The following is a 72,089-nucleotide window of genomic DNA, read 5'->3' as shown; positions in this document are numbered from 1 at the left end:
ATATGAACCTGGAAGCTCGGCTCTTCCCTACCAGAGTAACTATTATTCTTAATAGTTAAAGAATAAAGAAAATGAACCAAATCTGCTTCACCTTAGGAAGAGAAAATACAGAGTATCCACAGGACAGCACCCTCCAGTGAGAGCACAGCCATACCCTGAGCAGCAAAGCCTGTTTGCTCCTGGGTTGCCGGGGTGACAGTAGTAAGTGCTAAGTAAACGTCTGTGGACTCCAAGGGATGAGATGAGAAGCACTAATTCCAGGCAGGAGTCCTGAGAGCACACACCGATACGTCCCTGCTCGTTAACGTGGAGGTGTTGGGACCTATAACTTAATTAGAAGTTGCCTTTCACCGGTAAAATGAAGCTCGGCTACATTAAGAATGATTCCTCTCGTATAAACTAGGGAACCTTTATGTGGAAATATGCAGGTGATTCAAAGAAAAGTGTATTTCAAAGTGCGTCTTGCTTAAATGTATTCCTTATTCTCTTTTGCACTTGGCTATTTAGTGCTTGCTCTGAGACCGCGCAGCTCTGAAGAGGATGCATTAAGCTATTAGTGGAGAATTCCCTTGTATTAGATTCCACAGTATCTATGCCTGGGAGCCACCTTCTGCATTACACTCACGCTCACATGAAACATAACTAGGGGTTTCCTAAAATAGAAGAAACCCCAAATCCTGAATTGATTCAAAATACATACACCTCTGAAAATCCTCCCCTTAGTACAGAAAACATGCATTTCTAACCCTTCCTAGTTCTGAAGGGACACACAGATTATGACGTTTTGCAAAAGAAGATCAAGTGCCAAGTTTGTAAAGCAGTTTGTGTGCATCCTAAATACATTCATTAAAGAAACATGTATGTGTGTATATATATATATATATATATATATATATATATATATAAAACTTAAAATGCAAAATACATGCAACAGCTTTTTAAAAGTGTGCCCCTAACTTTTACTTGAGCAATACAATATATTTATGCTGCTTTGGGCTCCATTTATGCTGCTTTGGGCTCCACTCCTCCATTTAAAACAGAACAATACAAACACTTTAAGGATAGAGCTGGGTCACTGTGCTTTCTTTGTGCAGCTCAGAGGCAGAGCAACACTCTTTATGGAATATGATAAGACAGAATGATGGCTTCTTTGGGTATATGTGGAGGAGAGTCCTTCATTTGCATAATAAATAAATTATTCATTGTTCTTTCTTAAAGGGCTTTTCAAAATTAAGACGGTTGTAAAGTTAAATTAAAACAGAAAAACCGACCTGAATTTTGTAACTTTCTGTTATCTATGAGACCATCATCCGTGAGGTAAAAATACAGGCCGGCCAGCAGCATGAGAACAGGCTGTACCAGGGCAGCTGAATTTTGTCTATTGTCTGCGCCTTCCAAGCCGCCTTTCATTACTGCCTGGGGCACTGGGAGGTGGGAAGAGCAACTCTGTGAATCTTGACTGCCTTGGAAATATAAAATCCAACCCAGAGTCATGGGTGCCCGTTTTGTCTTCTTAGGCATCCTGTTCCCAGAGATGTGCAGAATGTCCGCCGCGCAGTACATGCGCAATTATAACGCCCTATTATGCTATTATGACTGCTCATTGTTACTGTGGTCCAGGTCAGATCGTACAGCCGGGAAGTAGCCTGCACTTTCTTTTTCTAAGGGCGGACTCTAGTCCATCGTCTGATGAGAATTTTGCAGAAAATGCCCTACTTAAATAACGATGCTTTGAAAAAAAATTAAAAAAAAAAAAAAAAACTGTCCCAACAGAGTGTTTTACCTTTCGACTGTGGTCTCTTTACAGCGCTTTCTTTCATATCCCTTTTGATTTTCTCCCTATAGCTGTAATAAAAAGGAATTCATAGCAATGAATGCTAAGTCCTAAATGAAACCTTGCATGGAGTGAACATTCTTGAGACATTAATAATAAATTTGAGGATGGCCAAGCAGATGGTAGTTTCTGCACCCTTTTGTCCCTCCGCCCCTGGTAGGGGAACTGCGGCGTTGACTCTGACACTTTTAGGGAACAAAGTACTTCCAGCACTATCTCTACCCCCCCCCCCCCTTCAATTCAGCCCTCATCTGAGAACTCCTGAAATGAAGCTGTCACTCAGGGTTGCTTGGGGACCTGTCAGCACAACATTGAGCCTTTTCATTTTGATGGGTCAGCCTGCAATCCCCTTGAAAGAGAAGTCCGTGCCACTGTGGTTTCTCTTTCCACAGGAATCCTGAATTCTAATGAAACTCCAAATCGCTCAATAAAGGCAGGGGCACGAGGAAGTAATCCAACGCAGATCTGAGTGAAATTTGTATTTTATCTTTTTTTTTCTCCCCCAGCCCATTATTCTAATCGCTTAGGTGGTTCACAAAGGGTTGCTCGCAGGCCAGGCGCTGGAGGAATGAGGTGTCCTCTGTCCTGAGATTCCACTACCGATTAGGTAGGAGCTCTCTGGAAATGAAAGGCTAGGGCTCAAATTTTCTTGGGTAAATATCTGTCCGTGTACTGTGTTTTCTACTGGAGTGTTACACACATGGATTTCTAATGTATACCCAGCTGATAGAGAAGACAGGATTTCTCATTAATTAGAGGATTTTTTTTCTTTATTTTATTTTTTGTGGGTTTGTGAAACTGTCTTTTATGACTCTACTATGAAGTATTGTCCACAAATGAAAAAAAGTGTTGCAGTTTTTATGACCAAAAAACCTAGCATGCCTCTGACAAGCTACCCAGACATGATAGGAGTGATTCCTTTTCTTAAGTTATCTGAACAGTGTTCACAGCTGTGAGACATCTAACACTAGATGTCATACGCCCTTCAGCCCCCATCTTTCTTTGGGATGGGGGAGATAATTAATAAAACTTTTGTATAGAAGAAATCGGTGAGATAGCCTGATGAAATCTACATCTTGATATAGTGAGATAGCACATTCTAGAATGATATGTGCTGAGTCACACAAAAGAAAAAAAAAGACAATTCACTTAGAAACTTGCCTGTGAATCTTTTCACTCTTTCTCGGAATATTTGTATAGAGGGTGCATTTCTAGAACATTTAGACCTATCAACATTCAAAAGGTATATGGACAGAAAGAAAGTTACAAAAACGTATGATCCAGTTCTAGATAGAGATGAAGGAAAGTAAGCTCTGTTTTACACACTATACCCCTATTACCCTTCGCTTTTATTTGTTTAACCCCCGCCCCCCGGGAAGGACTACCAAAAATATTTAAAGTACACTCCTATGTCCTTCTGACCTTTATGGCTCCCCCATCACAATGACATCGCTCAATACCTGAGAGTCACCGACTCATGCTCTTTTCCTCCACTGTGACACATCACCCTAAATATGTCAACTGTCTGTCCTTCAAACGCCAAGGAACATCTGCTACAGCTCCAGGTGCCTTGGTGGACAGACAGCAGTGGCTCTCACTCTCCGCAGCTGATGCGTGAGCCCAGCAGAGCAGGGCTGATGGAACAGCCTCCCTCGCGCTGCCTGCGTGGAGGTGTTTCCTGTCAAAGGAACAGCTGAAAGATGCCACACATGTTGAACTGTGACTTTTCAGGTAGTTTTAATCTGTGGTGCGTTTTGTCATCTGTACATGCAATACTGGAAAACAATGGCATGCTATTTCAAAAGTCATAAACAACTCCGCAAAGTACGAAAGGAGATAAGGGAAGAACTAGAAGGAAATGCATGAGTTGTGGCCTTTATTCCTTACTCGCTTTTAGCTCTGATGCATGGAAAGGTCCAAAGGAATTGCAAACCCAGGGCAGTCAGGATTATACATTCATTTTTGGACCAGGTTGATATACCACTAAGGTAGTATGACCACCATGTACTTGACAATCTCTTCCTTGTGGTTAATTATTTCTTCTCTGGGGTTTCTACCAGAAAAAAAAAAAAAAAAAAAAAAAAAAAAAAAAAAAAACATTAAATACATATACACATATTCACACATGAAGAAATGCTCCCTAATATGCAGAGAACTATCCTTTCATCTCGATTCAGTTTGCTTCCCATATCAGTATCACACACACACACATACACACACACAAGCACGCACACACACAGTGGGTGGGCATTGAGGTTTAGGGGTATCTTTGAGTCAAAATGATAAAGTTTTCAAAACTATCTGAAATAACATATATAGTTCTCTCTAAAACTGCAGACACCCCTAATGTGACATGATTAAAGTGTTCTTGTGGTATTTTTCTAAATATGTATAAAGGATCCACTGGGAACGTTGATATTAGATATTAACTATTTTACTTGTAATGGCTAAAAACAGATTCAAGCACTATTCTTCAGTGCCCTCTATAAGCCTACATGTCTTATGAGAAGAAGAAATTGTGAACTATTTCCCTTCATTTTTAGGGACAAATGCCCTAGTTTGAGAACTAAGTAGTCTGAAGTAACTACTAGTGACCGGTTTACCAATTTGTTAATTCGCCAGTTAACTAGACGTTCTTCTTTAGTATTAAGGTGAATTGCAGTATCTAACTTAAAGTTTATTTCTTGCATCAGAGGCAAGTAAACCGTGGGAAAGCCATACTCATATAGGACTTCCAGAAAGTTCACTTACAACTAGCCTCATGCCGTGTGTGTTTATTTAGAAGATAATATTAACTCAGCTTGCAGAACTTGTTGATTAAAGTCAGTGTCCACCCCCTGAGAGTTCCCTTCAGAAGTTCTTTAAATTTTCAAATGCAGAGGTGCATTGCAGTTACTGGCTTAGCCTGGCTTCAGTTCATAAAACACATATTCACTATTATATATATATATATATATATATATATATATATATATATTTGTGTATATTTGGGGCTGATTCTTCAAATCAATATTTTATTGCAGAGCTACTTCAACTACTCAGTCTCAAAACAAGCTTTAATAGAAAATACCAGCACTGGATATAGCCTCTTGCCTCCTGGATATTTATATTTGGTTATAGAACTGGTATTGCCTGCCTTTCACCCTGATTAGCCACATCTTAGTCCTAAAGAGATGGCCTTCCGGGTCAACTTCCCAGGGCAGCAAATTCCACCCATATTTAAATACCATACACGATGCTGGCATAAATAACCTTTTCCCATGACATAAATGTATTCAGGCAGTAACATTACTCCATATATCTAAGAAATGGAGAAGCGCGTATGTTTTTTTAAGCACCTGTCACTCTCTAGAAAGTATATGCCAAATTTCTCATGATGCTTTATAGTTATTGAGGATGCACTGCCTTGTAAGTTCTATCTCCCTGGTACACATTATTCCTCTTATTTGACTCCAGACTTTACCTCCCTTTGGTCAATCTGTCAAAATTGTTTGTGCATTTCGAACACTTCAACAAAAAATCCAGAACTCTAAAGTCAGTGAATCCTGATCTGGTACAGCACACTCTATACCCCAGGAATGTCTCTTAGGATGGCCTGCCCTACATGCCGTAAGCAACCAAGGAGATGAAAGTCTGTGCCTCCATTTCTTTATCTGTGAAAAAAAGTTAGCTCACCTGTCCGCTCCCTGAACATTCCCTTCGTACAAAGAAATGAGAAAATGCTGGTAAGTGTTTTGAAGCTGGAGGCAGAAGATGTCATGCAAGTAAACAGTAATTTCATTAATTGCTCTGAGACAGCAAATGTGGAGCTTAAATCAATGCTACTTTCTCCAGAGCAAAAGCTAAACACGGCAACAAAGCGACACAGTTTAAAATTAACTGTGCTTCTTGTTAAAGCTGGTGAGATACAATTAAAAATGGGGATTATTGCCAAATCTCATTTACTGTTTTCTTATACATAATATCTGTACATTCAAGTCTTCATTACACTTCTCAATGGCATGGAAATCCCATTGCATCTGTTTATTCTTGATTTTTATCAATGGGAAAAATTATTTAATTCCCACACAACATCAAGCACCGTAATGACATATACACAGGGCTGCTGTAGCAACCGGATCCCTAGCAGGCGCCCTCTTCCCTTCCTCTTTCCCTTTTCCCTCCCACCCTCCAATTCTGATTGTGTGTGTGTGTGTGTGTGTGTACATGTTCATGAGTGAGTGTAAGCATTTTTTTTTTTTACTTTCCAGCTACAATATGCAATATGGCTGTTTCTGACTGCTCACAGTATGCCAAATGGTGCTGAGTGGGTTAATTGGCATTTTAAGGAGGTAACTGTGAAGTGTAACCGGCAGGGTTAGCACCAGAATTGGGAGGTGGAATGTAGGTCTCCCACCTACTGCAGACTCTTACATCTTGAAGAGCAGGCAGAAGACAAAAGCCTTGTGGCTGCTGTTTCTTGACTTTCCCTTTCAGTAACAACCGCTAACCCCCCATGCTCTTTTTTGAATGTACTGTATCAAGTCAGTAGTTACAGAAGAGGAAAGCCTGCTCTGTCCTGACTGCAGAATTACCTTGGGATTTGACTGCAGCATAAATATGCAGTCAATCATTATATGTGTGGGTTGCTTTAATCATGCATAATGTATATACGTGGATTTGTTTGGAAAAGAAATACAAAATGCCTGGAGTCTCAAAGAGACTGCCATACATAAACACATCTCCATGACTTTTGGACTGGACTTGAAATTTTTTAGATGCGTTTTTAAACAGGTAATTGTTAGACATAAGCGGATACCACTTACCTCAGAACATGGGTGTCACAAAGGAGGTGGGCTGGTGCAATGAAGATGGCCTGCCATTCACCTCTAACGTAGTTTCCTGGTTTGACTTCAGAAAGTGTTTGCTTTGGTAGCTGTGTAACCCTTCATCACCCTGAAACAAAAGACAGAAGGGGAAAGTTATATTTTACTTGGAGTTGAAGAGATGGCTTAGTGGTTAAGAGTACTGGTTGCTCTTCAGAGGAGCTGTGTTTGATTCCCAGGACACCCATAACCTTCTGTGACTCCAGGCCCATGGATCTGATGTCCTCTTCTGGTATCCTCAGGTACCAGACACACAAGTGGTACACAGACATATATGCAGCCAAAACAGGCCCTCTCTATCTGTCTGTCTGTCTGTCTGTCTGTCTGTCTGTTTATCTGTCTACCTACCTACCTACCTACCTACCTACCTACCTATCTATCATGAGTGTATGTGTGTGTGTGAGTGTGTATGTGAGTGTGTGGCTATATTTCACCTTATAACCAATTCACATGTAAGTTTGTGCAGATTCAGACACAAATGCAGATAGACACACTCACCTACCAACTCCCTGCAGTGCAGGAACAGGGACTTTGTCACCTCGTTGTTTCGTCCTACTACCAAAACACTCTCTTAAACATCACAGAAGTTCAAGGTATGTTTTAAAAGTCGACAGATATGTAAAATGCATTGGAATCAGAAAATATTATCATAGATTTTGAGGATTAGGAACTTTGGCAGTCTTAAGATGGATCCCTGAATATTATTTTAAAAAATAACTCGCAGTAACAAAACTTAACAGTACTTCTGAATGAAATTAGGTATATGTAAGAACATATTTTCTTACAGTATTTTTTTGTAGGTGATATTGTTATTCTCCAAAGTGAAGATGGGCCATTATAAACATATATTTATTTATATATAAAGTTTACATATAAAGCTATGTAAAATTCCCAAGTGCTTGTCTGATGAGTCCTAATGAGAAGAAGAAATGAAAGAGATGTGTGTTCACTCCTCAGCATGCACCCCTGTTGGTCTACCCTAGCTACCTCCCATTCTGCAAGCCCAGACACCTGACTTGAAAAGCTCATTGCCCTCGCATTGAAAACTGAGCCCTGGCATACTGTGTGTCCCCGCGTCCTATCAATCACAACTCTGATATTCGGGGAACGACCATACAGTCACATATGCAACCACACGCACACCCTTAAACATGCACATGCGCAAATGCACCATCCTTATCCTGCTGGGAAACTCTGAATTGGCTTTCGCTGTCTGCAGCAGCCTGCAGCAGTGCAGGAATCTACCCCAGCTCATGCCTTCTCTGCTGCGGGCAGCTTCCTCCTTCAAGGAAACAAAGTAGGGGGGATTGCAAAGGATCAATACCTCTTCTGGTGCAACAGAAGGGTGAACAGAACTGTATTCATTTTGGACTCTGAAAATTGCTCCTTTTTGCCTCACCTCCTTGCTATTTATAAAAGAAATCTCAATTAATGCTCAATTAGTATAATTAGCACCAATTTGCTGTGACTTTAATAACTTGGGATAATTTCGTTTAATCTAGTTCATATCCATAGCCAATATTACAACAATAAACAGTTGCATTCTTTTTTTTTTTTTTTTTTTTTTTGGACCGGTGTAGGATGTATTTGCCCATTTTTCTTAATGGGAATTCACTGATGAGCACCGCCTTATGTCCCCCTCACAGGTACACATTTAAGTGCTTTCCAATGGGATACTGCTGTCAGCGTCCCTGGGCATCCCCTTTGCCTCCTGCATTTCTCACCTACTTGCGCCCAGGCCTAATGCAGTATAATTGAAACAATTTTATTGTCTACGGCTATTCATTCTAATGTTTCAATGACAGAAAATACTGGTCAATTTGACAAGTTAATATGACTTCAGTGGTCATCTGAACTCCTTTAAGCCATTGGGTGCTGAAATTGCTTGTCACCTCCCTTCACCTGAGGGTGGAATTCACCCAGGATGTGAGGTTGTGGGGAGGGGGCTGGAAGAGCAAAAAGTTTCTCCGTGGAAATCAGTTCTGTCAGGAGAAATTGCAAGTTTGGATAATTGATGGGACGGTGCCCCTTTTTGAAATGGAGGGGGTCTCTCTCAAAAGCAACATTTGACTCTGCCATTCACAACCACGGTTAACAGCTTCTAAACTTTGTGCCTGTTGCCTATGGCACAAGCTTGACCAGGCTTGTGACTTCCTTTCAAATGCATGTACTGCCCCTGCCCTAAAAATACTTAGCCACTAAGGGATGGAATCCTTTCAGGTATCAATGAAGATTGCCCTGTGGAGCGAAGCAGCCCTGAAAGGCTCCGGCTCTGATGCTTCCCCATCCAGCACCATCATATACTTTGAAGTTTTGGGTGTAACTGCTTTCTAGATACACTATAAAGCAACAGGGTCATTACTTCTGTGTATCTTTAAGCCATTCCTAGATGGCCTTTGAATGCATTGGTTTAAATAGAATGTTTAAAATATCTTGACAGAGCTGACTACTTCTGTAGCTAGGCTACTGCTTGCTCAGCATGTGAGACTGGGCTTATCCATATCCAGAACTACAAATAAAAATAATAATAATAATAAAGTTATAGGTTATATATAGTGAAAAATCCAACTTTGCCACTAAAGGACTTGTAGCTGTCTTTTTGCCTAGAGTCTGGATTGCATTGTGAGACCCTGAGACATTTTTTCTATTAGATTTCAAAGAAACCTTTTTTCTTTTCCCAGTAATAACGAAAGACCTGACCAATGCTTGCCACTCTCTTCTCATAGTGGCGAAATCTTTTTCTTCTATAATTTCCGGTGCGGTTTCCTCTTGAAAAATTACCCTTCAAAATCTTCTGTTTGTTCTTGGGAAGTGGGATGGGGAATTTTAGTTTGCTTCCTTAACAGGCTGGCATCCTTTGATCCTTCACATTGAGATTGGTTCTCTCTGAGACGCCATACTGAGAAGCGTATTGGACTTCTATCAGTCTCCAAATTTGCTCTATGGTGTCCTGTGCTGGCTATGTTTTCAATCCTGTCAGTGTATCTTCTAAGTGGTCACCTGTGTTGGCGCTGTGAATGTCTCTACCTCATCGGACCAACACGAATGTCTTTGCCCACTCATGACACGAGTGTGCAAGAGAAGTCAAAAGTGTTCTAGAATGTTTTAAATGCTTTCTTCCACACTACTGGTGTTATCTCAAAAGGATCAAATCCAGTCATATTTTATAGAAAGGGCTAAGTGGAATAGATTTATAACTTCCCCCAACTCATCCCCAAACATCTGCATTGCAGTTTATGGATGAGTATGCATAACAGAAATCACCAGTTAAACAGCAGTTCCCTGAGACCTGATTCACACCATGAAGCTGCCTTCACCTGGATAAGAGCTAATGTTTTTCTCTTACAGTGCCTCTTACAACTGAGCCCTTCAACATGAGAACTCATACAGAGAGAGAGAGAGAGAGAGAGAGAGAGAGAGAGTTGCTTGCAACAGAAGGCGGACTAATTATTAAAAACAATGTCCTTCTTGCCTGTTAAAAATTATCTATTTCTGTATAAGATTCTTCAACTGTGAAGGAACTGCAGAAAAGTGGGAGAAGAAATGGGGGGATGGATTCGAAGTACTCAGGGAAGATACATCAAAAGAGATGACGCAGGAGGTTAAGATAGGTTTCACGGGGCCCAGAAAGCTTGACCAGAGTAGTTAGTTCCAGGTCTACATCAAAAGAAAGCGCTATTCTATATCATCACCAGCCTTTCCTGTGATGTTTGAGCCTTAATTTTAGAGTTATCAAAAGTCATGTTATAATTGAAAAAAAAAAAAAAGAAAAAAAAAGTGAATGGGCTATCCCTTTAAAATTAGATCATGGTGTGGATTAATATGCAGAATGAGTTGTCAATTGACCAGGCAACAAATGCACTTCCTCATTGCCTCATTTTCACTTCTATCTATGAATATTTTAAAACCCTAATGTGCACTTGGCCATTTGGGTTTTAAGCGAAGACTTATCACAGTGTAAAACCCTTCATTTTTATCCCATAGCAGAGGGCTTCTTTCCCCTTTTTCCAGGGTGTCATTAAAAATCTGATGCCAAGAGCCAGGACTTGGCAAGGTCTGCAATATAATTTGCAATCTGCAGTGTTTGCTGGCTAGCCCCCACCCACCCCCCTCTTTTTTCCCCCTTACCAGCCTGCCTGCTAGAGTCAACAGGGGGCATCGCTCATCTGTCTAAAAGAAAAATAGCAGCATACTAATTAGAATTCTATTTGCCAGAAGCCTCGGAGTTGCTGTGCTTATAGATTTCAAGCTTCTTTTGTTTGAATTAAATTGCCAACTTTTTTTTCTTCCTCCTTTGCGCTTGCATGAGAGAGAGCGGGTGCCATATTTGATTGAAGCGAGGGTAGGGGGAAGGTTGTGCACGGGAAGGGTCTTCGCTATGGAAATGCTAGAGAAATGTCAGGGTTGTGTTTTAAAATGCCTGGTATGCTTTTCAGGGGTTGACTCCTGTCTTTTGCAGAGTTGTTTTGGGGGGAACTGGTGGTAAGTTCAAAGGGTATGGAGCTAGCTGTGGAGCTGAGGCCCCCAGCCTGACGTGGAAATTCTGGGGCAGAGCTGACACGCTCACCCCACGCAGAGACAGATGGTCCTTGCTGGGATGAAATCCCGGGGCTGGGATCACAGCGCTGATTCAGAACGGAACACACAGTCTCCTCGCTCTGCTGGATATTTCTTTCCTGGGTGGGAGGATATCACCAGCAAGATCAACACAGAGCCAGTCCGATAAAGATGAAGGAAGGGGTCGGAGACAGTCTATGTTCAATGATCCCCGTTTTTATGATTCCATAAAAAAAAAAAAAGTTTTCATGGTTCTTTATTAAAATGCCAGATTTCCCCATCAAGCATTTGAAAAGCCATACCTAATACTGGGTTTCCAAAATTACACAACAGCAGAAAATTAGGGTTCCAGAAAAATGGCAACATGCTTTGTTGGCGAAAGACACAATGAATCAGCATAATCCCATTGTCAGGAATTGGCATTTAAGTCCCAGTGTGTCCCTGAATCCCATAAAGGGTTCAGAACTAACCAAAAGGAAGGCTGGACCTGTGAAGCCGACCTCCTAGATACTTAGCAGTTTGCCTCTGAACTAAGCTAATACAAAGGCTCACAGTAGCTCATTATTAAGTTAATTGTCCTTTGAAACCCAAGAAACAAGAAACACAGACCCTACTGGATGCTTTAACACTTGGCAATGAAATTTACAGTCTAAATGCCATTGACTATAAAATAATGTAGTATTTTCTATGTATGAATCGCAGAGACAAAGTTGTGTTAGATTTAGCTCATTTGGCTTGACTGACGCAGCACAGACACTGGGGCTCCTATTTTTAAGGAAATTTTACTATAAGGAAAATACATTGCCACTCTAAATCAATCTTGTGCATTTGCACAAAGACATCCCTTCTAAAATTGTAGCTCTGGGAACACCCACTCACGCCTCCAACAAAGCATATACCTCTTTCTGCATGTGTGTGGGACACGAAAGCATTCCAGAGTGTTGAAAACCTAAGGACCATGTTCATGGATTTGAAAAATAAATAAATCAGAACATGGACATTAATCCTGACTTCTTAGTTACTTGATGTATTTCTGCTGGCCTGCATTACTGACCTTCTGATTCGGGAGAAGTAAGAGAGATCCTGCTTTGGTAGGCTTGGGAGAGACATAGGAGTCAGTCAGTTACCTAAAAAAAACTTGCTGATATAACATCTGCATGGAGAGACTGTGCTCACAAGTGATAACAAGGCGGTCCTTGGAATTGTCATATTTGAGCAGAAGAGTAGTGGGGTCTGGTTCGTACCTAAGCAAGAATCTACTTTTCTACTTATCTCGTGAAGAACCAGCGGTGCCAGCCACTTAGACATTTATTTCTTGTACTCAGAAAAGCAACTCTGACTTAAACGTTTATTTCTTTCTCCTGACATACATTGCTTTAAATTTCTTAACTGGGCTCCAACCTGAGGAGCAGAATATTGATGCTCCCAGTATCGTGGAGAGCCTGGAGCCAACCCCACTCACACCCCTTTGAATTACATTTCCAATTTTAAGCCTCTAAGCATCTAGTCCTCTTTTATCTGTTCTTGTTATAAAAAGTGGCAGGAGGCAGAGTGGCAGAATGACCCACAAGATGGCACCTGTCACCAGGGGATTTTTTCCCCTGTATTCTGCAGGCCAAATTTTGTTTGAACTCACCGCGGCCTCTGTCATATCCTCAATTTCCCTCCACTCTTGGCCCTACCTCTTAATCCCCTCTGTGCAGGCTGAGGCAGTTTACCCAACTCCTGAACCTTCTCCTCGGAAAAGCCAGAGTAAAACTTTAATTTGAAATCTGGATCAGAATTAAGCAGAGGCAGCAGCAGCAGGGGGTTGGAGGGTGGGCCTGGAGGCTGACTTCGTGGGCTCGGAACTAGTGGTGGAAATGATTGGTTTAAGCCTTTGATTTTCCCTGTGGCATTGCCCGAACTCTACAAACCCTAGGTTGCAGGGCGAGGAAACTGACAGGAACACTAAAGATGCCTTAAGGTTTGGGTTTCTTTGAAGGCAAATGCATGACAAATGGCTGAAATAAAAGTGTCTTGGGACTTTGACTGGGCCGTATTTAAACCTTGGCTAGGTTTAAACAGGCACTTCTGTATTTTGGGTACAAGTTCTAAGCTTGGTAAGGAGGAAAAAACAAAAAAAAAAACAAAACAAAAACTACAATCCAGTGAGAAGGGGATTCCAAGGGTCTGGGAGGAGTTGGGGGAGAGGAACCAATGTGATCAAAATAATTACATAAAAATCGTTTTTTAATAAAAAGTCAGTATTTCTTTTAGATAAAGAACCAACATGTTTAAAGGAAAAGAGACTTATCTTTCCAACCAAGTGCATAAATTGTTAGTTTGGCAAAAAAAAAATTAAAAATAAAATAAAAATATAAGGAGTTTTGGTTTCCCAGCCACTACAGTACCATTTGGAGGAAGCTGAATGTCCAAAATTTTGTCAACAAAACCATTACAATTCAATACATTAAGTCAGCACATGTGTGCAAAGAGACTGTCACTGTGCTGAACAAAGGTTATTTTATTATCGGAATCATGAAGCGCCTTCAAATGTTAAAGCCATTAACTTACTAATGTGAGGATGAGTATGAATATTACGTTATCAATATTATTTGAAGTGAACTCAATTCAAATAACAGAAGATATGGGTCTCCTATTAATTAACTAGAACATTTGCGATAATTAAAAGTCAGACTAAGAGAAAGACGCACAGGACAGACTAGAGGATTGTGGGTAGCAGGATGCTGCTCTTCCCTCTATGATCAGGGGCTGTATCCTACGCTGGTGATAGCCATAAAACTGACGGGTACTCTAAATTAGTGGCCTCGGTTTCCCCCTGTCTCTTTCTGCACCCCTGCCTCGTGAGTCAACAAAGGCCCTAGAGGAAGCCAACCTCGAACAAGCGCAGGGACACGTCGCGCGACAACCGCGATGCCTCTCCTTTCAGTCTGCTCCAGCAGGCTGGGATTCTGCAAATGCCCCTCATGGGCACACGATTCCCTCTGCATTTCAGCAATGCTACTAAAGAGGATCTTGACGCGTTGTAATTAAACTCATCCCCAGATGCTGTAATGAAACAAATCAGAGAAATGTGTTGCTTGTTGGGGGTGGCAAACGTTTGTGCTTTTGTATAATCCTTTTTAAAAACCATTGTTACTTCCCTGCATTTCCCGTGTGAACACCATTACTTCTGCTTCTTTGAGCTACCACCCTGCCCACTTGGGTGTTGCTGCAAAGGTCGGCCAGTAGACAGTAATACCGCTGGAGGAAAGACTACGAAGGCCAGCCAGTAGGCGGTAATACGGCTGGGGGAACAATTTCTTCTCCAATGTAGAGATGACAGGCCTATACAATAACACATGAAAAAAAGTCATTCATGATTTGATTTTTAAAAGCAAAAGGGATGCACTGTCTTTTTTTCATATTACATAAGTGCACAATGAACATTGTGTTGTCTGTGTGTGTGTGTGTGTGTGTGTGTGTGTACATATGTATCTGTGTGGTTACTGAAATATGACACCCTACCATGGTGGCTTAATTTTTCTGATTATCTTAGATTTCTGCAGTGGACGAATTTTTAAATATTTACATATATTTTAAATTTTTGTGTCACTTAAGCAGAATCTCTCTCTAATTTTCCTCCTGCCTCCTTTTACTGTTGGTGCACTTCCCAAGGCATAAATCTTTTCTTCCCAGGAGGTTGAACCATACAAGGAAGGGGAGGGGCCGGAAGGAGAAACTGAGATCTTTACTGTGTGCCTTTATCTGCCTGTAAGTCAGACTTGAATGCAATTCAGTGAGAAGCTCCTCTCCCCTTTAAGCTGGGCGTACAAACAAGCTCATGAAATCCAGCAAGAGGGTAAGAACTTACCTGTCCCCACCATCAAATTTATCAAGAGGGAGTTTGTGCTGGGCTTATAAAACTGTCATGGAAGGACAAGGTAGAGATTAAATGTACTGTTGAGGAAGGAAACGAAGCACAAACTTTGCCCAGAGCTTGGGGACAATGATGCTCAAAGATTAACCCACCCTCTCAATTAACACCTCACATGAAAATCCCCCACAAGGTCATGGGATCTGAGCTTCGGTGCGGTCAATCAGCACAGCCCGCCTCCATACACACTGAGATCGAATGCAGAATTAACACTGGTCCCCAAGCCCTGGCTCACAGACTCACGTCAGATTAAGCCTTTGCGCAGAGAAGATATGAAAAGCATTTCTAATTAGGGTCTGAGGTTACTGGCTAGAATGCAGGCGAGCAGTCTGCCAACCATTCTTCTCCTTTTTTATAATTTTAATTAAACTCAGATACTATTTAATTCCTACCTGCATAGATTTAGTGCTACTTGAATGCAAACCTGATAAAGAATACTCCTGATCCCCACTTAGCTGCCACAAGGACTTATTAAAGAGGGGTGACCGTCTCCAAGATCTTCCACGACTCTCTCTGCAATAATTACTTTTCTATCAAATGAAAAGCATAATATTTTTCTGTAAATAGGTTTTTTTCCCCTGTGAAACTTTGACTTCACTACTCTCTTGACAAAATTGTAATTATAACTTCACTGTAGGGGTTACTATACCATCAGCATGGGCTGGCTGTTAGAATGTTTTTTTTTTCCATGCAGACTAAAGCTCCCCTTCCCTATGGCATGTGTACGGAAACTCAGATGGACGCTGGAGAATCTTTGCTACACATGCATCATTAATTAGAAGTGGGTGTGTCGCTTCAGCACTTACACCATGCTATTGACTGGACACTATTTGAATTATTAAGAAGTCCTGGATCCTTCTGCGGCTGTCTGATTAGCAGTCCAAAGTCTTCTAACAATTTTTAATATCTGCAGTGACCCCAGAAGCCTGAAACAACACCTTCAGCATACTAAAGCCTTGTTATTCCCAGATCTGAATAATTCAGGATCCACGATGACAGCTCTGCCCCTGTGGAACTGGGTGGGAAGACTTTGGGATTCTCCAGTCCACACTGCTCCTTCCCTCTCCACAACTGCTCTGTTTCTCTCCCAGCGGTGCTTCCAAGAAGCCACAGCCTCAGAAATATTATTCTCAAGCCTTGCTGGAATAACAAGGTAGAAGTTTACCCAAGAAAGTTCCCATTTTATGTCACTAGAGCAAAAGTACAATTGACCCAGTAGCACATGCTGGCCTTCAATGAGGGGGGGGGGGGGACTATCTGTTCATGCTTGATTGATATAAGTGTTTTAAATTTCAGAGAAAAATAAAACTAAATCAGACTGTAGCATCATCAAATATCCTTTTTTACATTTATGAAAATTATGTTGAATAAATTTGTGCTTGTGGTTGAGACTGTAACTACCTGGAGACCCATCCAAAGTCACTTGGGATTACCAAAAACCTTTAAAGTTGTGAAATTTATATTTTTAACCTGCTAACTTAAACCAGCTCTCTCCCTCCCTCCCCCCTCTCAAAAGCCACCAGCTGTAACTCCTAAGTAGCCAAAACGTACTAAGCTATCAATTAGCAAGCTTGTATATGGGCACACAGAATGTCCAATGTTGTCTATAGAACGTTCTGGGAGATGCTTCAGATTACACTACAAAGGACTAAGTCTTAAACCAAATATTTTGTCTGGGACACATGGTTTGTCACATGTCTGACGTGCTGCATTCTTGGAGGCACTACATTTTGTCTCCAGCCAGTCAATAAGCAGAAGCGTCTTGTGGGAAAAACAAAGGTTCCTGCAATGGTGTGACACTGTATTCATCATGTCCCTGTCTGGGCCTCTTTTACGTAACTACTGCCCCACATCAACATCCCTCTTTGCTCATGTGTCACTTACATATTGCAAGAGACAAATAATTGGCAACCCTTATATTCATAACTTGTCTGATGCAAACTGTCCCCAGCCAACATCGTCGGAAGCTGGTACACCGACCTCCCTAGTTACTAGGTGGAGGGCCTTGGGGATGTTATTTAATTCCTCTATGTGTTAGGTCTGTAACGGAGAGCGAAGTAGACCCGCCTACTCATAGTGCTGTTGGGAGACAGGGCATGTGAGCGGGAGCAAAGGATGCTTCCTCCAGCAGGGTGAGCGCTTCTTATCACTGCCCTTCCTAGTATTGTTTTGCTCAAGTCATTCCTCCCATGTTGGGGATGTGTGAGTCTCTGAGCTCTGCCTGTTGAAGATCTGTACTCTTGCCCATGCCAAGTCTTCCAAAAATATTTTTTGTTACATTCAGTCATAACTTTCTAACTATTGAATCCCTCCAGATCTAAGATCATCCTGGCATTCACTCCAGTTTTCTGAGAAGGTCAGAAGGTCTCTGAGGCTGTGCCACAAATCCTCAACCGTTTGTTCCACGTTTGGATCAGTAGGCAGAATGTTCTGAAGCTATGACTTCAGCTGCATGCTTGTCTTGTGGCTTGCTAGGCAGAAAAGAGAAGACCCCTCTGGAGGGCAGGCAGGCCTATTTTGTCTTTGTCCCTCCTATCACTTCAGGCCCAGGACTTCAAGCAGAGCAGATGGTTATCAATGTTCGTTAAATTAATTCTCAGGCAATTTGCTTCAATTTACTTAGAACTCCCTGGGTAAGTAATCAGTTCCTATACTATTCAATGAGGTTTTAATAGCATTTACATTGGATACTCTATACAGGTTAATCAGAACCAGCTCTCATAATGCTCTGGCTTTGGACTCAGGGACCCCAGACACACACTCTCTGGTTATGCGTCTGCCATCTTAATGGAGGGCTGGAACTGAGTGAGGACAGTTCTGTTTAGATGGTATGAATACCTCAGCCGTGTGCAAAATGGACCTCATAAACACAGATTTATCTGACAGAACAAATAAGTCAAAGATTTTACTTTCATGGGACAGGGTTCAAAACGAATGATCAGCCTGCCTGAACTGCTGAGGGAATCTGATCACTTTCAGATTGTTCAATCTTTAGAAATTAAATAACATTATTTCAGACTTCTTTTTTATTTTAGAAATCTTCAAGTTCCTAAAATAAGAGGGATATTTTTAAAGGCAAAATTTAAACACGAATAGCAGCCCAAATATGTCTCATTTTGTGTATTTTTCTAATACTCCATTCAACTCAGAAATGAGTGAGTTTTGCCTTCCATCTCTACTTCTTCCCTGGTTTCTGGTAATTAGTGCTATGCCCCCATGGTAGGTATAGAAGAAGAAGAAGAAGAAGAAGAAGAAGAAGAAGAAGAAGAAGAAGAAGAAGAAGAAGAAGAAGAAGAAGAAGAAGAAGAAGAAGAAGAAGAAGAAGAAGAAGAAGAAAAGTTGTTGACTTAGTGGAAACAGAAAAATGAATAAAAACTTGACTGATGACCAAATGTAGAAAAATATAGATCTTTTCAGAGATCAAGTATTACTGATGCTACCCATTTAAAGTCTCCGGACACATGGACATGTGAGCTTCCTTTTATTTGTTTCAAAAGTCATTCCTAGATTCTTCATGATTCGATACAGATGTTTATTTGGTAAGAATTTGTTGATTAAATAAGATTTAGAAAATGTAAATGCTGGAGAAACAAAATTAACTCTTTCCAATAGAGCGTTTGATAATTAAAATTAGTATTTGAGTGATTTGTTGTTTCTTTGTTTGTTTGTCTTGTTTTGTTTTGATATTTTGTTTTTGCCCTCATACAGCTTAATCTGGCCTCAGAATCACCATGCAGCCAAGGATAGCCTTGAACACCTTGTTTTCCTGCCTTTACTTTAGTGATAGAAGGTCAGCTGGGTACCACCATACCTGCTTTATGGGGGTCTGGGGATCAAATCTAGGATGTTGTGCGTGCAAAATAAGTACCAGCTGAGGGACATCCCTCAGTCTGCAGTTAATGTTTGAGATACACCTGAGTGGGCTTATTCTGATGCAACTTCTGACTGATTATGGAATATAAATTCAGAGTATTAAATCAGATAGATGCCTATGCAGAATTCGTAGCTACAAACAGTGAGATTGTAGAAAGCCTTTCCCCCTCAGAATGTTCAGCCCTAAATGGAATATCTCCATCAAATGTCTCCTCTCAGGATCAAGAAACCCCATGGAAGAAGTGGAAAGAATGTAGAACCAGAAGGATTGGAAGACACCAAGAAAATAAGTCCTTCTAAATAAACAGGATCAAAGCTCAAAGCTCGTATACTCACGGAGACTGAAGCAGCATGTACAGAACCCACGTGAGTCTGCATATATATTATGTGTTATGCATACATATGTATATATATATACACATATGCAGTTCTCAGCATATATATTATGTCTTACATCTTAGTGTTTTTAAGGGATTCCTGAATGTACAACTGAGTAAGTCTCTGATTCTTGTTCCTTCTCTTGGGCTTTTTTCCTTCTGTTGGTTTGCCTTGTCCAACTCCTATGTGACTGTTTTTGTTTTATCTTATTATATTTTATCTTGATATATTTTATTACTATCCCTTAGAAGACTGGTTTTTGTCTATGACAAACAATGCTGCTATGAACACAGTTGTGCACATGCCCTTGTGGCATGGTTGAGCATCTTTTGGATATATACCCAAAAGTGGTATTACTGGGTCTTGAGGAAGACTGTTTCCAAATTTTCTAAGAAATCGCCACACTGACATCCAAAGGGGATGTACCAGCATGCATTCCCATCAGCAATGCAGAAGTGTTCCCTTTTCCCCACAATCTCTCCAGCATAAGTTATCATCAGTGTTTTTTTTTTTTTTTTTTTTTTTTTATCTTGGCCATTTTTACAGGTGTAAGATGGAATCTCAGAGTTGTTTTGATTTGCATTTCTCTGATGACTGCGGGTTTTTAACATTTGCTTACGCGTCTTTCAGCCATTTTAGATTCTAAATGCCCCTCGACTGAAGAATGAATAAGGAAAATGTGGTACATTTACACAATGGAGTACTACACAGCAGAAAAAAATAACAACAGCTTGAATTTTGTAGGGAGCTGGAAAACATTATTTTGAGTGTGGTAACCCAGATGCAGAAAGACAATTATCACATGTACTCACTCATAGGTGGTTTTTAAACTTAAACCCAAGAAAACCAGCCTACAAACCACAATCCCAGAAAATTTAGAAAATAATGAGGACACTAAGAGAGACTTACATAGATCTAATCTACATGGGAAGTAGAAAAAGACAAGATCTCCTGAGTAAATAGGGAACATGGGGATCTTGGGGGAGGGCTGAAGAGGGGGAGGGGAGAGGCAGGGAGGGGAGTAGAGAAAATGTAGAGAAAAAAATTAAAATAAAAAAGACTGTTTTTTGTCTAATGAAAGATAGAAAAGGAGTACATCTGGATGGAAGGGAGGAGGGGGAGGAACTGGGAGAAGGACAGGGAAGGAAAAACAATCATGTGAAAAAAATTATGTGAGGAAAAAATCTATTTTCAGTAAAAAATAAATTAAAAATCATAATAGAAAACCTCTCCCACTTATATAAAATGAAAATACTCCCATTCTAGAGATAAGAAGATGGGTCCAAAGATACAATATGATTATTGATGAGCTATTAGAAACCAAGAAAGTCGGGTTTTTAATGCCCCCCCCCCCGTTTTTATTTTTGTTTGAGACAGGTTCTCATGTGACTCGGGCTGACCTAAACTGACTATGTAACTGAAGATGACCTTGAATTCCTGATCCTCCTCTCTCTACTTCCTAAAGTCTGTGGTTGCCAGAACTCTTCACCCCCAACCCGCAAATCCTTAATCCAGGGTCCTAATGCTTTCTAACCTGAAAGGGAGCTTGCGTCAGAGATTCACTCATGCCTTCATGAACTTGGGCATTCATTCAAGAAGTACTTTGTGGGAGTCATTTATATAAGAGCATTCTTCAGTATATCTGTGCAGGGAATGGGGAAGCTTGTGGCCAGAGTCAGCCTCATGTGTCATTCCTTGGGTGCTATCCACCTTTACTTTTGAGATAGAATCTCTCACTGAGACCGAGAGCTCAACACTTAGGCTAGGCAGATTGGCCAGTGAGCCCCAGGGATCTATTTGGCTCTGCCTTTCCAGCACTGGGATCCCAAATCATTATTCAAGCCCATTCCCAGCTTTCTCTATGGGTTCTGGGAACTACATGGAGGGTCATGTTTGCGTGGCAAGTACTTTACTGACTAAACTGTCTTCTCAACACCATGACAGGCATTGTCTAATGAATGCTCCTAGGTACGTTCCTCCCACGACACATGTTGTCTCCAGCAAGGGCCTTATACTCTTCCCGTTTTTCCTTATAATCTTCCTGAAATCTAATCATTAAGTTTCAACTAGATGGGAAGTGTTTCCTTACTTCTCACTGACCCTCAGTCTTTATTAAGTTGGTCCATATTTATCAAAATACTTCTATCATAGCTTTCCATTAGGTCACAGCCAGAGCAGTCTCTGCAGGTTAATGTAAGTGGGGCCCTACAGTGAATGTGGGAAAGACTTGTGAGAACCTCCAGAGTCTGTAGTACTTTCCGTAGTTATATAAATGTTGGTCAATAGTCAACTTAAACACGTCCAGATTTAAAGTTTATATTCTACATATGTTCCATCTAGAAATTTGTTCTACTTAAGGACACGTGCTACATGCTCAGCATTTCAGACTGATGTCCAAGTCCACGTAAAGTCCGGTTAATGGGGTTTCCCATCACCAGACCTCAGAGTTGGAGCACCTAAAGTATTACAGTCATGTTTCAGGTTCCATTACGGAACACAGACATAAAGTAATACGCAGCAGCAGTAATGGCAATACTGCGAGAAAAGAAGATGCCCCAGTGATTAATATTTTCATTATTTTTCTCTGTAATATCTGCATTCCTACTGAGCAATATAACTTGGCCTCCTAATTTTCAAAGATAGGGAGATTATTATTTTTAATGTTCTAGGATACATGTGTTTCTTTTTAATTCTATTAATGCTGCTAATGGTGATGAATTTGAGGGTCATGAGGGAAAGGGCAGTTGCTTCTGTCAGCTCTGTTTGAGCCTCTGAAATGGAACCATTTGGATGAGCTAATCATTTGTCTGTGACCAAGCTTAATTTTGTATATTCCGATAATATATCCCAGTGCTATATCTACCAAATTACCTTAAAAAAAAAGCTCTACAAATAATTGGCTAATTATCTTACATATGTAATTTTGATCTAAATGGATAGAATTTTAGGGTGCATAAATATCAGAATGCCTCCTATTTTGTGGGCTTTTGTTTTATTCTCGGTGACAGTACTGTTTTTGTATTTTTTTTTTCTGGGAAAGGAAAAGTACTTTGTCAGAAAAACACTTCGTCCTCAGGACTGTGATAAATCGACATTATAAAACACTTTAAAAATTGTTTATTTTCCAACAAATTCAAGATTGTTCCCAAATATTGCTATGTCTCTTGTCATCTGGGGTTCTAAGTAGCAAACTGCTATCCTCTCATAGGCTTGGACTATTTGTAGTGCAGTTTGTTCCTTCTCTGTAAAATACGCTTCGGAATTTAAAAGGTTTAGTGCAAAAATGGGTGATACGATTAGAAATGTCTCAATATGATTTCATGTTTAAATAATATTCCAGACATGTTGTACAGAATAAAATAATCTTAAATGGTATTAAACCTTGCTTATAAAATGTAATTACAAAAAAACCCTCACAGAACTGACATAATATTTGTATTAGACAACCCTACTCTAAGAGTTTGGGCATATTTTGTAAGTGGTTATTAACCCTTTTCATAGAGGAGAAAGCTTAGTACACAGATATCCTTAGTCACAGACAGGTAAAGTCTGAACTTCCATGCTCCATATTTTTTTAGAAGCAGGTGTCTAATGCCTAGTAAGAAAGCTTATCGGCTAAAGGGTTGACCCGAGTTCAATCTCAGGGACACACAAGATAGAAGAAGTGAGCCAACTCCTGAAAGTTGTCCTTTGATTTCTGTGTATAGACTGTGTTATGTGCTTTGCACAACATGCTTGTATGTGTGTGCACGCGTGCGTGCTTGTGCGCTCAGGTATATAATCAATCAATCAATCATTTTTTTTAAAAAAAATAAAAGTAGGCTTCTAAGTCTTCAAAAGTAAGCTTCTTCTTGTGGATACCCTGAGCCCAAGGCCTGAAGGAAGAAGACCAGGAAAATCCATGCTCCCACACCTGAAAAAAAATAAATATAAGAAAGCCCTAAAAAGGACTAAACAGCTCTAAGCGAGGGTGGCAATAACCTTTGTTAAATAAAATTCCCTGAGACAAGATGTGTGCATCATGTGTAAATGAGAGTGAGGGCCAGTTTTTGATGAGTTAATTCTGCAGGAGCGGCAGGGGCTGTCATCATGCTACTCGGCCCCATATTTGCATCGGTGACTGGCACTCTATTAGGATTGGTATCAAGGGGGTGGGATCCTGGTTTCCCTGGATTTGGGCCTTTCACACATTCTGATTGACAGCTTCTACTTGTAAAGCGGTCACCCGCGCAGCTGTCTCCTGCTCCTGCCCGCCTTTCCACCACAGTCCTTGCAATTCTGGTTTCATTCATCGGCCCTCTTGAATAGCAACATCCTCCAGTTGGAGAAAAACCTGCTGTCGCTATGCGTGGCCTGCATTTGCATGCATGCACTGTCCTGCCAAGCACTCGGTGGCACCGTGTCTGCCAACTGACAGGCAGCCCATGGATCCCATCCCTGATAAGTTTTCTGGTTTCTCAAATTATCTATGTTTTACTTTGCTTTCATGCTCAAAGCATAACAAATGTCTTTGATATGGGTCTGTGTGGTGTGGAATGCCAATAGCGTCAATTGAACTGTATCACACCGTGGAAAAGCTGGTTTGCCGAGCCTCAATTGGCCATAAGCTATAAATATCTGCTGTTTCATGATGTCTTTGATTGCTACATAAACTCTGATCATTAAACATTAATCAAAGATGACTTGGGATCAAATGGCCTTACACTAAGATTATATAGACACGTGAAGCAAGGTCAGAAACCAGGCTTTCTAAAGAGGCCTGGGACCTCACAGTGGACAACTGAGGTTCAAGTTCTTCTCAGGTTTTCTTTCTTTTTTTTTTTTTTTTTTTTTTTTTTTTAATGAATGACCAGACTAGAATTTCGTGATACTTCTACCTCTTAGGAAATCTTGTCAAGACCAAATGATGAAAAGTTGGAAGATAATCATTGAATGTCTAAGCAGACAAGAAATATAATCCCATAAACATGCAGATAAGGTTCATAATTTAAATAACCTTTTTATTTTATTTTCTAATGATAATAAACAGTAGCTGTTGAATATAGAAAATTTGAAAATAAAAAATAATTGAACAGCCTTAGAAACTATATATAATTCTATTAGCATCATTATTTGCTATACCTGCCCTCTTTCACTGGGCAGAAGTACTGCTTGTCAAATGCTCGTGTGTGCTGGGAAGGTGTCTGTTATCATTTCCACTGATGCTCTGTTTTCACTTAGATATTTATTCTGAGCCTTAACATATTCTTGTATACCATGTGTTATAGTAACTATACAGTAAATGAGGTGTATCATAATTCATCTAACTTAGGTCCTATTGTTAGACATACCAACCTTTCTTTTCCTTATCTCTATAAACTATCTAGTGTGCTTCCCAAATGAACAGAATCCAGGTATAGGTAGACTAATGCAAATTAAGTAGATGGTACTAACTTTATAAATGGAACCTGAATTCCTAAGTGATTTAAAGTCCACTGGGGATTTTGAAATATTGTTGTTAAGTTGAGCAAATTCATATTTCAGCAACGACAACAAAAACCTATCTCTCCTAATAACAATATATGTCTATTAATACAGGCTGCCTCCCATTCACTCATGAAACCCTCATGGATATAGAGTTTATTCTGATGCTTACCTCTGGAGTTAGAACTTTCTCTTTCATAAAAACTCCAGAGCAGGTGCTAAATCCCTAGTCAAGTTCCAAAGAAGTGATGTCATTTCAAATGTATTATAAGATCACACACTGGCATGCATTTCAGAGCAACTGAGTCAATGAAAATGAATTCCTTAGCTTCAATAAAAATGGGATCAAGACAATCAGTGAAATGGAGACAAAAATGTTGCATGGTGGGTAAGCTTTCTCATTAGAAAAAAAAAAAGCATTACCCAGGTGTTCCTAAGGTTTTTTCTTCCTCTGAAACACCTAATTTGTACCTGTGGATATATTAGAAAATTCCCATCCTCACATAACATCTAATATCAAATGTAGAATATAGAGAATAGGCCTATCTTATAAAAAAATCTACATTTGCTTGTCTGTTGTATAAATATACTGATCAACGGATAGACGTACAAATACAGAACATAAAAAATATAGATAAATGCAGGGTCCAATATATGATAGCTACAGAGACACAGCTAGAAATGAGATATGAATATAGTTGAATGTATGCTTTACCCACCTTCCCAGAATAAATGCCTTCATTTAAAACTGGGACATCCCTGTGACCTACTTCAGACAGCAAAATATGGCGAAAGTAATGCTGTCTGAAATGATATTTCATACTGATGGCTTGAAAAGTCCCCAAAGCTTTCCATTCTAATAGGCCATGTTCCAGAGAGGAAATCTGAGTTCTCATGACAGCATACAGGAAGAAAGCCCAGCAGCCTGCTCATGTGCATAGAGAAGTCCACATAGGGGAGCTTCCAGCAAGTACTAGATAGTTGTTACTGTTTACACAGCCTGCCCAATGTATGAGGCCACTGATTCTTTTCAACTGTCTCAGGACATGGGTGACTTCAGGCAAAGAGGTACCTGACTACTTTACAGAATGATGAGAGGTAGTTATTGTCATCATAAGTCTCTAACTTGAGAGCTAGATGATTATCCAACAGACAGTTGTGCATTAATTTCGAGGGAATTTAGAACAGTGTGAACTATAACTTCTCATATTTGCATAATGACTACTCATTACATGTATACGTATATGTGTATACTCATATACTCACATCCGTATTTTCTATATATGATGATTCAGCCAACTGTGATGGAACACACTGAGGAAAACTTGCATCTGTGCCAGCTCTTTTCTTTAACAACTTAGCATGACAGTTTTGTGCAAAATCTTGATTCTATATTAGACTTTAAAGACATTTAAAGATTATTTAAAATATATGGAACATGTTACATAAGTTATGTGTGAATAACCGACTATTCTGTGTGAGGTACTTGAATATCCTTGAATTTTTGTACCCACAATACAAAGGAGCAACTGATTCCCACTAATAACAAGGGCTAACTATGTATATAGTAACATGCTAATATATGCACACATTTCGCATTGTAAGAATGCAATGTGCAATAGCAACAAAACTACACAGTTTATCTCATAGTAAAAATCAGATAGCTTATCCTGATTTATGTAAGGTGTTAATGTGCGTCATTAGTGTCAAAAATTAACATGAGAAATTTGGGCTTTATTGTTCCTCCAATCAATAGATTCAAATCAGCAGATTCACAAATCCACTTTTGCTCTAAGCCAGGAAAAACCATATTCCCAAATAATACAATTAAATTGAGTAGTATTTGTACTCACCAAGTTCTGAGTACATAATGTGTGTGACGAGTGTGTCTGAGCTGGCAGTGATGGGACAGAGCCTGATGGGCTGGTGATCTAAATGAAGCCACCAGCTTCTGCCAGGGAGTAGGATAATGGGCACTTCTATTCCTCCATCCAGACCTCAGCCTGTCTGGAAAACAGGTGTGGTCTCACTTTGACTGCAATCCCACTTCTGCCACGAGACAAGTGCAAGAATTAGATGAGATCCAATCACGGAAATCACTTAATGCATAGCCAAATGTATAGCAAGCAAAACGCCACCACCATAGAGTTTAGACAGTTGTTGCTTATGTGGGCGCATGTGGCAGAAGCTATACATGGGGGCCAATGAGCAAGAAAGCTCTTAGATTTCTCACACAAGTCTTCTATGATCCGAAGAGAAACCCATTGCTGGAGTGAGAAAATATCTGTGAATGTAAAGAAAAACTCTTTGATGGACATGTAGGGGCAGAAGTGTTGATCTCATGAAATTCAAGAGACACAGAGTGGTTATCAGTCTGGAGAGGGGAGGAAGGGAGGAAGAGATAATGGGTTACTGGTTTCACTGACAAGGATAAACATCTAATATCCAAGAGCATAGCATGGTAACTAAGGTTAATATCCTCTGCTAGAATAGTCTAAAAATAGGTAATAGAAAGTGTAGATGGAAGTTTCTGTCCTGCCCAGACCCACCGTCATTCAGTCCCAAAGAAACACACAGAGACTACATCAATTACAACACTGTTTGGCCTATTAGCCCAGACCTCTTATTAATTAACCCTCACATCTTAAATTAACCCAGTTCTATTATATTATACTTTAACCATGAGGCATATGGTTTATCAGTAAAGTTCTGGCATCTTTCTCCTTCAGTAGTTACATGGTATCTGCCTAAGCCCTTCTTTTTTTTTTTTTTCTGGTTTTTTGAGACAGGGTTTCTCTGTGGTTTTGGAGCCTGTCCTGGAACTAGCTCTTGTAGACCAGGCTGGTCTCGAACTCACAGAGATTCACCTGCCTCTGCCTCCCGAGTGCTGGGATTAAAGGCGTGCGCCACCACCGCCCGGCTAAGCCCTTCTTATATATACATATATATTCTATATCTCCTTGGATTTCCTGCCTAGCTACATTCTGCCCTGTGATATGCCAAATCAACTTCTTTATTAATCAATGGTAATAAAACATAGTCATAACAAACAGAGGGGTATCCAACATCATTTCCCCTTTTCTATATGAATGAAAAAAAAAAGGTTTTAACTTTGACATAGTAAAATTACATATACAAAACAGATGTGAAGCAAGAATTATAGTTACAATATTTAGTCTATTTACATTTGGCAAATTAAGGAAAATATTTTATCATCTATACTATCTTTGTGAGTTTGAAGTTTTATATCTAATTTATCTTTTATCGTAACTAAGGAACACTATCAGTCTTCAATGCCCACAAAGACCCCAGGAGAATATAATATTACCTAAGTAAACAGAGGGCATTGTAAGGAACTCCCAAAACTTTAGTTTTAACAGAAACATCTCATTGCCTGGAAAGTCACCCAAAGTTCTTCTGTAACATTGGGGCATCCATCTTCAACCTACAGGCCCATAGTATCCAGCAGACTTTTCCATGAAGCAAGAAATTTGAAAGACAGTTTCACCTATATTGGCAGTTTGTCAATAACTTTCTTCTGTGTCCTGAAAAATGTCTAGCAGACTCTTTCATGAAGTAGGATCCCTAAAGTACTGTCTAACCTTCTTTTGGCAAGTTCAGCAGTTATTTTTCTCTGGGTCTGGCATGTTCAATTCATACAGCATACCATCAAGCAGTCCAGTCAAAAGCAGTTTCATGCCCAAATGGTTACCCTTGTTACACCAAAGGCAAATTCCATAACAAGTTTCTTCAGTGCCCATCATCCTCTCTGAAATAATCAGTTCTGCCAGAAGCAGGCATGTCTTACTGTCGAGAAAAGTTCAAGTTCTTAAAACATTTTAAATGCTGTATTCTATAGATCTTTGAAGTGGTAAAGATCATATCCATATATCTAGAAAACTTAATGTAAGTAAAAGTTTGATTCTTATGGATGACTATTAATCTGTATTTCTTAACTCTTTGTGCATTTTCCATCTTTACATGGCTTTTTTATATTCATTATTTCCTTTATTTTTATTATTCAATTTTTGTTTTCTGCCTACAAGGTTTCTCTGTTTATCTTTGACTGCTCTGGATCTTACTTTGTAGACTAGCTGGCCTTGAATTCACAGTGGTTAGCCAGACTCTCCCTCACAAGAGCTGTGATTAAAGGCATGTGCCACCACACCCAACTACTTTCTTTCTTTCTTTCTTTCTTTCTTTCTTTCTTTCTTTCTTTCTTTCTTTCTTTCTTCCTTCCTTCCTTCCTTCCTTCCTTCCTTTCTTTCTTTCTTTCTTTCTTTCTTTCTTTCATTTTTTAGGACTTTTTCTATGTCTTTTTTTCTCTCTCAAACCTACATACATTTTCAAACACAGTGTAAGCCATTTAGAGGTTTTTTTCTTGTTTTTTTTTTCCATCTTAATATGTTGTTGTTATTGTAAATCTGTGTCTTTTTCTGACCACATGAGTCTTTAATTTGCTAAGGGATATGACTAGGATTAAAGTGACACTTTGATGGCTGGATACACACCATTCCTTAGCTTTCTGAGAGTCTAGCTTCATAGTGAAGGTACTGGCAGGAGCCATATTTATTGCCACAACTCTGTAGAGTTTCAAGGTCCCTGCCACAACCAAGAAGCATGCCACTGGCTACTCATAAACACTATTTAAGTATTAGGTGTCAGGGCCTCTTAAAGAAGCTGCAGGTTTTTGCAGCTAAAGCTAAGTCAGAAAGCCTCTCTTAAATGAGACATGCTTGCATCTAGCAAACAGCCCATCCAAGAAAATGCTGCTACCAAGAAGCTGTGCTTAACTCTGTTCTTTTGTGTCTAGAATTCCGTCTCAAACTCTCTCAAGTTTTAAGTAGATGTAGTTTCCCCACGTTGGTGCCATTTGTAGATAAAATTTTGTATCCTGCTCAGTCCTAAAGCCATTTAGTCCCCCCCCAAAAAAAACACAGAAACTATATTAATTACAACACTGTTTGGCCTATTAGCTCAGGTTTCTTATTAACTAACTCTTACAGCTTAAATTAACCCATTTCTATTATGACTCATGGTTTACTGGCCAGATTCTGGCATCTTTCTCCTTCAGTAGCTACATGGTGTCTGTCTGACTCCACCTTCCTTCTTCCACTATCTCTGCTTGGATTTCCTGCCTTGCTACATTCTGCCCTGCCATAGTCCAAAGCAGCTTCTTTACTAACTAGTGGTAATAAAATATATTTATAACATACAGAGGGAAATCCCACATCAATAAAGACTTGAATGCTTGCAATGTATGAACACAGCACATGTTTAGGTTGAAGTGTATGCCAGTTACTCTGTTCTGATTGTTAGACATCAGATACATGCAATGATATGTCATACCACACTCATAAATACATACAATTACTAGATGAGAGAGAGAGAGAGAGAGAGAGAAAGAGAGAGAAAGAGAGAGGGAGAGAGTTTGTACCAATTGGGAAATTAAAAACCTTTACTACCACAAGAGGGAATTCCATTCTTTAAGCCCACATCAAATTCAATCTAAGGATGTCCCTTAGTGTGCACTTTAGCTAAGGGCATTGATCACTCTGAGAGCATCAACTCCAACTAAATATTGCTTTCTTAGGATGATAAGTTCAAATCATTAACTTATCACAACCAACTCACAAATCAGGATGCATATGACTTACTGTGTGACTTTTCATGCACAAAAATAATAATAACAACAACAAAACCACCAAAAATGTCAGCAGCAATGATTGTCTGCAGTATTGCAAAGTTAATGTTTTTTAAATTTACACTTTGCTGTATTTTTCACATTTGCTAAGATATACGAAATGCTTAAGTAGACAAGTGTCACACTTTGATTTTTAATTATTTACACAAAGTTAGGTGGATTAATTTTTGTTGGAGCAGCAGTCTGAATGGCCTAATGACTTCAAAACTGGTTTTTCAAAGCAGTTGGGTTAATAAAGTTTTGCTTCAGACCACGGATTTCACTATATTTTAAATACAGAATCTTGATTTTTTTATCTGTGATTCCATTAGCAAAAGTGTGAAGAATTAATTAGCTTTGACCAAACTCTTAAGAGACTGGTTTATAAGCCATAAGCCAAACACACTAAACTACAACTCTTTAAAATCTTGTCCGTGGGAGTAGAAGACACACCTCTAGTGGGGGTCCCCACAGAAATGTACTTTGATGTTAGTTAGAATTAAGTACCGTTCTATGTGCAGAAACCCCAATTAATAGTACCTTAAAGTCCAGGGCTTTGTTCTCTCACACTTATCTAATGTTCTGCATTCCATTATGGTTACTCTACAAAATCCTAAGGGTTTCATTACAGCTTCCTGATTTACCACGGAACCTTAGACTTATATCAACATGCTTCCATGGCTACCATAGAACTATAAAATATCTTGTATTTCAAAAGACGTAACTCTTTTTTCAAGGGCACTTTTGTTTTTATTTTTTTGAGACAGGGTATCTCTACATACACATGGATATAGATCCACCTGCCTCTGCCTCCCCATTGCTAGGATTAAAGGTCTGGGCCAGAACACCTGTCTCAAGGGCACTTTCAAAGTGTCCTCCTATTGTTTGCTTATATCCTATATTAAATACTTTTCTGTGGCTGTGGTAAAGCACTTTTGACTAAAAACAACATGAGAAAGAAAGACTTTCAACTTAGTTTATGGCTCCAAAGGGGCGGGGTACATCATGGCTGGAAGGCATGTCACATGGCAGGAGCAGGAAGTGGACCGAACACATTTTCCGTCCACACCCAGGAAGCACATGAAAAAGAAGGAGTGGGGTAAGACAATAAATCCTACAAGCTTTCTCTGAGTGAGGTACTTTCTCCACCAAAGCTTCACCCATAAGATTCCATAATCTCCCCAAAGACCACAACCAACTGAAGGTCAAGTATTCCAATAATGATCCTCCGCATATTTCAATGACATGAAATCAGGAGAACAGATATATCCAACTACAAGAAGAGTTGGGACATAAAGTCCTTATTCCAGGTCCCATGTGGGATCATGAGAAAGCAGATATTGGATGCATAATAATCTGCTCTGTGTGATAGGGAAAAGTAGACAGGCAATACAAAACCAATGAAATGGTAGGGCATTCACATCAAATATGGTTCAATGTTCTCCATACAAATCTATCCAATAAAAAAAATGTAGAATTTAACATGTTCCTTCTCCTAATCAGGGCAAAGATAACCCTCAGGGAAGATGCTGGCAGAAGCTGCTTTTGTCTACTTCGCTACACTTCCAAAAAATTTCTATCAGTAGAGCTTCACCTGCTGACATGTTATGATTCCCACAGTGAAAATTCATCTGATATGGGTTCTATTTGGTGCAGCTTCGTACAAATTCAATGTAAGAAGCATCCTCATTCTAACAAGCAAGTCACTTTGAAATTGTAGTGCAGCTTGCATTAAGGGCCTCCTGGAAGTAGCAAATTTCAACACTGGACTCAGAATGGGCTGTGTATGTGGAACTCCAAGGTGCAGAGGGTGCGGTTCAGCCAACATTTGAGACTTTCTGTTTCCTGTTTATCTACTGATTGTGTTAGAGGAATTTTTTTACTCTGCCACGTTGCTAGCCCTGGGTATTTTTCTGAAGCAACTTGCCTTGAGGCTTTCTTACTGCCACGCCTCTGGACAAATATACTTGGTTTTATAAATGTCGGAGCTTGTTGAGGCTACTCTTCTCTAAAAACTTCTCACCTGTGATCTTTGAGCTCTTACACAGTGGGTCATATCTAACAGACAAACTGATTTTCTACAAGACTGCTTTATATTATAAGCTAAAAAAAAAAAAATACTAAGAAGATACCAAACCAAAATATTCATGTTTGTCAGCTTTCTATCACTATGACCAAACCTGAGATAATCACGATGAGAGAGGAAAAGGTTCATTTCAGCTCATGGTTTCAAAATTTTCCATTTACAAAGATTTGGCTCCATGTCTTTGGCTTATATTATATCATGACTTGAGTTTGGAACAGAGGTGATCTTTTTACCTTGTGGTGTGCAGAAGATAATAAAATAAAACCCTGCTGACCTAGTAGAGAGGTAAGCTTAGCTGACTTCCGAAGGGATATTGTCTATAGTGGCACTTGGCACTTACTAATGCTCATGAAGATACAAATGGTTTGTACATATTAAGTTTGTATTCCGCTGAATTAAATTTAAAATTAGTCTGCACAGTTTCCAATAACTAATGAAATCTCATCCCACTAAGTACACAGACAGTGTAGCAATGTCTCTGTTTCTGATCTCCTGATTGGACACTGCCTAGACCAGCTTGGTGAGAAACCTTTTATATCCCTGAAGAGTTTTTGTGTGAACAAACAAACAAAATTTATAAAATTGTGTGTGGGTGTATGTGTCTGCAAGGGGTTAAGAATATTTTTATAAAAAAAAAAAAAAAAACAAAATAACTTCATCACCTCCAATTCCAGGCTACCAGAGTCAAAGAAAAGAAGAAAAGTATGGTTTGTTCCAAAAAGTCATCAATGAATAAGCTTTTACAAATCTAATAAGATTTAAATACAATATAAACATGAAAGTGCAGATGTCCCTACTGTGATGAATCCTAGGACAGAATATGGTGCCTGAAACAGAACATCAGTTTCAGCACCTTTGAACTTAGTAACTTGACAAAAGTATGCAGCTCCAGGTGCCTACAGTACAGTGGGAGGCACTGGAGCCTCCGAGGATTCTGGGTAACAGGAAAAGATTCAGCTACTGTGTTCCTCTGAGGAGAGGCTAGCCAATGGCAACTCCCGCAGCATAGTTTCTTTCTCACACAGCTGTGGAAGTCGACGTGGTGCTCCCTCGCTATTGTAGATCCCTTCCGTCTTGCTCCACTGTCCCCACATACGTCACAAGGGGCCCCTCCTGGGGAAAAAAATCCATATCTTCCTCCAAAGAAACAAAAGAGAGAAAAGAGCACCCATCTTTCTGTGTTAAAGGCAAGAGGCAAATGTGTTGCTTTCACAACCATTGACTGTGCCTAACCATCAAAGAGGCCAAGAGCTCTCAGCTCCAATGGCGGCCATGCCAATAGCAGCCATTAATTATTTCTGCAAAAAGAAACAAAAATGTATGACTGGTTTGTGGCTATCTAAAACTTTACCAAGACAGAAGCAGGCTATAAACTGCAATGTTGCCTTGGTTGTGGAATCAAGGCAAACTTCTATCCTTTATATAGCTGCCCGCATAACTGTTATTTTGGCTAGTGGTTGTGTGATCCAAGAACCGACAATACCTCTTGTTCTTAATAATATTCTCTGTGCTGGCCCCCATTTAATTGCAATTGATGACTCCAGAAAAGTAGAGATTGTTAAAAACTCTGATGCTCTTTCTAATTTTTGCAATTTTTTTTTTTTGGCCTTTTGGAAAAACAATCTCGACATTAAGATTCTGAAAATGAAGTCAACACTCTCATTGGTCTTATTCCATTTGCGTTCGTTAGAGACTTGTCTGGCAAGCTAAAAGGCACTAATGTAGTCTTTTCACTCCAAATACATCAAAGAAATAAGGAAAAGATCCTATGAGTAAAGTTTTCAAAGATTTTTCTTTCTTTTTCCCTTAAAAAAAAAACTGACTAATGGAAATGACTCCGAGGTAGTCCATATGTTATCCTTATTTTATTTTTTTTAAGGAAAATCCATTTGATGTGATGTGAAGAGTAACTTTTTGACTTCCAAGTACTTTAATTCCAGATGCTTGTGCAAGGTGATGCTCCAGATTACTGCTTTTAAGGCAGGAAGTCCTTATGAGGATGTGGGGACTGCCTTAGTGCCAGGGAAAGGGACTTTACGGGACCTCTGCTGAGAAACTGTGCTGATGCTCTTAGCACTCAGTTCTGGTCACTATGACTCTATGCTTTCATCTTTTCAATGTGGTCTGTCTTTAAGCTTGTCTTAATCTTTAAGTTTGGGGAAAAACTCCTTATCCTGATATCTTATACTCTGTCAAGACTGGAATCCTCTGTGGTCTTTGCCACAGAGTCATGGCAAACAAACCTTTCCGGTGCTTTCCTCTGAGAAACACTTCTAGGCTGGAAGTCTGGTGGAGGGCAGCTACCCAGACACATTTCTGTTCGTAAAGACTTCCTGATGCTTACCAAGGCCTGGCATCTGTCCCTTAACTCTATGATGCCTATAAACATTGTCTGTCAGTTATTTGGTCTTCAGTACCTGCTATCATTCTATGAACCACTGGTTCCACCTTCTGAAACCCTGCACACTTCATACCTCATGTATCTCATGCAGCAGATACACAGAGTCCTTCAGAAGTTATTTTTGGGTGGGGCTACTGTTTCTGTGGTCTTTCTTCTGTTTCACCTGGTTCAATCTGTTTTGTGATCCTGACAGAAAAAAAGATCCAAAAGAAAGATTTACATCAATTTGTTGTGAGAAATTAGCCTCAATCCTCCGTTATACAATACCATTTTTATCTCACGTGCCATAAATCAGATGTCCACATAGAGATGTCTCTCAGGCAAAAATTAAGGCGCCCAGTGGGTAGGCACTGAAGAACTTCTGAAACTCAGTTTCCAGTGCGCCATGCTGTTGGTACAGTGGGACTCCCTGCATCTGGAAGACAGGTCCTCGTTCTCCTGCTTGCCTTTGGCTGAGGACTGAAATCCTTCCCTAGTACCTGAAGTTCCATTCCCAAGTCAGCAATAGTCTCCCAATTGGAAAATTTCTAACCTCTCATTATGAGGCATCCTTCTGTCTCCAGGGGTGAAAGGAAGGTCTCCTATTTCACAGGATCGTGTAGTATTTTTGAGGTCATCTAAAGAATGCGGGATACTCGCCTTATTTTCATTGCATTTGTCAAGTCACCTGGGACGGTGGCTGCAGGAAACTCATAGACTCCAAGAATAGAAATATTGATCTTTCCAGCACCATTCTGTTTACCACTTTTCTTGTTTGACTACAATAATAGGGTACAGCACTCCCCCTCAAGCTCAGAAGTTACAGCAGGGCCAAAGCTAAGTTCTGGGACAGAGTCAGGATAAGAGGGTGTCTCCTCAAAATGTGGAGCAAGAGGAGATCCAGAGTGAAGAGGAATGCTTGTTTACTGAACACTTGACTGATTGGTGTTGGGAGATGAATACAACAGTGACTGGAGAATGTGTGCTCCATTTTATAATAGACAAAAATATCTTTATGGGGTTGTTTTTTTTTTTTTTTGTCTTTGTGTGTTTATTTTTATGATTAGTTACCTATCTTCCAAATCAGCAACTATTTGTTATTAACATATTCAATTACTTACAAATGATAAAACTAACTGCCTTAAGTATGTATCCACTGAAACTATAATAAATGTAGATAACACTTCTTTGACAACATAAAACTGTCAATGAAACCTTAACTATTAGATGTTCATTAATACACTTACAATGTTCAGACTTTGGAGTAAGTTGGTCATGACACTATTAAGACCTGGAAGCTACATGCTACCAACAGAACAGAAAAATGAGTCAGGGAAAATTTTCCATTCTGGTTAAACAGAAAAGCAAATGGGTATGATTGTTTCTGACTAAGCAATTTTCTAAAACATACCTCAAATACATACCCGGAAATTTTGCTTTCCTTCATAATTGGATCTACATCATTGTTTCCAAGCTGTCTCAGGCTCTGGGCCAACTTCAGTTTCAAGGAAATCAGAATGCAATCCCTGTATGTCATGTGCCCTGGTTGCAACACTTGTAGTTCTCAAAATCAATGCAAAGAACTAAATCTGTCTCTTCTGAGGTTCTGCTCTGTTGCTCTCTTCCTACCTTAGGGACAGGCCACCTTGCACGTAGCAGAAAACTTACCAAATCACTCTCTCTGTACCCAAGCACCTGGTATATCCTCTCCATGACAACCGGTAAGTGAAAGGTAGGTATTCACACAAAGCTTGGCCAAAACTGAGGCTGTTCCCTGGTTTGCAGAGTTACGGGCATTCTCCATGCAGAAACAGCAGTGTGGCCAAGCTGGCCCTCACTCTATCAAAGGTCTGAACAGCAGGACTGGTGGACAGTTGTTTTGCCATGCTAATTGTTCCTGCCTGCTTCCCAAAGCCTACTCTGCCACCCACGGATGCAGAAGTTCCCTGGTTTCATGCCTACACAGCTACTTCCTGCTTGCCTTGCCAGACTCGTATATATTTATAGCTGAATCCCTACCTGATGCACCATTTGTTGTCTAGTCTCTCTGCTTGGTTCCGAAACTGTCTGAGACGTGGGAAGAAATTCAGACTCCAAACTTCCAAACTGCCTTTAAAATACACTGTGAACTCTGGTTTCCCTTCAGGCCATCTAAGTCATTCGCCTTTTAAAAAGCTATGAATTGAGGCTGGAGAGACAACTCAGTGATTGCAAACCCATGGGTGCTCTTCTAGAGGACTGGAGTTCAGCTCACGGACCACATTTAAGGGCTGTTTGTTGGTTCCCAGCCGCCCGGCTACCCTAGGCCTGAAATAATAACCCAGAAACTGTATTAATTAAATCGCTGCTTGGCCCATTAGCTCTAGCTTCTTATTGGCTAACTCTTATGTGAATTTAACACATTTCTATTAATCTGTATATTGCCATGTGGCTTGGGTAAAAGTCCCAGTGTCTATCTCTGGGTGGCTCCAAGGCTTCTCTCTGACCCCACCCTTCTTTCTCCCAGCATTCAGTCCAGTCCTCCCTGCCTAGCTGCTCCACCCTGCCCTGCTCTGTTATAGTCTCAAAGCAGTTCTTTATTTATTAATGATAATCACAAAAATCTCACATCACTTCCTACCGCCTATAACTTCAGCTCTGGGGAGTCTCATGATCTCTTCTGTCCTCCATAGGCTCTCTCACACACATGCACACACGTACACAGACACACATACACATGTAATTCTTCAAAGTAAACCTGGTGCCAGTGAAACCCCCAGTGACCCACAGGATGACCCTAACTGAGACTCCTAGCAATAGTGGAGGGTGCCTGAACTGGCAGTTTACTGCAAGCAGATTGGTGTCTTCCAAAATTGCTATCAAAGATACTCTATCCAGTAACTGATGGAAGCAGAGGCCAAGATCCACAGATAAGCACTCCAGTGAGATCCAAGAATCTTGCGGAAGACATTGTGCCAGCCAGGGGATCATGATGGGAGAACCCACAGAGACAGCTGACCTGAGCTCTATGGAGCTCATGAACACTGGATCGATGGTCAGAGAACTTTCATGGCACCCACCTAGTGCCCTGCATGTAAGTGACAATCGTGTGGGTTGGTCTCTTAGTAAGACTTCTAACAATGAGAGCAGGACCTCATTTAGCTGGTTTTAGCTAACTTGCTCCCCATGCTGGAGTACTTGGCCCCACCTCACTGAAAGGGGAGGAGCTCTGTCCTGCCTCAACTTGATGTGCCATGCTTTGAGCAAGCCCATGGAAGGCTGTCCCTTTCTGAAGAGAGATGGAGGAGGAGTGGATGAGGAGGAAGTAGATGGGAAAGGGGAGGAGTTGGGAGGAGAAACTAGTTGGTATGTAAAATAAGTGGAAAATTGTGTCTAAATAAAAAATAAAAATGATGTAAGTACATTTTAATTAAAAATGAATAAAGGATCTATCACTGACCTAAAGAAGCTTGTGAATAAATGGTTTAATATAATAAAAAGTGCATATTTTTTAAAAAAAACTTTGAATTAAACAGAAGCCATAAAGAGCTAGCAATGATCACTTTCCTGGGACACCTGATGGGCACTGGAGAGAAAGACAAAGACAACTGCAATCAAACAAGAACCCAGAGAGTCAAGACAATTCATCTGTAAATACCATCAGCAAGACAGGAAACTACACACCACACACACACACACACACACACGGTGGACACAGTCAAGCAAAAGCTCTACGAAACAGAATTTGTGGATCAATAAAAGGCAAAGGAAATGGCATCTTTACAAATAAAAGATATGGCTAAATCCCTTACTTTGAACCATTTCGGTTAATCTGCTTGCAGTGCTTTATGATTGTGTGTTTTTAAGTAGTGTTACATGAACTAGTAAAGGTATTATTGAGATGGTAAAGATTCATTAATGATTGACAGAAAGAAACAAATAGCCTGGGTAATAATTGAATTAAAGATTCTTAAAAATAATCAGATGAGCTTAGTCTTTAGAAAGTAAAAATGTGATATAAAAATGAGCTTGGATATTCTGGTAATAGCAATGCCACTTTTTCCTATTCCTTTCTTCCACAATCAGGCATACTAAATCAGCATTGCCAAAATGAAAATAAAAATAAAAAATCTTCACAACTTTTCTGTCTCCAGACTCATTTAGACTGGGAACATCCTTCCTTGTTTCTCCTTAGAGGTTACATCCCCAATAATGCAGTATGTAGTCCTGTCTACAACCCAGGACTACAAGGCCATGATACTTCCATAATACTTGAAGCTAATATCTCCTGGGTTACAATAACCTGTGTGTTTGGAGATATAGTTCATCATGGCTGCATAAATAATCTGATTTATCAATATTACCTCCTATCATGCTTGCCAGACTCCTGTTCTTTCTGTAAACCATGAAGCTGCCTTTAGTCTCTAGTTTCACCACTGTTCCTCTTAGTTCATGATTACCTAATGGTTATTAGGCAGCAAATACTTTTTTCTTTTATTATATTTTTATTAAATTTTTAATGCAATATATTTGAGCATGTTTTCCCTTCCTCAAATTCATCCCAGATCCTCCCCCACCCAATTTTCTGGGTGTTTTTTGTCTTCTTCTCTTTCTGTCTCTCTTTAAAAGAAAAAAGAAAGAAAAGAAAGTGAAAGCAAATAAAGAACACAAACAACAAAAATGAAAATGTAAACAAATAAGCAAAAGACCAATAAAACAAAAATTTGCAAAACAAAAAAAATGTTCATAAAATATCATTGAACTCATTTTGTATTGATAAACTACTTCTGGGAATGGGTCCCACACTGGATTGATACACCCAAAAACGCTCCATTGGAACACACTGATTTCGCCTTGGCCAGAGGTATAACTTGCAGATAACTTCTTGGTTAAGGGAGGAACTTTGCATCTACCTTCCCCTCTCAGTGCTAGAAGCCCATCTGGATTGAACCTATGTAGGTCTTTTGTCTGCTATCACAGTTATGTGAGTTCATGTGCATCACTTTTATTGCATAAAAAAGACACTGTTTCCTTGTAGTCAGTTATCACCTCTGGCTCTTAGAATCTTTCTGCCTCCTCTTCTACATAGATCCCTGAGTCTTAAGAGGAGGGATTTAGTGAAGACATCCCACTTATGGCTCAGTGTTGCAAAGGCTCTCCCTCTCTACATATTGTCTAGTTATGAGCTTCTGTGATAGTTCCCATTTACTGGAATAAGAAGCTTCTCTGATGTGGACTGATCTCTAGATACAGCAGTATGTCATTAGGAGTCATTCTACCACCACCTTCCTTTAGCAGAAGAAAAGTATTACGTTTTCCCATACATCCTACCTAATTTCAGATGCTTGGCCACATTATCAGCGTCAAGTATGTTTCATCTCATAAAATAAACCTTAAATCCAGTCTAATTGAAGATGGTTGCGCTTGTAACATTTGTGCCATTATTACCCTGGGATATCTTAGTATGTCTTGCAACAGGGCCACTGCTATAGGTTTCAGTGTTTGTATTTAGGTGCTGTTGATGAACACCCTTTTCCTCTGGTAGTGTGAAGACCTTCTAGCTAGTCAGAAGGGGTGAAGCTTTTAGTTTGGCACCAGCTTGTCTTCTCCACATTTGATGATATAAGTAACTATTGTCTTTGGCAATAGGACTTTCCCATCATATTATGGGGAGAACCAATAGTCTCAGCAATCATGTGTGATGTTTGGGGGCTCCAAAGAGGTTCTTTACTCAACAACTCAACAATATGTAACCCATTCCTGGCACGGGAGTTTTCAATTAGTGGCTTATGATACCTATTTGGAAGATTTTCTCCACTATTATTTTTTGACTCTTTTAGATTCCTTTCACAGATGTATAAGTCTTAGGAAGCATCTGTAGTATTAGATGTCCTTGTGGTTTTTCAAATGCCCTTTAGTGTTAGCCGTTTCTCCCAGCATTCCCTGACTTACTTCCATCCCAGCACCCTCCCTGTTTAATCCTTCTATTCTAGTCTCCCCTTTCTCTCTCCATGAAACTATATTCTATTTCCGCTTCCTTGAGAGATCATCTCCTTCACCCTGGACATTTACTAGGTACTGAATCTCTGTGGTTACACAGATTGTAGTACAGTTTTCAAAGTTTAAAGGCTAGCATCCACATATAAAAGAAACCATACAATACTTTTCTTTTAGGGTCTGGGTTACATCACCTGGAGTGATTTTTTTCTACCTCTGTTCATCTATGTGCAAATTTAATTTTTAGCAGATGAATGATATTCCGTATATGAATGTACAACATTATCATTTCCTACTCCTCAGCTAATGGACATCCAGGTTGTTTTCAATTTATGAGTACAGTGAAAAATCCAGCAATGAATATGGATGAGCAAGTATCTCTATATTGGGATACAGAGACCCTAGGATATATGCTCAATAAAACTACAGTTTGAACCAAATCAATTTCTAGCTGCTTAACTAATGCACGCATAAATACTAAATCCTTGAAGAGTGGTGATGCTGGTGGCCCAAGCCATATTGTTCGAGGCTTGGATGAGAACATGTTTTAAGACTTCTAAATCCTGCCTAAGTCTAAAGAGTTACAAAATCACAAAAGATATGTCATATAGTATCATGTAGGCCAAGACAATTTTTATCTCCATCGTGAGCACAAGGGAACAACAATGAAACATTCAGAACTAGAGAATGACATGATATAATTTACATTTTTTATTGCTGTAACTCTACCCTGAGAAACAGATTACACGAGCAAAGAATGGATGCCAGAACTTGTGGACCAATGTGTTGATTGTGGATATGAAGACATGTAATTAGATTCCAGAGATGCTTCAGCGGTGGAGTTAAGAATGTGCTTATGATTTAAAGATGGGAAAATGAAAGAGTTGTTGTCATGGATGACTTGCAGCTATTTGGATTGAGCAAGGCACTAGAAGGGCTATGATGTGTCATATATTCAAGAAGGCAAGTTTTGTTTAGCTTCGCTTTGTGTGAGGGATATATGATAAATTGCATTTTGAATGTGTTGAATTCTAAGTATCTTGGGACACACCCAGGTCAAGACAGAATGCAAGATGTTAGTCACAACCAGTCTACAGCAATAGAAGTGGTGATGGTGCCGTACTACTCATAGTGAAGTGTAAGGCTGCTGGCTGTTCTGCAATATTCATTATCTTTACTCTTTTGTATAACAAGGTAAAATAAATAGCCCCAAATTCCTCCCTTCTCACCTAATGCTGGGGAGAGTTTACAGACCCTTTGTATCATGGTTGGCCACTTTAGGCAAAGTAGCCTGCTCCTCGTTTACTACACACACCAATTTCTTGTTTATTAAGCTGTATCACTTCATTCAGCTATCAACAGTATTACAGCCATTCCAAACATCTTAGCCTCAGTCACTCACTAGTGCAATACCTTACAGAGTACAAGGAGACACAGACACAACTCTTCGAAATCAAATGGCTTTGCACCACTAATATTATATGTATTGCTGTGTTAGCATGCAAGTGATAGTTTATTGCTTTCCCACACATTCCCTGTAGAGATGCATTTTTAATATGTAGATTATTAAATCAAATCATTAGAGGACAAACTTCATTTTTAATGAAAATTTTAAAATGGATAGAACATAGTGGAAACAATCATTGCATGCAGTGTGTTTGGTTTTCTACTATGGAATCATTTCATTAATTCATATAATATATGTAATATTCAGGTCAATGTCTTTTTGTTTACTGTGGACAATAATTTAAAGGGAAATGGAGCTTTAGAGAATATTTATCATTGTCCTCTACTTGTCACCTGTCCGTCTCCTCCAGTTAATATCTTCCCTAATTTCCATAGAACAACTGTCATCCCTCATTCTTAATCTGTGGAGTTGTGCCTATAGCTTGGGCCAAGACAAATAGTTTATTGCACCATTAGCATTAAATAATTGGCCTAGGAAGAAATATAGGACATTACTTAGTGACTTCCAACCAGTTCAGTCTTTTAAGTAAAAGAGTACATTGCTTTCCAAGAATTTGGAAGGCTGGAAAATAATCTTTTTCTGCCTTTACCTTGCTCTTTCCAGAGATTGATGAATCTGTGCTGGCTGTTGGCATCATCATATGGAGACCAAGGCACAGCCTACCTATGACTTAGCCAACCCAGGAAAAAATAGTAGAAGTGCCCATTGTATCCAGGTTTGCCTGAGACATACCATGACATTTTATTCATGTCCAATACCTCCAAAGACAACCCCCTTTTGTTTCTAATCCAGTTTGACATGAATTTGTGTTGCTTATAATAATAATAAAAAAACACCACTACTGCACTGTCTTCATGGGACAATATAATTCAGACATTATTTGGGGAGAGAAAAATGGAAGCTTAGTGAAGTTAAATCATTTCACCAGCATTATACAATAACAGAATCTGAATTGCATCTTCCCAACCTCCCAGAAATGTCATGGTCCTCTATAGACAGGTCTGATATAAAGAGGGCATTCATGGGTATTTTTTTGTATCATTTTTAGCATCATTCACCTTCGTGAATCAACACAGGCACCCAATAAACACATGCCAATCTTTGGTTCCCCAGGAGCTTGAGTCCCCTGACTGAGGCTGGATCCATAGGCTTTTCTAGAGGACTTGGTCTAAATAAAAAACAAACCCATACCTCTGGTCATTTGATTCCTTCTGTTCTTGAACCTCTGTCTCCTTGTATTCTTTTTTGCTCTAAAGTTATATTTTTAAATGGCCAGACAATTATCATCATCTCTAAAAGAGAATGTGGAGTAAGGGGAACACTCCTCTACTGTTGGTGGGAGTGCAAATTTGTACAGCTACTTTGGAAATCAGTCTAGTGGTTTCTCAGAAAACTAGGAATTAATCTACCTCAAAACCCAGCAATATCACTATTGGGCATATATTCAAAGGGTGCTCAATCATACCACGAGGACATTTGCTCAACTATGTTCATAGCAGTGTTATTAGTAATAGTTAGAACCTGGAAACAACCTAGATAGCCTTCAGCTGAAATTTGCCAAGTAAATGGATGAAACTAGACAAAATCATGCTGAGTGAGGTACCCAAACCTAAAAAGACAAACACAATCTGTGTTCACTCTTATGTGGATATTAGATGAAAGCAAAGGGTAATCAGGCTATAGCACACAGACCCAGAGAAGCTAGGTAACATGGAGGACACTAAGAGGGATATGTATGGACCATGTTAGGAAGAAGAAATAGATAAGATGTCCCGTGTAAGCTCAGAGTTGGGGGCAAGAGAGGAAGGGATGGGGGATGAGAACATGAGGGAACAGGATGGTTGAGTTGAGGAAGGGATGGAGAGAGAAAGCAATGACAGAAATATATTAATAGCGGGGTCATTACAGGGTTAGAGAGAAACCTGGTGCTAGGGAAGTTTCCATGAATCCACAAGGATGACCCCAGCTAAGACTATGAGCAATAGTGGAGAGGGTGCCTGAGCCAACCTCCTGTAATCAGATTGGTGACTACCCTAATTGTCATCATAGAACCTTCATCCAGTAACTGATAAAAACAGATGCAGAGATCCACAGCCAAGCACTGGACCAAACTTCTGGAGTCCAGTCAAAATAAGGAGGAGGGATTATATGAGCAAGGCATGGGGGCAAGATCATGATGGGTAAACCTGTAGAGACAGCTGACCCGAGCTAGTGAGAGCTTAGGGACTCATGAACAGCGGAGGAGCCTGCAAGGGACTGACCTAGGCCCTCTGAATATGGGTGGCAGTTTTGTGGCTTGGTCTATTTGTGGGGCCCCTGGCAGTGGGACCCAGATTTATCCATGATGCTTAAATTGGCTTTTTTTTTTTTAGCCCATTCTCTATGGTGTGATACCTTGCTAAGCCTTGATGCAGTGGGAAAAGATTTGACCCTACATCAACTGAATATGTCAGGCTTAGTTGATTCCCCATGGGAGGCCTTATCCCTCTGAAGAGTGGATGGGAGATGGGGAAACCAGAGGAAGGGAGGGAGAAAAAAACTGTGGTTGGTGGTAAAATGAGTAAAAATATATGTTTACTAAGAAAAACATTTGCCTATCCTGAACATTTTAGACCATTAGAGTAATAATAATGTAAGCCATTTTGAGTCTTATTTCTTAACACAATGTTACAATGTTCTCAAAATTAAATCATAAGGTAACATGTTCCAATAGTACATCCTCTTTATAGGTGAATAATACTCCTTTTTAGGATATGTTACATTTTGTTCACTCATCTCTCAGTAGGTGTTCCATTTGGGACAATCATAAACAATTTTGCTACAAATGTTCTTCTGCAAACCTTAATTTTCAATCCTTTGGTGATATACTTTGGAATGTCAATGTTACCCACTTTAAATTCATACTATTTAATATCTTCATTGGTTGAATGCCAAAGTTCTTTTGGGAGATGTTATATATTCTAGATAATAAACCTTTATTGGGCCCCACAGCTTACGAACATTTCACCCAGTCTGTGTTTTGTCTTTATATTTTTTCAGAATGCCTTTTGAAATGCCAAGGATTTTAATTTTGATAAGGTGTAATTATTTTTTCTCTTAGTGTCATATATAATTTATGACAATAAATTTCATATATATACGAAATCACAACCAATCAAATGTCACAATGATTGATGTCTATTATTTTCAAGAGCTGCATAATTTTAGCTCTTACATTTAGAACTTTGATCATTTTCTGCTTATTTCCATTTATGATGTGAGATGCAAAACAAATTCATCCTCCTGCATGCAGATGCCCGTGGTTCCAACATCGTTTGTTGGAAAGACTGTTCTTTTGCCATACCAGTAAGTTTTATTAAGTAGCTGATACACGCTGAGCACTTTCTAAGTTCTAACGGTACCATAGTGACAAAAATCCCTTCCCATCTGGAGCCAAATCCCTCTAGGGTAGGGGAAGCAGCAAACAATAGTCTGAATACCACCAGTTAAATAATTTACCACTCTGCCACACTGCACAGAGTGACTGGCAAGTGTCACTCAGATGAGTGGACCGAATGTGTGTCTCCTTTATTGCATAAAAGACAACATGGTGCTTTTAAGAAAAACTATCCGTTCTATGAAGCAGGAGTTTTAAAGCTTGGACAGCTTACCATACAAACACATGTTGCTACAATGGTGTTTGTTCTAACACAAGCTGTACTCCCACGTTTGTGCCTAGCACAAAGGCCTCTGCTCTCATCCTCCTCCATTTTATCAGCTTGGGATAGTTGTTTGACGTCCCTGAAGGTTTTGCAGTAGAGTATTCTTCCATCTTAGAATTTTTTTATGTCAGCAGCATTCCCAACTGCAAAAGCAAGCTTCCAGTCTCTGAGTTGAAAATAGTTCATACTTTCATGTCCAGCAGTGAAACAGTCTCCCTGCTTCTCTGGGGCATTGTAGGCATCTCAGGGATTTGCATCAAATCCAGAATGAATGTGTGTGTGTGTGTGTGTGTGTGTGTGAGAGAGAGAGAGAGAGAGAGAGAGAGCGCACGATTTTATTGGCACTCACTACCACTCTGAAAGGTTTGAAAGATGCATTCACTCATTCAAACAGCTCAAGTTAACCAATAATTAATCCAAAATATTTATCAAGTGTTTGCACTACAGACCAGGCACCGTTACAAACTGAGATGAATGGAATCTGATAATGGAGTCCTAAACACTCCTCATACCCTGTCCTATGCCTTAGTAGGAAGGCTGCTATCATCAGGTCAAAGGAGCCACTTACTGCTCAGCCCTTCTTTTGCTCCCATACCTATCAAGCGGACTGTGATTTCTTGTTTGATGACTGATGCGGGAAGGTCGAGTTCACAGGGTGGGAATAGAAGCAGTGCTATCACTGGGCAGGTGGTCCCAAGTTGAATAAGAAATCAGGCTACTTGATAAGCCAGACTTGGTTGACTCCCTGTGGGAGGCCCTTACCCTTTCTGAGGAGTGGATGGAGGCCATGGTAGGAGGAAGGTGGGAGGGGAGCAGGAAGAGGGGAGGGAGGGGGTACTGTGGTTGGTATGTAAAATTTAAAGAAAAAAACTTCTAAAAAGAAAAAAATTGGGCTGAGCAAGCAATGAGTAGCGAGCCAATAAGCAGTGTGCCTCCATCGTCTCTGCTTTAGTGCCTGCCACCGGTTTCTGCCTGGAGTGCCTGCCTTAACTTCCCTCAGTGATGAAGGATCCCCTGAGAGCTATAAGCTGACATAAGCCCTTTCCTCCCATGCTTCTGGTTATGGTGCCTTACCACAGCAATATACCTGACAAAGATAGTAGCAAATTACCTCAAAACTTAATATCTTGAAATAATACTCAATTATTCATTGTTTGAGTGACTTGGGAATGCAAATGTGATTTATCCTTGTCCTCTGGTTCTTGGTGTCTTTCAAATCCATAATCGAAGTGATGGGTTTGAGGGTTCGTTCAGCTCATTCTACACGGGGAAGAATCTACTTCTCAGAAGCAGAATTCTGTTGTGCTGGGCAGGAGTTGAGCTTACAAGGGAGGTCTTGTCCAGAGACTTTTTGATACCTGCGCCCCCACATGCGTAAAGCATCTCAGTTGTGTGAGGGAGAAGTTCATTTACTCTCATTAGATAAAGACACAAAAGTTCAGAGAAGTGAAGGTACCAAATGAGTAGATAATAAAACTCCAGGACATTTTTTGTACTTTATCTAGTCCCTCCTCAGCATTAGGACGCCCATCTCTGTCTAAATAGAAGTTTTATTGAGAAAAATAATTCATCAGTTGTTGGGACCCATTGGAGTCCTGTTCCCTGTCTAGAGCCCTCTAATTGAAGTTACTAAAAACTGTGCTTTGCCTAGAGGATCAGAGGATGGGATTTTCACCTGTTGGCCATTGACTGCTGGGTATTTAAGCCTCCATGGTGCTATTAAAAAGTGGACTTTGTACCAGTGATTGGAGGTCCGTGTGTCTGTCTGTCTCTGTGTATGTTTGTGTTTTCTCAACCTCCAGCCCCTTGCCCGAAGCTCGCCAACTGGATTGTAGCACAGAGAGTGCAGAAGGGGGCACGCAGACAGGGGCGCGATACACAGCAATTGATCTTCATGCTTAATATGATTGAAAATAGGAAGCAGAGGCTGTGAACAGTATCGGTGTCTTCAAAGGAATTACCCAGTCTACCTCTCCCTATCTCTGTGCTAGGAGGCTAGCCAAGGCCCAGCATCAGAGCTCAGCTACAGACATGAGATCAGCTTCAACCCGATTAATCTTAGGAAAGTCCTAGCGGTACTTAATAGGCACATAGGTACCTCTCCCCAAGGACAAAGATTCAAAAGGCTTGCCAGGGTCCAGCCACTAAATAGGGATAAAGGAATTATTGGGTTTAGTTTTTTTTTTTTTTTATCTCAGGGGAACCATGTGTCTCTACACATATTTGACTAGAATTTGGGGTATATCTTCCCAAGTGCCCTAAGAGTCACTGTGTTGCCTGTGTGATACACAGAGCCTTGAAAGTCAACCGCATGTGTTCTTAACAAGAAAGCAGGCCTGGGTACACCAGTTACACATCATAACCCTGTGCCCCATTGATTTTTGTCTCCCAGCAATTATACTGCAGGAAATATTTGCCAAGACACCACTACCTACCACATCTGCGTGAATAACTGGCTCAGAGAGGTTACCATTTGTTCTTTCCTATGACTCTTCCCTTCCTTCTAGAATAATACCACTTTTCCTGTCTCATTTCTAATGTGATACAACATAATGATGAGGTTTAATTGTTCCTGGGAGAAAAGCTTTTAAAAATGTATTCTAGAATATGCTTACAATGAGCAATTTCTCTCCAGAGAAAGTTTTCCAAAAGGGGGGGGGGGGTACTCTTAAAAGTAATTTCAGCAGCAAAGTAGATTAAATATCCACCATATTAGTCACAGAGCATTAGATGGAATTGAGTTGACAGAACAGAGGTCAAAGAGTAGTTGAAGTTTGTCGCCCACCAGAGGAACAATAAAACACAACCACACTTAAAATCATTAACTTTAAACCCTTTGATATGAGATCCAAAACCTTGATGCTCCTTCCAGGAAACTCCAAACAGCAAGTCTAGTCAAAGGACAAGCCTCTTCAAGAGATCTTCATTTCGCCAGCTACTTCCAGGGCCTCAGAAGGCAACAGAGAGAAGGGGGGGTTTCCAGATTCGCCTAAAAGAGAAAGGCATTTCTCTGTTTGTTGAACACACAAACTCCAGCTCCACTCTTCCAAACCTTCCCAGGCTGTGACGTTCCAACTGAATGTGGTGTGTGAAAGGCTGAAAATTCATTCCTGAGCCCAGGTATGGTGGTGAATGTGATCCCAGCCCTGGGAGGAAGGCTGTTGGCACAACGGCAGCAGCTTGGATGCCAAGCTGGGCTACATGAGGAGAAGCCAGCGTTCTGGCTGTGAAGTTTCTCCTTCTCATTCTTATACAGACCCAGGCCTCGGTGCCTCTGCCTGAGAGATCCTGAACCTGGGCCTGAGGGGCACTGCTTTCAGGGTTGATTGGTTTTGATTATAACGTCAAACTGAGCTCCCGGTAACTTCCAAAGACATTCTTGTGAGACATCTAAAAGCCTTCGTGCCCCTGCCCGTGGAGGGAAGCAGCATGAAGCGATTCTGTGAACTCGAAGTTGGCCTGCAGAGACAACTGAAAATTGAGGCAAAGGCTGGGAAGTCATGAAATATGCAAAGAAAGGGCTTCCTATTGCCAAGCTGACTGTGAAATTAGAGGCATGAGGAGCAACAATGGAGGAAAATCAATCCATCTTTTCTACCCGCTAAACAACTTACCTATTCCTTCCGCCATGGCTGTTAAGTGCACTGGGTTCTGTCTCCAGCAGCTAATAAAATCAATATTAACATCTATTAAAGCTATAAGCAGTACATCTGTAAATAATGAGATGTTCTCTTTGGTGTTGGCTGTTAGAGAGAGTGAATACTGACTGGGGGGGGGGGGTTGTAAACATAGCTGTACTTATGGCTAAACTAATTATGTTTATTTCGAAGAAACTGGGTAATTTATAGAATTTCCTGGTGCTGGTGCTAATACAGGCTTGGGATAATGTTATAGGGGGAAAATGTGTTCAATGAAAACTTTAGACTACAAGTTTGTAAAGGGAGAATTGAAAGGACCAAACACATGCTGTAGCTGAGAAGTAAAATTTCAACACTTGCTTGCATCAAAGGAACATAGTTTCCCAGGACGGAAGAGGGCCAGGGACAAACACCTGCCCACGGAACTTAAACTGTCCGTGGTTGGACTGAATAACCCAGTGTATCTTGAGTGGTTGTGGCATACACCACAGCTGTGCAGCGGTGACTAAAACCAGGACATTATTCAACTGAGAGGCATTTACAGTGCAAAAAGGCAGCCAGGTCACTAAGATTCCATATCATATTCAGCCTCTGTGAGACATGGTCCGACGCCAGACATCATCGCCCTTAGGAGCCCAGACAAGTGGTCTCATTTTCTCCAGCCTTATTCTGTGAATCTGCGAAGTAGGATCATAGCAATATTTCTAATCCCACATGGTCATTGAAAAGACGCAGTGATGTGACCCTTGTCATCATTAGAACAATACTGTTACATAGTAAGCATTTCAGTGTTTGCTTTTACTATTTCTTTTGCAGTGGACGCATGTAGCGTAAATTCGAAAAGGACATAGTCAAAATAAGCTCACAGTTACCGTTGATCCTTGTAAATACATGTACATTTCTTCCTTGATGCATTCATAATTAGCAGACAGCAATCAACCTTCAAAGCACATGATACTTATATAATTTTCACATATACATTTTAACATGATAGTATGTTTTCCATGCCTTTCTGCAGTTTGCCTGTTTCACTTAATGGTCCACTTGAAGGTATCGCCACATCCGCCCTTTAGGGATGCCCTGCTAATCTCAATGACCAATGCAACAGAGGTCACTAAATATCACAGGTTGAGCAGTTCCTTGCTGATGCCCATGCAGACCGTTTCCATCATAAGCAATGTCCTACACATGTAATCAGGCATGTTTACACACATGTGTTTTCTGTAGGAAAAAAAATGTTAGCAAGCGGAAGTGATGAACTAAAGACAGATTTGTACCAAACGTAACAAAACCATTCATTTGTCCCCAAGCAGATCTTCAGACAAGAATCTGCCATGCCCAACTGAGTATATTACAAATGAAAGATACTATTCCTTGTCACAATTTTTATATTAACAAAAGTTGTCACTGGTCCTGGCAGTACAGTCAGACATCTGAGCCAAGGCTTGCTTTGGTTGTAAACAGAGTGAGTTCAAGACTAGCCTGCACAACTTAGTGAAGATCTGTTTCAAAATGAAAAAAAAAATAAAAGAAAGAAAGGGGACTAGGGATAAAACTTAGTATATAGCCTTTGCATTGCATATACAAGGCCCAGTGTGCCTTTAATCCCAGCACTCGGGAGGCAGAGGCAGGCGGATCTCTGTGAGTTCGAGACCAGCCTGGTCTACAAGAGCTAGTTCCAGAACAGGCTCCAAAGCCACAGAGAAACCCTGTCTCGAAAAACCCAAAAAAAAAAAAAAAAAAACAAAAAAACAAAGCCCAGTGCCCAGTGTGGAAGAAGACGGGGAGGAGGAGGAAGAAATAGGAAAAAGTGACAGTGGGATGGGGAAGGCATGGGAAATATCTATCAACCATTCACTGCCTCTTGATACAGATGTATTATTATTCTTAGAGTATCTTACGGCCACTTTCACCAAGTTATCTTCTCCAAAGAGACAAAGCTCATGAGCTACACAAACTGAATCTAGAAGTCAATCAGATCAAGTATTTATTCATTATCTGAAAACATTAAAGTAAAATTTGAGGCCAGAAGTCAGCAAGGCAATTATTTTTCTCTTTTGAAAATGAATAACAATTGGAATATGTGGTTCTGCCAATAACTGCTGGCTATATGTGGTACCAGTAGAAAGGAGAGGCCTAGAATTTGGGGATGCTCATCCATGGTCCTGCTCCTCTTGTTCACGGTTGATTACCTTCTGTCTAATTTTGGAATCTTGACACGAATTCCATGAGAACCATATCATGGGGGATAAAGAAAACTGAAACTTAAATAAACAGAATTGTAAAGCCTTCCAACTGCGTTGGAGCACAACCGTGGTGGCGGACAGGGTGCAATTCCTAAGCCTGTCTATTTAAGCAGCATACTGATGAAATAAATGAGGTCCTACATACATTATTCCTCATAGTAAATATTTATGATATCAACAGTTATGTCAGTAATATCAGCATTTCATAGTCCTATGATAAGAGACACACAAAAAAATGTGTTTTTATGACTCTCATATTTTTACATATAGAAAGTGTTCCTCTGCCAGAGAGGTTATATGTTCAATTTCCTGGAGATTGAAAGATTATTTTTGAGCACAAATCAGTGAAAATGAAAATAACAATATTCTTACATAAGCTAGGTTTATTTCATAGATAATAATGGAAGACAGGGCTGTTTCCCCAAACTTAGAAATTCATTTTTAAAATTGAAGTACAGCTTCTCAGAGAGCAAGGGGCAGTGGCAAATGTTCGCTGAGTCTCTGATTCAACATCCTATGTAAGCCCGACTGATTCAGAGCATCGATTATGAATTTAAAAACTTTGATTTTCACACTAACATTTGAACAATGTAAACAGCATTACTCTATTCTACACCAAAAATAGCTATTGGAAAGCTGAATTAGTTTATGCAAAAATGCTCTCATCTGGTGAAGAAGACAAACCTCCAAAGCACACCCCAGCATCTCCTAAGTGGGGCTTAAGGACAATATTATTAATCAAGAGTGAGTGAAAGAGGCCACGGCATCGTTTAGTTTCCTATGGCACAGAAGTTCCTCATTGAGCATTCTTTATTTGCCCTATGCACAAAACACCAAAGCTAAAAGTTGACAAGGAATCCACATAAAACGAATCTACTCCAAACTCCCCACCATATATGCGGAGTGACTAATTGTTCCCCTGCCTGTTCAGCTGGTATCAGTGAAGTACATCTTGTTTTACTGTTTTTGTATGTGTTTTTACATGTTTCTCCAGTTTGATATTATCTGTTACAAACAGCCAGCTACTTAGGAGCTGCTTCCACAGTATTTTATAACAAGCCCGGGCGGGTACTTAATGAGCCTATTACAAGGGCTACAGGGAGAAGAGGCTTTTGTGAGCCCCTTTCTGCCTGTCCCCTTTTGAGTTTAGGAGGTGGGATGAAGCTGTTGAGAGGAGAGCTTAAATGAGCTTTTGCTGGTCGATCCACCTTGAATAGAACTGGCATGGTTCATTTAGAAAGAGAGAGTGGCTTAGAGGGGACCAAGAGGAGCGGACTCGGGAGCATCTCTGTGGGGGTTGCCGTGGCAGCCACCTAGAGCTCCCAAGTGGGTCCATTCCAGAATCTGGCAGTTGAAGATTTTACATTTCCTCTGGCATAAACTTGACTGAATAAAAATCACGAACTTTGACATCATCCTGCATGGAAAAGAACACAGTCTAGCCCATAAATACCAGTAGGTATAGATAGTTAGAATAGAGGAAAGCAATTTGGAAGGCCCTAACAATGGAGGTCAGATCCACTAACAAACGAATTCCACTTCTCCCCTTCACTAGTCCTGTGGCTGACAAAGTTACTTAGTAAATTTATTTGTGCTCCAGTTTTCCATACTGTAAAATGGGTATGATGAATCTATTGACTGTCAAAGAATTGCTAGGCACAGGTTCCATATTATTCCTATTTCCAAGACCCAGAGAAGACTCCCTGGGCATAGTAACCTTCCTACATACAAAATAATCAGCTAAGTAAATTATACTCACCCAAGAGCACGCTGAATAAATTTTTAGACATCGTTCCACTATGCATTTGGCTTAATTTCAAAACGTTACCTAACAACTTATTTTTCCCCATGAGTTTCTCCGACAAAGTCTCATCCCAGATAAATCAGGCAGCGGGCTAGTCCTTCGAATTTTTCAATTTCCTTTCCATGAGGATTTTTGTTGAATTAAAGTGATCACTGAGGTTTCTTCCAATATTTTGTAAAAGACTAAACAAAGGGCTTCAAATGGGGATTTTTACATGTGGCAGGGCAGGCTTGTGGTTAGGGAATTGTATGTTCTAAGCTGAATTTGAAAACCTTTAAATTCTTCTGCTATTCTTCATCCCCGGAAGTCCTACCCCTTTGGTTCTTAGTCCCCTTCATTTATTTATTTACTTATTCTTAACTGACTTTTCCTAGAGAAGATTGTGCCATCGGTCTCGGGAACACATGACTCACGGTCTTGGTGTTATGGAAAGAAGACAAGATAGGAGGAGCATATGAGACAGTTGAAACAGGGAAGCCCCTGACCCTGAAGAACGCAGGAGCAGGCAGAAGAAAAAAGCCTTCTCCTTGGCTGGTGGCAGGGACTCTGAGAGGGAGATCCAAAAAGAGACGATCTAGTACATTACATAGGATTCACAGAGCACATGGAGTTGGGGAAGACCCTGGGTGTTTTAACTCTCAAGTAGGTCCTGATTACCTTGTTACCCAGCAACCTTCCCACTGGCCTTCATGCTGTGTCATATCCCAGGCCACCATGGAAATCAAAGAAATCAGGGAGCCCACAGGACTGTCCGTACCTGACACCTCACACAACCAAGAGAGATCAGATTAAATAAGTAAAGATAATACAAGGCACAAGAACTAGATTCCCAATTTCCCAACTGTCAGTCATAGCCAACTCATTGTCTTTTTAATATGATCTTTGTATGATGAATTAAAGAACACAAACACTACATTTCCGTTGGGGGAACACTGTTACTAAGCTTCTTTGGGTTGGTTGGTTGATTGGTTGGTTGGTTGGTTGGTTTTGAGTATTGAGGCCCCAGTCTGAGATTGCACATGCTAGGCAAGCGCTCTACCACTGAGTTACATCCCCAGTACTCTTTATTTTCAGACAGGGTCTTACTAGGTTGCCAAAGATGATCTTAAGCTCACTCTGTAGTCCCGGCAGGCCTGGAGCTTTTAGTCCCCCTGTCTCAGCTTTTTTTCCAGATTATGATCTTTCTAACGTGAGTGTCAGAGGCCACTACACTGTGCTTGAAAATCTAGAAGTTCCAATATGCTCAGTATTCTTCCAGCTCAGAGTTGCTTCCATTTGGCCCATCTGAGCAGTGGCCATGTTTTACTTAAGTAGAAAACAAAACCAAAGTTATGCACATACCACAAGTAGGACACCAATTTTCTAGTTCACCAATGGTCTAATAGGAATCTCTATAATCTGCTGATTCCTGACAACCATGGAAGTATCTCAGTTTCAGGGCCAGAGTGTAAAGGTTAGCTCTTTTAGAGAGTCTAACCTCATGAATATGAGTCTATCCTTCTACCATGTTACTGACATGGGCTTTACAGGAATCTGAAATCAACTTCTTTCCTTTCTCAGTAAATGGAACCAGTGAGGATTATCTCCAAGATAAACGCTCTTTATAAACAAAGTAGCTCAAAACCACCACTAATCTTCCAAACAATTTTTATAAGGAGAGAGAGACAGAGAGACAGACAAAAGTATAGAGAGAATGTGTGTGTGTGTGTGTGTGTAGTATATGATGTGTGTTGTGTGTTTGCTCTCCTATGGGGGGTGGTATATGATGTGCGGTGTGTGCATGCTCTCCAGTGTATAGTATGTGTGTAAATGTATGTGGGTGGGTGTGCTATGTGTACGGTGGGGGTGGGTACGTGATGTGTGTTTGTGTAGATATTCTTACCATAGAATGCATATAAAGGACAGAGGACAACTTTGCAGAGTTGGTTCTCTCCTTCCACCTTTATGTGCGGTCTAGCGATCAAACCAAGGTTGCCAGGCTAACACTGTAAGCACCTTTACAAACTGAGCCATATTGCTGACCCTACAATAGATTTTCAACAACTAAACATTTGACTCTAAGTTTGTCTTCAGATAAGTTTCTCTTGCCTCCTCTCTCCTTGCTGCCCCCCCCCACCTTTCTTTTTTCCCTGAGGAAAAAGGATGCTTCATTTAGTCCTTCTCCCTGACTAATGTACGTCATTGAACAAAATCTGTAAATTATGCAAATAATTCAACGACTAAGCACTAGAACTCAGCCAGGTTCAAGTGTAATCTTCAGTGTTTCCTTGCGCTGGAAACTATTTGCTCATAGGGCTCCACATCTTGTGGTCTGTTGCCAGATCAAAACAGTTTCTTCCAACTTAATTGCCCATGGATGTCATTTCCTGCTTTCTAGAGTTAAGTTACATCGTTGCCACTATAAAAGAGACTGATCTTGTCACTGCCTCAGCCCAGAGGACACACAGGCCACTCCCAGTACAAACCCACCTCCCACGGGGACCTCCAGAGCAAAGAGAGAAATCCATTTCTCTGTTCATCTGAGCCTTTGACCTGCCTACTGAAAAGTTCTACAAGGATGAAAAATGCCCTAATTACATAATTGATTCATTTTGATAATGTAATAGCTGGCTCTTAGGTATCAGACCAGATTCAAGTGGGACTGACCCTGCTTCCTGGGGTCAGAATTACTCCTCATCAGGCCATTTTCAGGCAAACTTTTGTTTTTACTAGTTAATAATATTTTTACTGGAAAAAAATACTGATCTTAAAAGCAGAAACACCTTAATCCTTATGCTCAGGCCAATATGTGACTCTGGAAGGTAGAGATTCCTACCAGGCTTTCCAGGGCTGCGATGGGGGAAGAACTGGTATATGGATTTGTGACACATTTATGTAAGTTTGTAGGTATGGGTGCCTGTACTGGCATGTGGTGGAGAGCAAAACATGACGCGTAATCCGTGATTGTTCTCTGTTTTATTATCAGGGTGTTTTTTGTTGTTATTTTGTTATATTTTTTGCAATGTCTATTATCAGAGCTTCTCACAGAACTAGAAACCTACTGTTTAGGCTCCACTGGCTGTGCAGTGGATTCTCAGCATCTCCTTGTCATTGCTCCCAGCTGGGATTTCAGGCCTCCATGGCCATGCACAGCCTTCTGTGTGGGTGCTGTGTATTCTAACTCAGCTCCTTATACTTACAGAGCAAGTACTCATACCCACCGGGCCTTGTCCCCAGCCCCTACATTTTGTTCCTTCTGTTTGTTTTTGATCCAATCTTGTCCTACAGCCCAGACCGCCTGCCTTCAAATTCATGGTCCCTCCTACCTTCCCAAGCAATTGAGTCACAATCGTGGACCCAGCGTTCAGGCCATCCAGACATTAAAACGCAATTAAATTCTGAGAGACCTTTGCCATTTTTCTCCTTATGCAAATTAATTACGGAAAATACTGTCTTGCAGCCTCAGAGGTCAGCTGGAGAGCATTGCAGACAGACAGGGAGTCCCAGATACTGTTTCAGCAGAAGATGAGATAGATGTTGAGAATCATAAAAATTGCCAAATATCATCGGTTCATTGTGTCATAGTTTGCGACTTTCTCTCACTGCAAATATTGGCTTCTTTAAGATCTACAAAACCCTGTATCAACTGTGTTTTCCCTCACATAAACATATTGATGAGTGCAATCTCCCAGGGCAATGACTTGTTGCTTCAGTTTGAAACCATGCCCTTGAGAGGCTTACTTCTCATCTCATAGGACAGGCTTCATGGAAAAGTGAAAACACTCAACAGTTGCAAAGACTTGTTTCATCCGTTTGATATAATGAATAGAAACCAATAGAATAGGACATATTTCTCTCCAATTAGAACCAAGAGTTTCATGCATTTTTATATTTTACTGACACCAATTGTCAAAGTCTAGATCGCAACTGACTCCTTCCCATTCTTGAAACTTCCCATCCCCACCCTGTGACGTACTTCTGGGTTAGAAACTTGGCTGCTCTCAATTGCAACCCCTGTTAGTTAGTTACTAATGTAATTGGTCACTTGTATTCACGCAACCAGAGACACATGTATGAGGTCCATTGACAACCACAGCTGCTATATTTTGTAGCATTATGTCTACCTAAATTAGAAATTACCAGCAAAATCAAAGGCCCCCCCCAAAAAAAAAGAAAAAGAAAAAAGGTAGGATGCATGTCTAAAATTTGTGCTGAATCAACCCCTCATTTTGATCAAGGGACCCAGTGATTGAGAAAAAGCAATGTGTACTGTCGGGTAATATAAGAAATTCCTTCAGAAAATTTGGAAGAACTGGGGCATGGAGTGGGTAAAAAAAGAAAAGAAGGGGGAGACAGAACAGCCTAGAGAAAAATAATGCCCCCCCCATCAGAACGTGCATGTTTTCTTACCAAAGGAAGCCTGACTTGTGTCATTCAAATCAGAATTTCAGGAATGTGGATAAAGTGATCAATTTCTTTACACAGATAATAGATAAGTGAGTGCTTTTACACCCCCAGAACATTTTTTGAATCCTTAAAAATTACTACCTTCATGTCTGAAGCATCCCCCTCCCCAAGGATGCCGTGGGGTCTGGGAGAGAAGCACTTCAAGTCCCACACCATGCTTGCCTGAGAAACACGGTGTTGCTGAAGTATAAACAGAGAGCGCTCTTTCTTTGACCCACTCTGCAGTGTGATGGGGTAGTGTTGTTAGTTTATGTGAGGGAAAATAGCATAGGCTTTCTGAAAAAAAAAAAAGTGGAATTGGATTAAGGCTTTTGTGCGAGCCTCAATGCTGAGGGGAATTAGCAAGGGTTGTAGGCACTTAAAGGGGCCCTCATGCCGAAGCTTATCCCAGATTTTGCACAATAAACATTTGAATATCAACAGTGTTTTGCAACTTGCAGCACTAATGTATAAACTTCTCTCTTTTGAAACTCTCAAATCCTTCCAAATGTCTGTAACACTGGCTACATAAACATATAGGAGCTAGAGTAGAAAACACCTACTCAGTGATGTAAGTCTGCATTTTCAAAGATCTCGCTCCCTTTCTATCTTCAGGAGCTACAATGTTTTATAATGGCCGGCTAGTTTAAGGACTTTGGATGCTCTATTTAATTTTAATCATTCAACTTGCTTTCAGGCTTTGCATTCTGATATGGGGGAGGGGAGCACCTCAGGACCGGACAAGGAGACGTGACTGAGTTCAGAACTATTTGAGCCCAGGTTTTTCTTGTAGGATTTTTAAACCTCCAAGTCCTAAGAGATCTTTGGTTTTTACAAGGAATCCTCGTTAAGATTTCAAAGAGCAATCCACCTTGGAAAGAAAAGGACTATATTGTTGATTAAACTCAGTGACTACCTCTTTGGGAATCTGCATAGGGAAGCCAGTTCCCACCCAGAAAACTAATCTAACACCCAACCATTCTGGCTGTAGGCTGAATTTTGTAGCAAGGATGTCCAACATCAAACACTTATTTGATGTTCCTGACATTAAGCAATTGCTATTTTTTTTTTTGAAAACAGACTATTGCCTTTAGGTGGCTGCAGTCACAGACTCCCTCCTTGTACCCCTTTGTGTAAGCCGTGCTGCAGAATCATTTTAGAAGGTCTGAGTCTCTGAAATTCTCACTTACTGGGATGCTAGCAACATAATCATGTTTCCTCAAAATCTCCAAGACTTGATGGATAAATGGACCCCCTTATTCCTTTCGGGCAGGTATTAGGTAGAGAGAATTCCCAGCAATTCAGCCTGGTGATAATATATTCCACCCAATTGAGGAATTTGATGCAAAATATATCTAGAGTGACCAAACGGAGGAATGAAACACTTGTTTGAAATTATTATTTTTTTTTTTTGTAACTGTGCTCATTTCATGCCTGAAAAGACAGTGGTAAAAATCCAATTGCACCAGGGACCAGTTGGGGAGGGGGCAGGGATGAAGACATCCCTGTCCCCAGCAGCTCAGAGGCTTGTTGAAGCAGTTTGCCTATTGAATTTGATACAATGACGTATAGATGAATAAAGTTATCTCCAGTTCTGAATAGGATGCTGTCAGTGGGAGGGTAAGAAGGGGGAAACTTGCAATCTGAAAGGAATTCTTTTTTTTTCTTTTTCTAAAAAAAAAAAAAAGAAAAAGAAAAAAAAAGAAAAAGGAAAAAAAAAAACCTTGAAGGTCAGGGTCCAGCTGCCGGGCAAGAGCAGAATACAACAAAATGTTGGACAGGCCTAAATAAAGACGCCTATGGTCACCAGATACACATATTGCAAAAGTTGCTTGCTCCAAGTAACTAATATATTAACATCTATTTCTATAGGCAAAGAGCTATTTTCTCCCTTTCGAATGCCTTAGACTGTGATGAAAAACATAGGAATATCAAGAGCATCCGTTAAAAATCACAGCTTTCAATGAAACAGACGAAAAAGGCCATCAAAGGTAGGAGAAAAGAAGAAATTCTAATGATTATGGCTTAATTCTAATAGATTATAATTATTATGATTGGTATGAGCCAGCTTCTGACTGACATTCCATTTTCCCCCCATTTAAGCTTTCATTTAAAGGGTGGGAGTGGGTGAGGGGAAAAAAACAAACAGCCATTAATTATTCTGCAGGATTTGCTGCTTAACTCAATACAAGGCCTTTAATCAAATAGAGTAAAGAGATAAAACCTTTAAGCGTGAGTCATCACAGAGACTCACTTTCCTTGGCCCGTTTGCTCTACATTGGGTTGGAAAGTTAGCGTTTTGATTTTTGACCATTCTAGTTCTATAATACAGAGGCGGAACTGAAGGACTTGCAGGAAGTCAGACAGGGAGTAAGTCTAAGGTTGGAGAATTTGTGATGCAGTGACTCGCTCTGCTAATAAATGTTTCTTACCAGTTCTCACTTCTGTTGATTCCTTTGACTTTTTTTTTTTTTAAACCAAGTGTCCTGGCATTTCCCAGGAGCCGCAGGAATCCCTGCACACTTACTTTGGTCGGACGTTGTGCCTCTGTAACCAGCTATGGTTTTAGAAGACAGAATGAGAAAAGGGGAAATGAAGGTAGGATATGGGAAGTACATCCAAAAAGTAGAGAAAAAAGAAAAGTACTCCCCGACATACGCTACAACTGTTTGCTTTGCTTTTTTTTTCATTCTATGCAGATGTATCTGAAGGAAATCATCTCAAAATTTCAAAACCTGAGATGACAGACATTCATTTTTACCTTCATGTTAGGGCGTTTTAAATTGCCCTTTCTACCGAGTTACCATTTGGATTGGAGGCAGGTTACATGAACTTTTTATTTTGTACACTGCACAGGAGGGAGTTAGTTGGCCGTGATCTTGCCAATTTACAAAGAACTGAGTTGAGCAAACATTTTCTTTTCTTGTATTGTGACCAGAGAATTTTATAAGTTCAGAGTGAACATTTGAGCTTGTCGTTATAAAAAATGTCGCATATTAAGAGGGTATTTACATCAGTCTTGCATTTCACTTAATGTTTGTTATATAGGCAAAACAATCTTGCCAACAGAAAGCTAATTAACCCTGATTTAAAGTCATGAAATACTAATAATAATTGAGAAAAATCTAAATTAGCTCACTTGCCTACATAACATTATAGATGTCTGAATTTTATCAAAGTCAGCTATCTGATGCCTCTTTTTTTTTTTTTTTCTGCCTTGGAATGAAAAGCCTGGGAGATTATCAAAAGATTGAACTGGTCATGCTACAGGGCGGCACAACATTTTAACACATAATTCTTTCTGTACTTCTTCCACCCCACACAGAAAAAGCAGGATGAATTTCTACACACATTGCCATTAACCTACTTATGTGGTCTTGTACAGTTGACAGAGGCAAAGTGTCTCCGAATGTGAGATTGCAATGGTCTCTTAAAAATGTCTTTGCAAGAAATTCTAGTTTCTCTTGTGTGGTCCTCCGGGCTGCAGTGAGCAGTTCTGTGGCCGCAGTTGTTAAAGAGAGGATTGGTGGCATGCTGTGTGTATAATGTAACTCTTACCAGCAACTTGCCCAGATTAGGAACCTGGCAGAATGATGTCAATGGAGGTTTAAGGGTTCTGCCTTCTGAAGTTGTTGGGAGTTAATAATTAATGGATATCTTTCTTTGATGGCTCTTTTATATCAGGATGCGGCTGCCTGAAAATCAAACACAAAGCAAACTTGATTTTGTTTGTCATTAATTTTGACTTTGCCTAACAAAATTTTTTTGTGTGTGTGTGTGCATTTTACCATCATTGGCCTTGGTTTAATGTGGAGATGAAATCCTTGAGGAACAAAAACTGTCTAAATGTGTCGGGTTGGCACAGCATTTTTTACAGTTAGTACATTCTAAGTAGTTTTCAAGTCTTTCAGATGGGCTGCATCCAAGTAACCACTTGATACAATATGTTCACAGAGGAGTTCCTAGCCTCACACTGAGTAATAATTTATTCTGAGTTCTTTTAGCATATGACACTTGGGCTGATATTTTATTCTATGCTGTATTTTAAAGGCGAGGGGAAGAATTACATAATCATGTATAATAAGCAAATGCTAAATGCATTCTGTCTGTATGCTAGTCTTGTCAGCTAATAGACAACATTTTGACCAAATGAGTAAAAAACATATTAATTGAGAAAAATTAAGTTTTGAAGTATATCCAGCCTTGATGATGTTCACATAAACTGTTGCCATAGGATACATGTAATTTATCACAATCTTTATTTGCACCAAATCCATTACGCTTCCAAGACTACAGAATGATCTTAGCAATAAGACAGTGAACATGATGCTTACATTATCTATATTGGGTATACCTCATTAGGACCACACTTAAAGTCATTTCAAATGTCTTTTTTTATGCCAAAACAATTTCTGTTGACTCATTTCCAATTTCTAATTATATGAATAATTATTTCTGAATCCCACAGTTCTCCTAAATAGCATCTATTTTAATAACTGCAATTGATACTTCCATCAGTTAATATACTGTCTTGCCTCAGCAAATAATCAAACATCTGCTGGTTGTGTTTGCTGTCACTGAGTAAATGATTTTATTTAAGAGAAATCATGTAAATTAAGGAGGAAGACCGACTATACAATTTCCCACTTTCATTAGCAGAAGCTCATCGTTTCCCTTAAAAACTACTTCTACACCTGAAGAAAACTGTCCTGTGCCTCACTTGCTTTCTCTAATGAGGTTAGGGAATATAATTTGATTCTGGAAAAGTAATATAAAAATAAATTCTATTTGACTCTAGATAGCCTTTGATATTCCAACTGTTGATATTGAATTAATGACCAGCACGGGCTGATCTTTAATGTGTCTTTGACTGTGTGTATTTTGCTGTGCCATGGTCTATTGGGCTTCTTTCTAACTATGGCCTTAAAGGTTAGTAAAAAGCTTTCTGTTCATAGCTACGAAAAAGTGCACTACACGCTTCTACAGCTTGGCTTATACTGTTTTGGGGGATATTGCTTGTTTTGTTTGGGGGGTGTTTGCTTGCTTGCTTCCTTGTAACCACATAGGAGTCCTTTTTCTTTTCTTCTTTTCTCTCTTTTTTTTTCCCCTCGGTACCTTTTAATAGACACAGATGGCATCCTTTTAAAGAAAAAAATGGTAGGCTCCGTCCTCATTCCACCTCCCCAATACTATCAGTGATCTCCTGTAATTGATAGGGGCATCTCTTCCCTGTTTCTGTCTGGCAGATGTCAAACGCAGAAGCTGCTGACCTAGTGGGGCCAGAATACACTTGTTCATGTCCTTACCTGTTTTCACAGAACAAGCTAGGAAAGAAACCTGTCTGCCTAGATATGTGATCAGGGCTTGGGTTGGACTTGACAATTCCTCAGGATGATGTATTAAAGTGATAAAGAGGGAAAACGATAAAAGATCATAAAACTTCCAAATCAAAGTGTGGAAAGGTAACAAGGTCATGACCACAAAGAGGCCGAGAAAAATAAGTGAAGAATTGTCTTAATCAGGGTAGTCAACAATACTGCTTTAGAAATTCACACTTTCATTTAAAACAGAGAGGGAGGTTGTTAAAGATTTGTAATGAAAAAAATATTTTTTCAAAACACAACACAATCAAATTTACATAGTTAATATGGAAATGCCTTCTAGAAATGACTGACACTTGTTGCAAAGATTTTCTTTGGACAGTTTCTCACACTCACAAACTAAAAGATAAATTTGTATCCTTGTGGGGATAATTATATAAATTCAATCTTGTGTTAGTGACTGTGGCCCTGCTTTATGATTGGCTCTGGGCTTCCCAAACTGAAGACTTTTAGTGTGCCTTATTCAAAACAGGAACAAAGAACACTGCTATGAAAATACTTTTTTAGCATCTTTGATTTAATTCCTCTGAAGTTCCTCCTTTAACTAAAATTAGAAATTATCCTTCTCACTGTTTTTGTCAAGAGACCTAATTTATTCCATTGTAATTTTCCAAATTTTCATACGGTTTTGAAGGCTAGAGGGAAAATTATTTAAAAGAAATGTTTGCCATTTAGAATTATTCAGGGAAGAAAGCCTGAACTTCATAGCACGTGTGGCTTGCCAAAGAGACTGAGAGGGAGAGAAAAGGGATGCGCTACCTGGTGTGTCTATTTCTAAACTGGAGGAAGCCTCTGTGTTGGGGAGCATTCTTCTTGCTACTGATCAAAACTGAACCTCAAATGCAGAGCCAACTTCAGAATGTATAACCTTTATGTTGGCCAGACCCAGCTCCCAATCTACACCTTCTTTTCCTTAATCATAAATGTACTTTCAGGGCCAAGGCACCTATGCAGGGAACAGAACTCTCAGGCAAAGTGAAAGCCCACACTGCATTCGCTGCACTCGCTTTCGGCTTGAACAAGATTAAATATTGTTTTTCTTAAATTGATTTTTATGTGTACCTGCTGTTTTTCCTGTGTCCTTCGCTTTGTACTTTGGTTATGCTATCCTTGACTCAAAGGAAGTCCACTGCTGGAATATTAGAACGTGGAAAAAAAACCTGCCCCATTGTCCCCCTGTAATAGATATTGTTTTAGAATGTTTGTCCTTGAGTTTAAAATAAAAGGTATGCTAATAAATGCCCCATTCAGCACTCTACTCCCCTACACTAAGAAGCTTGTTTTCATTTGATGAAAACTATTAATGCTAAAACAAAAAATTGTTTTGAATTCATTTATAAGGGATACGCACCTACCTCTTTAGTTAAAATCAGTGATCCATTAAGGCTTTCCTAGCGTTTTTCCAAGCGCCCAACACACTGACTATTTGAGTGTGAAAGAGCGTGAAGGTGGGGGGTAGGTTTAGCCAAATAAAAGATTGCTTGATATCTTGGGGTTCTTTGAAGAGTTTTATAGGCTTAGAGTTCACAGTTTGAATGAAGGACATTTTTTTTAAACTTTCATATATGGAAGTTTGTTAACCTGCATTTCAATTATTGAATAATTAATTAATTATACTAATTGCCTCAGTGAAAAATTATTTTAAGAGCAACTGAAGCTGAAGTCATAAATTGAAACTTATAGATGCAACATGGAAATAAGTAAAGCTGTCTTGGGGTGACAATGTTTTTTTTTTTTAATCTTTAGCATAGAGTGATTTATATGAAAACTATAAGATATTCTGGAATAATTAGCTTTTCATTTTATGAACCTCTTATCTGAATGCTAAATTTGTCAAATTGTTTTATGCAACAACAATAACAAAAAGACACTAGCGATTTGTCTTTTGTGCTATTTTGGCTTTGGAAATTTGCAAATATTGGCAAACAAGGAAAATAAATGTCTTTACACATGAAATACGTTCTTGTGGAAAAATTTGATGTTTATATGCTCAGAAATTTAAACTGAAAAACAAGAATGGATATTCCAAAATATGAAAATGTATCTTACACTTTAAAAATATATTTTAAAACAACGCGTACTGAAAATTCTCTAAATTTAGGGAAGGAAATTCATCTTTCATTAAATTTTTACTGCCTGCTTAAAAACAAAGCCTCTTGTTTCTTATCTTGAAAAACTTTTAAAAGCCTTGGAAAGCAATAACAAATAAACTAAACTAAATCTTGTGGACTTCCACGAAATACTTCTGACAAAAATAAATAGAATCAAGCAGAGTACACATGGGCTAATATTGACACAAAAGAATGAGGAACATAAAATGCTCTTTTATTTCTACCCAGCCTGCTCTCTCTGCTACAGTATTGGTTTCTAAGAATAAGCAAGATTAAGATGCCAAACTTTTCCCTGCCTTATTTATTACGTGGGATATTAACTTAGAATTTTAATATAATTTTTCCTTTGAAAAATCTTGAAATTTTATTATACTCAGTGGGTGGGTGGTCTGCTCCAGTAATGTGAAGCAAAGCAGTAAGTCCAACAAATAAAAATTGAATAAATTAGTAAATTAAAGTCATTACTCACAATTTTGAGTAAAGTCACATTACTGACTTCCTTTTAATGGAGTGTATCCAGACAATCTTGGATTACTTTTACTACATTTTGTTATTTATTATGGATCATAGAAACTCATATTTTCTTACAGTTTTATGAAATAGAGCACAGTGTACGATCACAAAAGATTTAAATACCAAATTTTAAAATGAAAAAATGTAGCCCATAAATCATCATTTTGTCTTCACTTCTTGATATTGCCTTTCAAAATAATTTACAAAGAGAAAAGCCAAGCAATTTTTAAAAGACTGCAAATTATCTTTTTAAAATATTACAAATTACCCTCCTATTCTTACATGTATTATAGTTAAATCGTATTACAAATGAATTGTAATTACAGACATTTTTTATAAACCATAGTAGGAAAGTACACAGTCATTTTTAACTATCTAATTGATAGTTCATGGAAAATGTGAAATCAAAGTGAAATTATTATGGTATAGGCTGTAGCCAAGTGGAAACACATTAAAATGGGCACAAAATCAACATTCTCTAAAAATCTAAGTTTATTCAAAATTGTTTTCAATGAAAAAAATGAAACCATATTAAGGTAAATAAGCATCGTTTGCTTTTGTCAAATGACAATAATTTCTCCTAATCGTACCAAAACAGTCATAGAGTCTTCTCCATTTCTCCATTGCTTTGATTAAATCAATTTTGATAAAATTATCCAGTTGAAAACCTCTTAGGTTTTTAAATTATGAAACATCATATTGCACCTTCTATTTTATTTGAGCATGCAACTTTGTGAGAGGTTCTTAAATTTTAAGCAAATATTAGTGAGATATTTACTAACATTCAATTTATTGGGTGATTACTCGAAAATAACAATATAAAGAACAAAGCCAAATTGTATTTTTTCTTGAAATTCAAGTCATGGAAATAAAAGTTTGACCGTTTTTAGTAAAATGTTATAATAGTCATTTCATATTTAACTAAATTAAAACCTTCAGCGAAACACTTAAAAATTTGGACCATATCTTTTTGTTTGCAGTGGTAAACTGTGAAAAAAACATTCATTTGCACAGTAAATCCCAATGCGGAGATGAGCCACTCATATTTTAGAGGATTTAAAATACTACTGGTATATTTAAAATACTACTGATATATTGGTTTTAAAATACTATTCGTATATTTTTACCTTCTTTCTTTTGATTTATTTCGATGCAAATTATATTGCCAGTATCCAAACTGTCTCTTGTCTTTTAAAAAGTGTTCAGTATTTAAATAGGATGCCCCTGTATTTGCATTTGAAGGTATTTTCCTCATGTCTGCACTGCGTTGCTGCTCACGGAGAAACCATCTCCTCAAGGCTTTCTGGAATGTAGCTAGCACTAGATGGGAATCAAATTATTAACTAGCATCCTGCTTGCCTTGACCAAAAGTGTGGAATGCTCACAACTTGCTTCTTCTCAAATAGCAATTCACTGTTTATCGCTATGTTTTCCCTATTTACCTGTCCCAGTATAGCCATTAAAGGTTTTTCACAGCAAAATCCTTCTTCAAAGAGTTATCAAGGATATGGACTATGATTCAGAAAGAATTTTAGATTTGTCTAAAGACAGCATTCATTTGAATAATAAATTGGCTTATATACTTGATCAAATTCCCCCCCCTCCACACACACATTCTTTAAAAGACTAAATACTCATTTTCTGAAATTGATGTTTTTAATGCTGGAAGTTCTTCACTATAAATTAGTCTGAGTTATTTAGTTGGGATCAGATTGTGCAATAAGGAATGAGAAAATTCCAACATGAAGGAAATAGAATATAGTCTTCCAAAAATAAAATAAGGCACTCATATCTATAGGGATCTTCTTGAGATTTTTTTTTCCCCTTAGGAAAACAAACTTCTTAGGTCACGCTATAGTTATTTTTTAAAAATCATTTATTACCATGTTGTTATACTGTCTGATGATTTAACCTTCACTCGTAAGGGAGCAAAACTATTTTTCATCTCAGCAAATTAAGAGAAACTAGTGAAATAGCAAGCCTTTTCTGATTCTTGGTTGAGCTGGAGTTTTGTATCCTCTCTGTTGGCACATGACAGATACATGAATTCACACAGTAAAAATTGGAGCAGAAAACACACTTGATCTGACTGTTTCCTGATTCATTTGCTTTGCATATTGGAGATCATTAGATGTAGAGAAACGCTGACTGTCTTCCTAATACCAAACTGAGGACTGTACCTAGTTTATGAGCCACCTGGCTAGACAGGGAAGTATGATCAGAATGTGGAATAAATTACAATCTGCAAAGAAGAAACTGCTCTCATCAGAAAACACTGTTAATAGGAATCTTGACAATATTTTATTTTTCCTAATTTAATTAGGGGCCTTGAACAGTTAACTGAGCCTAGATTCACTCGTAAGAACATACTATCAACAAAGACGTTAAGAAGGTATACAAGATTCTAATTTCGGTATCTGAGTTTTAATATTCCTTCCAAAAAATACAGAACTATAATCTTTATAAACGCTCACTTTGCATAGAGCTCTGAAACTCTATAGTGTTACTGGCTGCATGTTACCAATAGAAACTGCTTAAACCAACATATTAATTAAACAGTAATTTATAAATATTTATACCAAGGGTATGCTAATATGAAGCTCAATTATATTGGCCATGTATATGTATATATTAATAGCTGATTTGTGGGCCTCTTAGAACATGTGTTGCAGAGGTGTTGGGCAATTTGCATAAGGCCATTTATGGACTTTGTTTCCTTGTCTTAGTCCATCTATGTTCAATATACTGAGCTACCGTAGAGAGCCCAAGATGTTGTGAATCCAGCTCACAGCACAATGCCAGACACTCAACAAGCCATGCAGGGATGCTTAGCACTGTTTCTTATCAGGTCTCTCTCCCTAATAGCATACTGTATCATTATAGTTAAAGGAAGTTCACTGGCTGGTGCACATCTTCAAAGGAACCCTCCACCCCAGTCTTGCATGTTGCCACTATAAGATGCATTACTGTGGAAGTTTAGACACAACATTATGGAGAAATTGGTGCAGGGCAAATGAACTTCAGATGAAATGGATGGAAAAGGTATAGGAGATGATTTTGTAGCAGGAAACACACACGCGCGCTCGCACACACACACACACAGAGAGAGAGAGACAGAGACAGAGACAGAGAGAGAGAGAGAGGTACATACACACACACCAAAGCCCCTGCTTTAACCCTGTTCCCAGCTATCTTTATACAAGTTGGCAACGACATGGAATTGTACAAATTGAATGCATGGCACATAGTCATATTTTAAACTTCCCCCTGGGTAGTTTCTTGGTTTACTTAATTTAAACTTGATTGGCCCCTTCTTGCTGTCCCTAATAAAATATAAGGGAGCTCCATTGTCCGCGCAGGCAAAGGGCATGGAGCTGCACAATCCATTTGGCGCCCTTTCTGTTACATTTGCTTCTGACTGGCAGTGCCGGGTGATAGGATGGAGCCAGGTGTATGATCTGATGAGCCTGGTGTGACTGGGGGTGACTCCTCTAGACAGCTAAATTAAAAACCTCCCTGCAATTTTGCTCTTAATCACCCCCTCCCAGGCTGTAATTGGTGATGGTCACTTAACTCTTTCTCTCCTCTACATCATGTGCCTAGCAGACCCTTCCAACAGGATTCAATAGAACTCGCTGTACCGACCTCGCGTGAGCACTGAGATATAGCAGGTTTGGGCCACGCCAGCTCTCGCCAGCTGTGTGTGATATGTTTCCTTTCCGATTTTGGAGAAAGGAGGTAACGTGTGTGGGATGAAATAGCATTCATTCTTGCTTTTTCAAACGTCCATCACAAATGTCGATTTTTAGAAAATAACAGAAAGAGGTGTGTGCATGTCACCCTACAATGGGCCTACAATTGGTTGGAGTAATAAGGTCCCTTAAAAGTGTTAGAAATTAAGATCAAGAGAAAAAGAAAAAAAAATCAAAGGTTTAAGAGATCTCTACATTTGGCAACACCTGACTGCACTTGAAACCCACTCAGCCCAACAAAAGTCAGTACTGTCTCCCTCTCCAAGAGCGCTGTTGCCTGGTTGCTTTCTTTTGTGCATTTGTTTTTTCGCCCAGACATATAAATTATTAGGAGGTACTGTCCAGCTAGGGTGATTACGGAAGATGTCTCAGACCCAGGGCAGCACGGAAGACTAATTTAGGAACTGTGAGGATGATTAAACTAGGTTTAATAAACACACGCTGAGCAGGAGCAAGCACTCGGGTGGGCAGATGAGGCTCACTCCCTGCCGGTAGGAGCGCACTGTCCCATGGGAAAGAGAAAGGACAGTCAAAGGGACATATCACTCAAGTGCCGAATGAAGCATGCAGTCACCGAATCACGTACGAGATACAGATGAAAGACAGGGAGAGCCCAAAGGAAGGCGGGGAATCTTGAGAAAGTGTATGTTTCACCTGGTAAGGGACTTCAGTAAGAAATGGCAAACTCTCTCGCCTAGCAGAGCTTTAATTAATACAACTGAGATTTTAAAAGTTGGCTCCAAGAGTAAAATGATTGCCTGAAAAGGACCAGGAATTCTCAGACCAAAGTGGGTAGTGTAGGTTTGTTAGTGGAAGCCCAAATGACTTTCTCTTTTGTGAACCGTGGTACCAGCGTAGGAGGGCATCTAGCCTGCTCGCTGGAGGAGATGGAAACATTCCAGAAAGGTGGTCTGTTTCTTCTCCCAGGGAGAACAATTTTCTCACTGTGAAGGCTCGGGCTCACATATTATTCAGCAGCCGCATCCTAAGCTCTGAACCTCATTTGACTGCTCCCGGGAAAGAGGATTGAGAATGTTATTTTCCAATTCGTTTTGAAAACAGTCCTCGGTTCCTCCTGAGGGTCAAGCCAATTCAACAGGAGGTGAAGTTCGTAGCTGACATCCATCTCCAGCATTGGAAAAGGTGGGGGTGGGGTGGTTATCATTATCTTTAATATTGGCTGATTGATACAGCAATTGGTGTATCAAAAGTGTGACACTGGATGTACCCGTTGAGTCCATTTCAGTAATCACCACTCTCTACTTTTAATTCTGCTTTGACAGACTAAGGGCAGTCCAGCCTGGGATACTTACATTCACATGAGGAACTGCAGGAAATCTGGCCCCTTTAACTGGCTGTGTGAGCTGACTCAACCCAAAGGTTGTCCTTCTCACCCAGACCAAACTGTGGTCAAAAGATGAGTGGCTAGCCCGGAGGTGGTGGCGCACGCCTTTAATCCCAGCACTTGGGAGGCAGAGGCAGGCGGATCTCTGTGAGTTCGAGACCAGCCTGGTCTACAAGAGCTAGTTCCAGGACAGGCTCCAAAACCACAGAGAAACCCTGTCTCGAAAAAGCAAAAAAAAAAAAAAAAAAAAAAAAAAAAAAAAAGTTGAGTGGCTAGCCCAAATTTGCAGCTATGACTAGCAATGGCGGAACTAGAATCCATGTGGTTGGGACCCTAGCTCAGTGGTCTGTAAACCCAAAAATGATCTCATTGCTTTTATGATTCTTCCTGACACTTAGCCCACTCAGACCCAGACGTTCTCAAGAAGATGCTTGTCAAGTTATCATCAGATAGCCTGATAGAGTGACAGAGAGATAGCTGGAAATTTCATTGAATGATATAGCTGGATGTGGCCCTAACTGGAACCTAAAGCAAAGGGAAGAGCTACATTAGTTATTCTTCATTTCCCCACCAGTTATCATCTCTGAAGATTATCAGTTGTCCAACTAGGGTGCTAGGGCTTTCCTACCATTGCACACAAGAAGTGGAGGCTCATTTATAGCATCTTTCTAAGACGCAGCACATACAGATA

Source organism: Chionomys nivalis, chromosome 23 (genome assembly GCF_950005125.1).
Source record: "Chionomys nivalis chromosome 23, mChiNiv1.1, whole genome shotgun sequence".
Taxonomy (NCBI): Eukaryota; Metazoa; Chordata; class Mammalia; order Rodentia; family Cricetidae; genus Chionomys; species Chionomys nivalis.
The sequence above is the reverse complement of the archived record's forward strand: the minus strand, read 5'-3'. Positions refer to the sequence as shown.